We start from the raw sequence: 69,837 nt of genomic DNA, 5'->3' as shown, positions 1-69,837 counted from the left end.
AGTCTGGCTCCCCACACGGCAAAGAGAGATGTGCGTGGCTGTGATCCCTGAGAGCCAATGGCCAGGCGCCCACGGCCGGGAGCCCCCTGCCCTGGCCGGTGGGGCCCCTGCGTGCACCCCACTCCCTCCAGCACGGTCGGGTCAGGCTACTCAGATGTGAGCAGAGGGCTCCTGGGGTCCACCGAGCTGGGCCAGCCGAGGAGCACGGTGGTCCTGAGAAGGGTGTGCCCCCACCCAGGCTGTGACTCCCCAGGGCGTCTCAGGCCCCAGGCACACTGTCGGGGCCTGTGAGTGCGGGGTGTCCTCACCCAGCTGGAAAGTGCACCCCTGGCGGGCCCTGACTTTGGGAAATGCACTGCCCTCATTGGTTCCCCAGGTATCTAGTCGGCTAGGCCTTAGGGTGGCGTGGAAGGGCCCCTCCGGGTGGGGCCCAGTCCTGCTAAGCCCCGCCTCACCCCCAAGACCAGCTGGGACGCGCCCAGCCTCCCGGTCCAGCCTCCCGGTCCGTCCTCCACCGCCACCTGGTGGCTGGTCGGCCCACCCCCGCGGCCACCTGCGGCCGGCCAGCTGTCCTGGCCCGGACTCCCAGAGCGCAGCCCGGCGTCCAGGCAGCTCCAGCCCCGGTCTTGGCTGGGGAGGGATGCCCTCGGTCTGGAAAAGGGGTTTTGCTCACCAGAAGGAGCTCTGTCTCCCGAGGGAAAGACAATAAAAAGAACATAAATGCATGAAATTAGAGCTGCCCCAGGCGGAGCGGGCCCATCCTGATTGCTAATCAAATTCTCATTCCTCAGGATCTTCAAAATCCTTCCTGTGCCGTGTTATTGTCTCGAAAGAGCTGTTATTACTCGTGTAAAAAAAACTTATAAAAAATTCTAATCAGCGTGGGTCTTAAACCTCGGCGTCTGGCGCCCAGCGCGGCACCGACGGGAGGGCCGTTTACGAGCCATTTCACACCCGGCGGCTGGCCCCTCCACCTCATTGCTTTTGTTGCCCATCATAGTGATAAAGACGGTGTTTTGTGACCCCAAAGTTATTTATTAACACCCAGTGTTTTCCACACAGTCCCTGGGGCAGCGAGGGCGAGCGCCTAGGAGGTGGGGGGCCGTGTCGTTGGCATGCACGACGGTGTCCAGGCCCAAGTGGCCCCCGCTCCACCGTCCCCTTCAGCTTTGCCTGGATAACTCGCAGCTGCGCCTGCCCGGCCAGCACAGAGCAAAGCCGGGCAGACCCTTTAGCAGGACCGGGCGTCTGAGGCTCCCAGCAGCTGGTTGCTAGGTCCTGCTGCAGGTCCCACCCTGAGAGCCTGTGCGACCACCGTGCACCCCGGACACTGTGCAATTCCTCAGGCCAGGGCCACAGGGAGTGTGCAGAGCTCGAGACCCGGATCCAGCTCATCACTCAGTGGGACCTACGGGTCACCCCGTCTCAGGCCCCGGGTTCCCCGTCTGGGGCCCTGGAGTGGTCAGTCTCTCTGGGTTGGAGTTCAGCTCGACAACTCGCCTCAGTGTGACCTGAGTGTTCGCTTGTCCCTGGAGCCCCAGGCCCACCAGCTGAAGCTGCAACTCCAGGCTAGGGGCAGCCCCTGGGCTTGGGTGAGGCACCCACAGTCACCAGAGCTTCCTAGTCACATCCAAAGGCACCCAGTCACCGGAGCTTCCTAGTCACATCCAAGGGGGTCCAGCTCCCCATGGCTGTGGGGTGCCCTGGTGGGGCCGCCGAGTCACCTCTCGCCCCACAGGTCAGTGGAAGCCTGTCCCCGGGAGGTGCCCCTCAGCCTGGGGAGAGATGGGAGGGTCTGTCACCACGCAATGCAGGCGCAGGGGACCTGGCCCCTGTGTGCCCCTCCTGGCCGGCGGCCTGGGAAACGCTGGCCACGTCTATCTCCGCGGGGGACGCTTGCCTTTCTGCCCCTTCCCTACTCAGGCTGCAGGCTCTGCCCGGTGCCCACACGACGTCCTTCACCAGCTTCTCCAGAGGGTGGGGGACCAGCCCTGGGGACAGGGACAAGCATGAAGGCCCAGCAGGGCCCCCCAGCGTCCACCACAGCTGGCAGGAGCACCACCCTCTCCTTCCCCAGGGGAGGCAGAGATGCTCTTTGCTGCCCATCCTCCAGGTGAGAGGGGAGGCCAGGCAGGCGGGACACCCAGGCACACACCCCAGCCCACATCGGGCCCCGCTGGCTGGCCCACAGCACAGAATTTGCAGCCTTCCCTCCCTGGGCCCCGGCCCGGGGCCACCCACCCTCACAGGGGTCCGCGTGACAGGAACAGTGGGGCTTGGACCAGGCATCATGGCGGGTGTGGGAGGGGTGTGAGAGCTGGTGTGCACAGGTGAGCACTGCCTGGGAGGCCTCGGGCTCCAGGGATTCCCAGTGGAGAGAACAGGCACATTCTCTCCCTGAGTCGCCTGTGAACCCCTGACCGCGGCAGAAGGCGATCCACCCAAACAGCCATCTCTCGGAACGCGCGCGTCCCCCTAGGATCCGAAAGGGGCCGACCTCCTCTCTATTCAGGACAGGCTGGAGGTGGGTTTCGGGGAGGGACCGGGCTTCCAAGTCAGAGGGGCAGAGGATGCCCTCAATCTCAGCTTCTTCTGTGCCCGTTGGAAAGTCTGCGGCCGGGCTGCACGGGGGCCAGGGGTTGTTCACAGGGAGAAACAGTGAATTAATTGCGCTGTGAGGTCTCCCCCTCCTCCGTTGCCTTTTCTTTAGCTCCAGTTGCAGGCAGACGGGCTCCCACACAAAGTCATTTATCCACGCAGCCCTTCAGCAGCCCACACGCACCGCAGACCCTCCTCGGAGCCAGGGCTGCGGGGCCGGCGAGTACAGCAATGGGCGGAGGGCCTTGCCCCCTGGAGCGCCTGCCAGGCAAGACTCGCCAAGATGCAGGCTCCAGAGAGGGGCCCACAGGGACGCAGGGGCCGTGGCAGGGCCAGACCCCCCCAGGGGTCCCGGCAAGGCAACTTGCGGCAGGAGCTGGGGGGTGGGGGCCCGGGCCGGGAGGAGGCGCGAAAGGCCCCGAGGTGGGATCGGTGGTGAGCAGCCAGGCCACCTGGGCCTCGGGTACGCAGGGGGGCGCCCCTGCCGCAGGCTGCAGGGCAGGAGGGGCCTCTGGGCCTGAGGAGGGAACAGGGGGCTGTTGGTCAGGGGAGGCCAGCGCCCCCAGCTCCAGGGAGGGGCACACGCGCTCACTCCATCTCCCTGGTTCTGTTTCCTGCCTTCTCCCCAAGTTGCCTGGAGTCCAAATATTCCCACTTTTAAAAGCCCCCCGGGATGACGGGGAGGCAGGATGCGGGGCTGAGGAACACCCCCTTGGCAGAGGCGAGAGGGCTTGCTGATACGATGCGAGAAATCCATCACACGGGCTCCTAAGTCCTCGCGCCCTCCCGGGACACGGCCCAGATTAAAATGCGTGATCCTCTGGGCTTCCCTGGTGGCGCAGTGGTTGAGGGTCCGCCTGCCGATGCAGGGGACACAGGTTCGTGCCCCGGTCCGGGAAGATCCCACGTGCCGCGGAGCGGCTGGGCCCGTGAGCCATGGCCGCTGAGCCTGTGCGTCCGGAGCCTGTGCTCCGCAGCGGGAGAGGCCACAACAGTGAGAGGCCCGCGTACCGCAAAAAAAAAAAAGAAATGCATGATCCTCTGACGCCGGGGCCCGCGCGGCTCGTCTCCCTCAGAGCCAAAATGGAAGCATAACTCAGCGGGCAGAGTGCAGGTTTCCCCCGGTAAACGCCGAGGAGCTCCCGTGCTGACACCCTAGACCACCCACCCCAGCCCCCGCCTGGACCCCGGCCCCTAACAGGCACTTGGGTCCTGTGGGCGGGAGGTCCTGCCTCACTGTGTCCCCGGGGCCTTGACCCAACTGGGCATGATGTCCTCGTCTGCAGGAGGAGGGGTCGGCCAGAGTCAGGGCTCGCCAAGCTTCACGCGCCAGGTATGGACGGGACCTGGTGACCCTGCACCCCAGGGCCATGGCAGGTGGCTCTGGGGGAGGGGGCACTGCAGCCACCCAGGTCCCCCCGCCGGCAGCCCTAGGGGCCAGCGGCTCAGCCAGCTGCCTTGGCCAGAGTGCTCCATTCCACTGTCTCATCCGGCACCACCAGCAGCACCACGTACGTCTGGCAGTGCAGACCCTGGGCTGCCCAGGCCTCCGGAATCAGAGCCCTGCTTCCCCGAGGTTCCCAGCCAGATGGCCGGGCTGCATGAGGCCACAGGAGGCCTCCTCTGCCTTCAGTGTGGGTGTCCCCGGCTAATGGAATGGGGTACACTGTTTCTTGGAAGCAGGGAGCTGGGCCACTGCTGGGGGAGGCACTGAGGCACAGCCCCCACGGGCCCCTCGGGCGGTCACGGGCCGGGGTCCTGCGACAGGAGAGAGAGGGCCTTCCCGCTGCCTCTCCCGGGTCCTCAGCCCCAGCCCGGAGTCCCTCCAGCCCTTCCTGCCCAGCTGCTCCGGCCCGTGGGCCCTCCCATCACAGGCTGCCTCTCTCCTAAGGCTTGTCCGAGCTCCCGCCCCCCCAGCACCGGCCTCCCCACTTGCAGCCTCTTCCGAATTCAGAAACTCAGTCCCAACTCCCGCCGTCGCCTCCCAGGACTGCTGACCCGCCCTCCTGCCACCCCCTGGGCCTACCTGGGCAGGAGGGTCCCTATTGTCTCCCAGCCCACACCTCAGCTACCTGGACCCTGCCTGGCCTCCACTCGTTGCTTGCCCGGGGCCTGGCACGGGGTCAGCCCGGGCACAAATGTGCCGAGTGGACGAGCAGACAGCCGCGCCGCCGGCCCCCGCGCACCCTCCAGCCCTCGGCCCCTCCAACACGTCCAGCAGGAAGGTGCCTGCGGGCCTGAGGGGCGTCCCGCGCCCACGCCAGCCACCCCTACCTGCGGGGCAGGGCGGCACCTGAAACTGTGGCTTCGCGAACACTATTCTACAGGGGAGGCGGCACACGAGCTCTAAATAAGCCCCAGGAAAGAAGGCTGTTTTACCGCGGAATCAATTCACCTCTGGTTCTAATGCTCTGATTCTAAAGGTATTTGATCGTGATGACTCCATTACTCCATCAGACGGTGTGCAATAAACCCCCCCTCCCCGACTTCGCAGCCTGGCTCGTCCGCCGCGTGGGCAGGGCCCCCAGTGCTCACAGCCAGCCTCGCGCGGCCAGCGCACTCGGGTCCCCTTTAACGCGATTTTATGGAATATTCCACCGTCCGGGTAATAGAAAGTCTAGCGCTTAATTAACCTCCCTCAGCTCCTCGGTCTGCCGCAGGGCGGGCGCGTGTCTGCGGCTCAGATGGCGTGCAGGTGAGCCACCCGTGCCCCCAAGTACAGAGCACGAACCCCGCAGGGCCCGGGAGGCAGAGCTCAGGGCTCAGCTGGGCTGCCTGTCTCCTGCCAGCCAAGTGTCAGTGGCCATGTCCCCAGGCCAGCTACCTGGCCCCCTGCCCCCGGGGACCGAGGGCCCCTCCCTCCCAGACGTATTGTTCCAGCCACACCTGAGCCCCTGTCACGTGAGGGTGTGCGTGTGTGCCTGTGTGTGTGTGCGTGTGCACGCGCACGTGTGCATGTGCTCTGCATGTGTACGTGTGTGAGCGTGATCTCCAAGGGTGGGCCAGCAAGCACGGGAATGACCAGCCACCCAGTGGGAGCCAGGGGACAGCAGGAGGCAGCCCCGCTGGGTAGGGCGCTTCCTGCCATCGTTTTCCAGACCCGGAACGGCCAGCTGGCCCTGTTCTAGGCATTGGGGGAGGTGCGGGAACACAGAGGAGCGACTACGGGGGCCTCTCGCAGCGCAGGGCCACGGGAGGAGGCAGATGTGCTGACAGTGGGCCCAGAACAGAGGGAGAGTGACATCTGGGGGACGGGGAGGCCGCAGGGCCGTGGAGATAAAGCCGAGTCTTAAAAGAACAGGCCCAGAGGCCACCATGAGTCTGTCCCACAGAGGCAGACACAGGGCCCACCTCTGCTCTGTCCTGCATGGTCCCCAAGCACGTGCTGGGTCTCCTCAGACACGTGTGGATGGAGGGCAGCTGAGGTCAGGGACAGCGGGAGTAGCGGGGACAGGTCTGTGTGAGGGGAACAGTGGGCCATACGAGGGAGGGCTACAGAGGGTACAGGGTGGGGTGAGGTGGGAGGGCCGTGTGTGAGCCGAGTAGGGAGAGCACAGGCCCTCTGAGAGCCCATGTGACCTTTGACTACCCAAATCTCTCACGTCCTCCATATCCAGGAGGATGGGCAGGGCCGGCACTGGCCTCTGTGGCACCTCTGCCCTTCCTCCAGTAAATGTAAGTTGGCTCCTTGTTGCATGCACAACCTGAACAACTGCGCATGGCCGCCGTCCAGGGATCCCAGAAACGAACTTGTTTGTAAACTGGAGACCAAAGCCTGTCTGCCCTGTGTGGGACTAGGCAAGGCTCCTGCGGCTCAAACACACCCTTTCTGCTCCACCTGGCCGTACACACACACGTGCACACACGCCCACCCACACTCCTGCCAGACACAGGCACACACTCACACACATCTCCTCCCCAGCGAGGTGACATTGCACATGGGGTGGAGGCAGCTGGGAAGGAGTCAGGCTGAAAGAAGAACAGGGGCCGAAGGGCAGGAGGGGGAGAAACAACCTCAGAGGACACCCTAGGTGCTGTGGGCACGAACACGCGTGTGCCGGGGTTGAGCACGGCTGTGGCGTGCTCACGCAGGACTGGAAACTTCCCTGTGCTCTGGGCTGAGTCGGTCAACGCTGCAGCATGAGGAGGCTCCCGGGAGGCGGCGGCGGGCACCCCAGGCCACCCCGCTTTTGTTCCGGGGACGCAGAGGGTGGACAGCTATTCTGCAGTGTGAGTGCGCACCCCTCCCCGGTTCAGTCGCCATGGCCTGGACCTTCCTGAAGCGATGCTTGCGTTACCCGAGCACGTGTGGACACTCGCGGCCGAGCCAGGGGGCACTCAGTAACCCGACGACACCGTGATGCCCAGCGCGCGGCTGCACTCAACCTCTGGCGCCCCACTTTGGAGTCAGGAAACTCCGCAGCCATGGGGAGCTCAGGTGACGGGAGACCCAGCGAGTGGGCCACCGCGGGGGTGTCGCCAAAGGGGCCGGGACGCTCGCTCTCCCCGGGAGGCCATGTCCTCCACTCTGGGGACCTCACCATGCTCAGCGGACTGTAGGGCCACGCCCTGCAGTCCTGTGACCCTCGACACCAGCCTCGAGACCGAAGAAAGAACTCAGAGTCAGGACAGAGACCCCAGTGACTTTTTGGGCAGGGAAACTTACACGTCAGAGACAAAGGTCCTGGAGCGACACCCCAGTGGGTACAGCGGACGGCAGGTAGGACAGGCAGCAGTCTTCGCTCGTGGGGAAGCAGGGAGGAGGCTATCCGTATGGGGGGCACAGAGTCAGAAGGGCTCCTGGGCTGCTGGACCACTCCCCACACAGCTCTGTGGGTCAGGACCGTCATTTCCATTATCAGGCGCCTCTGGCCACCTCTCCCCACACAGGGGACACGGGGGCAGTGCTCACAGCCCTGGCCACTGGAAGGTTCCCCAGCCCTGTCATTTACCCTTCCCTCACCACATCAGCCGTTAGTTTTCGCACCACACATTTTTTTAAAAAAACAGTGATTTTTCTTTTTTTTTTTAATTAATTAATTTATTATTTTTGGTCGTGTTGGGTCTTCGTTGCTGCACGTGGGCCTTCTCTAGTTGCAGCGAGAAGGGGTTGCTCTTTTTTGGGGTGCGCGGGCTTCTCAGTGCGGTGGCTTCTCTTGTCGTGGAGCACTGGCTCTAGGCGTGCGGGCTTCAGTAGTTGTGGCACGTGGGCTCTAGAGCACAGGCTCAGTAGTTGTGGCACACGGGCTCAGTAGTTATGGCACGTGGGCTTCAGTAGTTGTGGCACGTGGGTTCAGTAGTTGTGCCTCGCGGGCTCAGTAGTTGTGGCTCATGGGTTCTAGAGCTCAGGCTCAGTAGTTGTGGCGCACGGGCTTAGCTGCTCTGCGGCATGTGGGATCTTCCTGGACCAGGGATCGAACCCATGTCCTCTGCATTAGCAGGCAGATTCTCAACCACTGCACCACCAGGGAAGTCCCTTTGCGTCACACTGGCAAATGCAGTCAGCTCCTGGGACCAGGGCTGCAGTTTTCCTCCATCGTTAGCGAATCAGAGAAGGCCCCTGCTTCCGGAGGCCCCCGGTGTGAGTTGAAAGCATGATGTTGGTGCGGACCGTCTTGCCCGCCGGGTCTGGTCAGCACGACACCTGGGGCACGGTGGAGCCACGTGATTTTCTGCAGACTGGGGAGGGGGAGGGAGTCCCAGCAGACCGGATCGAAATAGGAAAGCCAGAGGTGGACGAAGCCCGGACGCAAGGCTGCACGTGCTGCTGTCCTGTGCAGGGAAAGGCCAGCGCGCCTGGCTCCTCTTCACGGATGGGGAACGAGGACAAGGTATCCGGACCAGCTGGTGCAGCCCCTCCGGAGGTGGGTGACCTGCGCCGCTCCAGGGACCGCCTCAGGCAGAGCGGCTTCCGCCTGGGCTGACGCAGGGCCGGGGTCGGCGTGACCCGCCGTTTCCTACCGTCATCTGCTTGGCTTCTGCAGGGGCCACACGGGTGAGCCGAGGGGGACGTGGCGGGACCACCAGCCGTGCATCCTCGGAGGCTTCAGGGATGGTCTCGACTTCTGTCACGCACGCAGGACGCATGGAATGACTCTCCTGGGCAGGGTGGGTGCTTTCAGAAGCTTCCACCAACTTCCATTGGTGAGTTGGGTTTGGATTTTGTGACCATCATGGCTCTTACCCCACAGGTCCGGGGAGCCATGCGAGGGCTCTGCAGCTGCTGAGGGCACAGCCCAAGCGTGAGCAGGCCCGGGGCACAGGCAGCAAGCCCGGCCTGCGGATCACTGGACCCACTGTGAGGTGGGCTCGAGCTGGTCCACTCGTCTCCTGGCCTCCGTAAGCTCTCACTCGAACCCTGATGGTGCCTGGGTCCCCTGATATCGATGCCAGCCCAGACCCTTTATCCGTCAGCCTCTGAAGGTCTGGCTACGTCTCCTTCCAGCACATGGCTTCTCTAGAGACTGACTCTTCCTGCCTTTTCGGGCCAGCCAACTCGGGGAGGCTTCTCTCTGCATAAGGCAGTGGGTCCGAAGGATAAGCATTCCCCACCCTGAGCCTGAAGGCTTCGGCACAGCCCAGGGCAGACGACACCCCACGACAGGCACACCTGGGCCACGCAGACCTGTGGGCATCCAGGCCCCGGGCCGCTGAGCCGCTGCTGGGCCCCAGCGTGGACCAGCAGCACCTGCCTGCCTGCTCTTCTCAGAGTGTGGCGCTCAGATCCCTCCAGAGCCTGCAGCAGCCCAGGGTGAGGATTCCTGCAGGAGAGGCGTCAGCGGCCCTCCGCTGGGCAGGCACTGGCGCAGAGTCATGTAGTCAGGGATGGGGGAGCCCGGGGCCCTGCCTTCTGCCTCCAGTGCCAAGCTCTTTCTAACGTTCTGTGCCTACAGGTCTAGGTGGCCACGTGACACAGGTGCCAGGACAGTCCCAGTGGCCCTGGTTCAAACCCCGACTCTGGGAGCTGCCCCCTCGGGGCCCCGTGTGGCCACTTCCCCCCAAAATCTGTGTCCTGGTTGGGCCAACAGGAGGCCCCATCCACGGGGCTCCATCCATGGGGGGGTCTGAGAGGCTCCGAGCCATGCAAGGGTCTGGCACACATCCTGGCCCAACGAACACACCTCACCTTTGTGGACGGAGCATGTGCCCACACGTGTGTGTGTGTGTGTGTGTGCGCGCACGCACGTGTGCACATGGATGCACAGTCCCGGAGTGTGAACCTGGGGTGTGTGTGATGGGTATGAACACTCAGCCCTGGGGCCGGCGGTCCCCGAGACCAAGAATGGGAGTGACACCCACAAAACAGGAGATTGGCCACCACGGACGGTTCTAACCAGGACCCCAAGCCGGGGTCACCTGATCGCCCCATTAAAGGTCAAGCAGACCCCCTCAGCAGGTCACGCCAGCAGGCTGAGGTACCCCCATTCCCGCAACCCTCACCGCTGCTCCAGCCACCCAGGCCCTGCTGGAAAAACCGCTGACGGGCAGCTTCCCGCGGCCCCTGTCTCGGTTAGGGCTTATGTACGGCCCCCCAGGCAGCTGGCTCTTGGGAGGGACCCGCTTTACAAATAAAATTTATCATTGTAATTATGGCCCCTGCAGAGAGCTGACGACTTTTACGGCTTCCTGGAGGTCATGAATAATTTAGGAGAAGGGAAAAGGGGCCACTTCTGTTAGTGCACAGTGGGGCCCAGCGGTTCCGTTACCGCGACTGCTGAAGACCAGGGGGCCCACGTCCGGTGCTTCTGACAGGAGCGGCCCAGCCACACGGTGACCCAGGGCCCCGCCAGGCTCTGCGGGGATGCTACCCAGGCTCCCCCGTCTTGTGAAGTGGGGCCTTGGCTGGGTGGCAGGGGGAGCAGACACGGCCCTAACTGCCAGAGGGTCCGTGCTTCAGGCTGAGAATGACAAGCTGTGGGCTCCCCAGTTAAGGGCATTGATGCTGCACGCCCGGGGCTGTGACCTCAGGCGGGACCCTCAATCTGCACCCCAACCGGAAGAGAAGCGTCTCTGCTGGCGCTCGCGGGGCCAGACCCCAGCCCGCTCAACAGCCCTCCTTCCCTCTGCACGCCCACGGCACACGTGATCCTGGGGTTGTGTGGCGCCCTTGAGAGGCCCCGACGGAAGGAATCATCTTTTCTTGCCTCCGGGGATGGAGGGCTCACTGCCTGACTACTGGTGGAAATTCTCCCCAGCTCTTCCTTCCCCCAAGAAGGGCGGCCTGCATCTGTGGACCCCACCCGTCTCCTGTCCTGGATCCACCCAGATGGTACATCGGCCCCTCCGACCCAAAGTCTGCACTCTCCTCTCCCCCCTTCCCCTCCCTCCCTCTCTCCTGAGTCCCCCACCCTCAAGCCCACCAAGTCCACTTGTACCTCCTCACAGCCAGGCCCAGCGGTGAATTTCCTCTCCTCGTCCCTCCTTGCCTGGCGGTGGCCCTGAGAGCACCCCCTTCCTCCCTGCCCCCCGCCACCTTGGGCTGTACGACCCCACAGGCCCCCTGCTCTACCTCGTTGCCTGGCTTCTCCCCACCACGCCAGCCTGACCTCCTCACACTGCAGGGTCCAGGGCTCGTGCTCGGACCTCACGATGCGCCTCTGTCTCTGGGCACCCCTGGGTCACTCCTTCAGGCCCAAGGCTTTCTATGTCATCTCTAAGATGGCTGGTTCATTTCCCACAGCTGCCATAACACAGAGCCGTAAACCCTGTGACTTAAGCAACAGAAAACAACAGAAACGTATTCTCTCCGCGTCTGAGGGATCCTAAGTCAATTCTCTCGGCGTCTGAGGGATCCTAATCAGGGCGTTGGCAGGATGGCGCCGCCTCCAGGGGCTCAAGGGGAGCGTCTGGCCGGCCTCCCTCCAGCCTCTGATGGCTGCCTGCGCTCTGTGCCTTGTGGCCCCATCCTTCCAAGCTCTGCATCTGTGGTCACATCACTGCTTCCTCTTCTGTGTCAAATCTCCCCCTTACGGGAACACGTGTGATGGTACCAAGGAAGTTAACATCCACAGGTTCCAGAAATGTGATGTGGACATGTCTTGGGGAACCATTTTTCAAGCTAGCAAGAGGGTGACCCCAAATTCACATCTCCCATCTGGAGCCACCTGGAACCAGACACGTACATCCAACTCCCCCCGCCCCGACTCGGAAGCCCCCCACGCATCTCAAATTAACTGGCTCTCATACTTAATCCCCATGGTACCCCCAAAACCTGCACCCCGCCATCTGTGGTGGGCAGAATAATGCCCCCAACAGATGTCCACATACAAACCCCCTGAACCTGTGACTGTGTTAGGTCACGTGGCCAAGGGGAATTAGGTTGAAGATAGAATTAAAGTTGCACGACTTTAAAATGGGGAGGTGATCCTGGATTGAGGGGGCGGGACAATGTAGTCACAGGGTCCTTATTGGTTGAAGGTCGGGGGGAGGAGCTTGGAGTGAGGTGAGGTGAGGTGACTGGACGAGACAGCGCTGGCTCTGAAGCCCGGGGCAGGGACCACGGGCTGGGGAATGTGGGGCCTCCAGAGGCAGGAAAGGCCAAGGAAGCGATGGTCCCTGGAGCCTCCAGACGGGCCAGCCCTGCGCACACCCGGAGCGCAGCGCATTTCCCACTCTGGCCTCCAGCACTGCCGAGAGCACATCTGGATTGTGTAAAGTCGCCGTGTGCAGTCAACTGGGACAGCGGCCACTGGCGACACCACACCGTCTTCCCCAGGCCAGCGGCCTTGTAGCACCCTTGACCCTCACACACGCACTCCGGAGCCCTCGGTGAGTCCCACACCCACCCCTCCCCCCCTCCCCCCAGTCCTTCCCCAGGGCGAGGCGACCAAGGGCCCAGTTGAACCCCTCGGGTCACATCCACCCTCTGCCCCATCCCGTGGGTGCCCAGGCCCTGCGGTGGCTACAGGGCTCTGCAGGAGCCTCCCCGCCTGACTGCCTGCTACTCCTCACCTGCCTGCGGACCCTCCACCAAGCACCCCTCGACGTCTTCCAGAAGGCGCGGAGCAGCTGACCGTCCGCCGCTAAGGGCTGTCGGGAAGGTGCGGCCCCGCCCAGCCACAGGGGCCCAGGGCTGGCCCTGATGGGCAAGGGCGTGGTCCGGGCACCCGGTCCCAGCAGCTCGCACCATCGCTGAAGTTCTGTTGCAGGTGCAGGAGGGACGCCACCCGGGCTCTCCCACCCCTGTTCCCACCTGACCCCGCAGGGCTTTCTGCGTTCAGGCCAGCACAGATCCCAGGCTGCCGATTAAGGGCACTGCGGCTGAGTCCCGACATTGCCCCAGCAGGCGGGGCAGAGGGGGCGGCAGGGGCGAGGAGCCAGCATTTCCCAGGGTCTGTCCTGCACTGGGTGCTGGGGGCATTCAGCTCTCTACTGAGTCCTATCGCCTGGCAGGTGCCGAGCTGCCCAGACTTGTAGATGAGCAAGTACAGCTCAGAGAGGGGAGGTAACTTGCCCAAAGTCACACAGCCATGAGGGGTGGGCCTGGCCCAGTCTCGGTGCCCCCTTTGTCCTCCAGCCAGCTCCTGATGTCCTGGCACGTGTGGCAGCCCTGATGGAACCAGGTCTGAGAGAAGCTGGTGCTGGTGGCTGCGGGCCCGGGGGGTGCGGGCAGATCCCTGATGGGTTTGTACGGTTTCCACCAATCAAGGGGGCTGCCCGAGGGACGTGCAGAGAGTCCTGACCCCTGTGCCTCTCTGCTGGGTGTGGAGGAGGTCCAGCCGTAGGAACCCCCCCGCCATGTGCCTGGGGTGGACCGGGGCTGAGAGGGGCAGTGTGACAGAGGGTGGCTGCCTCTCAGTGTCCCAGGGTCCCCTGAGGGCTGCACGTGGCCACAGTGGCCTGGACCCCACCAGTTGTGCATGTTCTATGCAGAAGCTGGCGAGGGGCTCGGGGGCTGGCGCTCCCCTGCCGCCGCGTCCACGCGAGGACCGGGCAGCAAACTCTCCTAGTAATGGGCCAGATGGCAGAGGTTTTAGGCTCCGGGGCCGTGCTCAACTTTGCCCTCGTAGGGCGAAGGCACCGTGGACAGAAACCAAGGTTGCATGGCTGTGTTCCAGCAAAGCCCTACTCACTTTTATTTACAAAAACTGGGGGTGGGCAGGTCGGCCGAGGGATGGAGTTTCTGAGCCGTTTTCTGGAGGCTGGCTGGGCGGAGGGGGTCCTAGAGTCACACGAGACCCCCTCCCACTGAGCCCTTGCCACAAGGCCACCTCTGTCGGCTTCCTGTCCACGGGGGGCTGGGGCCTGTCCCACCGCAGGAGGTGCTGCACTGCTCAGGCTGGGGCTCCAGGGCAGACGTTTACGTCCCCTCTTGCTGACCCGAGAGGAGGGAACGGCCGGCGCCGGCTGTCGCTGAGGATGCCCTGTCCCGCTGCCCACGTAGCAGTTTGCTCGGGTAACTTACTAGCTCTGAGGCAACGTCGGGACTCAGCCGTTGTGCCCTTAATCGGCAGCCTGGGATCTGCGCTTTGCCTTTTCCTCCTGGGACCCCAAGGCAGGACGCATGAGGGTGCAGGAGCGGGGGTCAGGGCCGGCCCCTCTCTTTTTCGGGGCTCCACCCTGGGGCAGCGTCAGTCGGGGGCTGGACTCTGTTATCTCTGTTATCACCCCACCCTCCTACAGCCTGCACCCCGCCAGGCCCCCACATCACCCCACCCTCTGCCTCCCCCCCACCCAACACTCTGCCTCTGATGCCGGCCCTTGGGTTTTCCAAGAGCTGCACATCTCCAGAGCCGGCCTGGGAAGACACACGTGGGTCTGGAGGGCAGGGAGGGGGCACTGCCCCCCCGTCTTGCCTGCAGGCTTGGCCTGTGTTCTCAGGGCCTGGGAAACGGCCACCTCCGCTCCCGCTCTGGGGCCAGTGCCTTGTCCTTGGGGTCGCTGCTATTTCTGCCAAAGAGGAGAGGTAATTATAGCTCAGCCTCTGCCAGCTGGCCGGGCTCTGCAACCTGGCAGAGGGGCCTGGGGCGGGGACACAGGCTGGCCACAGATTGGCTCCACAGGCAGGCAGGCAGCAGCTCCCACCAGGGCAGCAGGAGGCTGGGCAGTCGCGGCCCCGTTCACCTGAGCAGCCCAGCACCCGCCTCTCCAGGGCACAGGAAGGGCACCGCCAGCGGGACCAGGCCAGGGCTATGCTGCACGGTGCCCACTGGGGGGCGCCACAGAGCCCAGCTGGCAGCACCCCGCACAGACCCAGGAGGGAGCCAGGTGAGAGCCACTCAGGGGCACAGGTGACGCTCACTCCCCATCTGGGAATGAGGCTGCCGGAGCAGAGAGATTCCCCAAAATGGACGCGGGCGGAGACCCCGCTGCAGGCGGGCGTGGGCCGTGGACTGAGGCCGGGCAGCGCGCACTGTGGCCCTGGACGGGGGCTGGGGGGGGCGCCCATCCCACCCACCCGTGCTGTGCGCTTTCAGCGCTCATTCGAGTACGGTCCCAGGCAAACCAGGCAGCGGGTGACGTCAGAAGCCCCGGCCCCTCTGAACCTCGTGTTTGGTGTGTACAGGGTGGGTGGCCGGCGCACTCAGCCATGTCCCAGGCCACTGGTGCTCTGAGCCCCTCCCCCGCGGCCAGGCCTGACATGAGGGCCCCACCGGCCCTTCATCCACGTTCCTGCCTGAGGCCATGTGCAGGCGAAGCTGGACTGTGGGTCCCTCCACGCTCCACCACGCGAGGACCCAAGCCTTCCGAGGCACGGGAGCCAGGGTTCATGGGATCTGGGTACCTTGCACGGGCCGCGGCACAGGCTGCAGGGTCGGGCACTGACACCAGCAAGCCTTCCCAGAGGTCCGCGGGGGCCCTGCTGTTCCCAGAGGGAACAGATGCGTTACTGGGGTCACTTGAGCCCAGGCCATGGCTTTTGGGCAGCCCCAGAGACACGGCTCTTTTCTGAGCTGACTCCATCAGAGGGAATCCGGATCCCAGCCCACCGTGCACGTGGGGCTCAGGGCGCAGCATTTATTTGGCACTTGCTGTGTGCAGGTACCCTGGGAGGCTTAGCTCTCCATCTCGACGGCACTCTGGACAGTGGGCAGAACCTGAGGGCTGGAAATTGGGCTGATGTGGCCGGTGTCTGGGTGGGGGTCCACCTGCCCTATCACCTGGGGCTCCCGAGGCCGAGGTTGGCTCCCCCACGCACCCAGCAGGCACACAGCCATCACCCGGTCCTGCTGCCACCCCACGTCCTGAATGCGCCCTAGAAAGGCGTGGGCCTCGCATCTCAGCGTGGAAGGGGCCTCGGGGCCACCGGGCCAGTTCCCACTCTCTGGATCCCCACGCCGGACAGGCCTAGGGAGCAAGGCCAGCCCCCCGGGGCCTCCCCTGGCTTAATTCAGACATGGTGTGATCTGGGAAGCTGCCAGGCCGTGAGCTCTGGGCTGGGAGCAGCTGGGAGCCAGCCGCCCTCACTCTGCTCCCCGCCCTCCAGGGGGAAGGCCAGCATGGGGGTGTCCACCGCCTCCGTCCCGTTTCCCAGCTGAGGAAACGTGCAGCTCGTGGTCTCAGGCCCCTTAATTCAGCCAAGCTGCTCTGGGCAGGGGGTCAAACTGCCAGCAGACGCCTCAGGGCAGGACAGCCCAGAGGACCGCTGAGGCCACTGCCCCGTGGCTGTAATGGAAACTTCTCGGCTGGCCTGCGAGCCGCCGCAGCTCCGGTTCCCACTGTGCCGGAGGCTCTAATCACCAGCGGATTATAGGCCGTCAGGTGCGCGAGCGCACGCAGGGTTGCGACAGCTGCAGGAACCCAGGTGGGCCGAGCAGTGTGCGTGTACGTGTGTGTGTGTGTGTGTGTGAGAGAGAAACGTGTGTGTGGGATGTGGTATGTGCATATGTGTACGAGTGTGTGTGTTTGTATGTGATATGTGTACATGTGGATTGTGTGTGTGTGGTGTGTGCGTATGAGTGTGTGCGGCTGTGGGGGTGTGTGTGTGTACGTGTGTGGCATGTGTTGTGTGCATGTGTATGTGGTGTGTGAGTTGCGGCGCAGGAGCTCAGCCTCCCCGGCAAGGTCCTGGCGGGCTCTGCCAGCCCCGGAGCAGGTGTCTGCTGCAACAGGACAGCGGGAGGGGCCCGGCCGTGGCGCCGCTGACCCAAGCCCAGGGCTCCTGGGGGCTGTGGGACTCGGCAAGCTTGTCCCCTGAGCCCTGGGGTCCCCACGGGCGCACAGGCACAGGGAGGGTTCGAGGGGTGATGGAGCAGGTGTGGGTGCTGAGCCGGGTGCCAGGCGTGGGGTCAGAGCCAAGGAAGGACCCTCCCTGTGCAGGGCCGGCACCGCACCGGGGGTCTCAGAGGCCCCTCAGTGAGGACAGAGACGTGCCAGCGGGCCGCGGGGGCCGGAGCGGGGCCCCGACAGCCGGGCCCACAGCAGGCGGGCCAGTGAGCGGCGCCACAAGTGGTGGGGCAGGTGCAGGCAGCAGGACAGGTGGCCGGGACCCGGGACTCAGCATTGCTTGAGGCGGTGAACCAGGTGGAGCGGGCCCCGCCCAGCCAGCACCCCCCTGGAGGCTGGGAGAGCGGGCGGGGTGGGGTACAGGGGTGGAGAGCTGGGCTGCAGGGCCCCCTGTGGGTGTGATCGCTGTCTCCCAAAGGCGTCGCGTCAAGGTAGGGCGGGAGGGAGGGTGCTCGCCCAAACCGCGCGGACCGTCAGGGGTGGGGGTCTTGTGGGCGTGTAGTCCTGGCCAGACCCCCTTCTCCTGGAACGCGGGCGGAAGCCTGAGGACCCCCCGCTCGGCACCCTGCAGGGCCTGCAGCACTGTCACAGAAGCTCTGGGGGAGCCCAGGGCAGGTGTCCACCCTCAGGGGGCGTGCCCTCCCCAGGCAGAGGCGCGGCAGAGCGGGGGTGACACTCCGCAGGCCCAGGCCCAGAGCTATTTTCCACCCTTTATCACCCATCTGTCACGAGGCAGCCTGAGAGCCAGGGCGCTCCTATTACACGCTGTCCCCGCCAGAGCCCAAGGCCTCTCGCTCCCGCATGGGGCCCTGTCCTCGCCATCCAGCCGGGGTGGAGGGGGCCCTGCTGGCGCCGGAGGAGGCCTGGGAGGCAGGCGAGAGGTGGTACCCGGAGCAGCCTTTACCTGCTGAGCCAACCAGAGCTGCACACTCCTCCTCCGTTTTCCTGGTGGGGAAACTGAGGCCTGGGGCAGGCCCTCCACTTGACCGAGGCTCCTGAGACAAAAGGGCAGAACCCAGGACTCAGGCCAGTCCTGGGGGTCTGCAGAGGCCCCACTTCCTCTAGGCAGGGGGGAAGCTGGAGCCTGAGCAAGGCTGCCAGGCGGGGTGAGGACGGGGGCTCGGGGGGCTCGGGGAGCACCTGGGACCAGAGCAAGGCCCAGGCAAAGGCCCAGGCCGGAGAGGGCCCAGGGCTCCTGAGAGGCGCGGGAGAGGGGACGTCCCACAGGAGGCTCTCACCGTGTACGCAGGCTCCGTGCCAGGTGGTCACGCCCTCTCCCTGAGTGATGACCACGGCTGATGGCCGTGAGCGCAGGCGGGTCCCCAGGTCGCCTCTGAGCCCTGACGTGAGCTGCCTCACTCACCCCCACCGGAGCCACGGGGGAAGCTGCTACCGCTGTTTGCATTTTCAGCCGAGCAAACTGAGGCACCGGGAGGTTAAGAGACTTGCCAAGGTCACACAAGGTCACAGGAGGCACAGGATGGAGCCGCTGCCTGCCCTGGAAGCACAGAGCTGCCAGGGACACACACCACACTGCACTTGCACACACGCATGTACACACACGTGCACACCCAGTTGCAGGCACACACATGCATACAGGCACACTCACATACACACTCGCACATGTGTACACACAGCACGCGCACACACACGTGCACACACGTACATCTTTGGACACCCACACGTGCACACTCACAAACGCACAAGTGCTCACACGGCTGTGCACACACACACATTGTCCCACCACCCCCGGCCTGGGGGGAGGGCCCTGGGCACAGTAGGGGCTCGACAGCTGGGCCCACTGGCAGTGACGCTGTCACCTCCTCCCCCCCCCGCCCCCTTCCCCCCCCCGCCCCCTGTGCTGAAGCTGGGCCCGGGTCCTTCAGATAAGGCCTCCCCCCCCGCCCCTCCTCCCCAGGCCGGCGGCTCCCCCAAGACCCTATTTGCAATAAAAAGCCGATGCTCAGATAGGCGAAAATTGCTCCTTTTTTAAATAACTGAATGGCCGGCCTGTCATCTCCCAGGCGGAGAAAGCCCTCCCCCAAACCGCCCCCCTGGCAGCCCTCCCCCACCTGGCAGCTCCCCTTTGGGGAGGCCCCGAAGGAGCTCATCTGAGGTGCCCGTACTCAGCTCCATCTCAGCCCCTGGGGGCAGGGTCCTTGGAGGGTGGATGGAAGCCAGAACCCTCCTCATAAAGTGCAAACATCTGACCGCACAGGACGGGAGCAGTGATGGCCGCCAGGGACCCAGACCAGAGACCCCTGGCAGAGCCTGGGGCTGGGGATAGGAGGGGAGATGGCTCCCGTGCCACCCCACCCCGTCTCATGGTCCAGGGGCAGGGGGGCAGAGAGGACCTGGCACCAGCCCCTGGTGTCCACGTTGCCCCGCATGTACAAGGAGGCGGGGGTGGGGGCCATCACCCCACAGGGCCCTCAAAGGACTGAGGCCAAATGCGTGCGGGGCTTCACCTGCTCAGGCCCGGTGGGAGCAGGACAGGGGGACGTCTCAAAAGTCAAGGACCTTCAAAGGATGTGAAAGAAAATTCACACCAGAAGGGCTGCAATTAGTGAGGAGAGATGGGAGACGCTGCAATCAGAGGCTCACTGATGAGAGAGGGCAGGTACCACCTTACACCTAGTACATGAGCAATCCGAAATCCGGGAGAGAGGGGGGAGGGAGAGACAGAGAGAGTCTAGGCAGCACTGAGGGGCGGGCCCACCAGCTGCAGCCCCCACGAACCCCTGGAGAAGGCTTTCCTAGCCCCCATGAAGCCCTGACAAAGCCCAGCCCTGGACCCCATCATTCACGCCTGGAGCATCCCGAGAAGCAGGGCAGCAATGATGCTTATTGCAGTCTTATCTACGGCCTCAGAGAATTGCAAGTGACCTAAAGAAACCGCAAGTGACAATAAAAAAATGCAAACCTCCGGAGGAGGGTGGCTGTAAATCATGGGATCAGCCCTGTGGAATATTACGCAGCCATTAAGGCTGGTAATTAGGAAGATTGGCAGCAGGGGAAGCTGCTGACGTCTCGGTGTCGAGCAGGCAGGATTCCTCTGCACCCGGAGCACCTCAAGGGAAAGCAGCGTCTGCTTGTGGGCCAGGCTGATGGGAAGAGGGAAGCCAGCCCAGCTTCCTGGGAAGAACCTCTCCTCCTTTTATTTCCGTCCTATGAGGAGTGTTCCGTGTGCAATAAATAATGTCTTTGCTTATCTTAGGACCATGTTCCAGTAAATGAAGACGGCGGCACACGCCCTGAGCCCCGACTCCCTGCCAGAGACGCGGCATCGGACCAGAAAGAATGAGGAGGCGGCTCCAGGCTCACCCGTGCTCAGGGCGGGGAGGGTGCGGCAGGGCCCTGGGTGGGCGCTGGGCTGGCGGAGGGGGCCTCAGCTGGAGGCAGGGAGGGAGAGCAGAAGAGGGAAATGTGGTCCCTGCCCTTTCCCCGAGCTGTCCGCAGCCCCAGGACCCCCGGGAGGGAAATGGCTGGGTTGGGGGGCTGGCAGAGAGGGTTAGAGGCCCCCAGGCTGGGGCACAGAATGACCAGGAGTGCACAGCATCTGGCCAGGGCTGAAGGTGGGGGTAGAGCATACAAGGGGCCTGGAGGATGGGTCAGAGCAGAGAGTCCCAGGGGCTGGGAAGGGCGGCAGAGGCAGAGGAGGTGGGAGCCATGGAGGGCTCGGGAGCAGGGCAGCAGCAAGTCTGGTGGCGCAGGGAGGCAGGTGTTGGAGTGGGGGTGGGTGGAGACAGTAGGACAGCGAGGTGACAGGACGCAGCCTGTCAGGACCGGGTCCAGGACGAGGGAGAGTTGGCAGCAGCAGGAGAGGGAGGGAGTGTAAGGGGGTCTCCCCAAGGAGCAAGTGGGGCCCCGACTTCAGGCCCTGAGTCCTGATCTAGCCTCTGAGCTCGTTGCTGGCCAGGGCAGGCCACAAACTTAGGTGTCCCAGCCGCGGGAACAGGACAGCCATGAGCTGGGCCAAACCCTGGGCCCGGGTGGGTCTCCCGCCCCTGCAGGACCGCCTCAGCCCCGAAGGCCAGTGGCAGGCTCACTCAGCCGGTGGCCCCCCCAGCAGGAGGCCGTCTCACAGACGGCCCCGACTCACAGGGTGTCCGTGCAGAACAGCCTGCTGCCCCCATTTGATGGATGGGAACACTGAGGTCGGGGCGGGCTGCTGACTCCTGGCTCCACCTTCCAAACACACAGTGGGTGGGAGGGCGGCCCCTGGGTGGGCTGTGTCCAGGCTCTGCCCCCCGCCCTGGGCCAGTGGTCTCCTGCTCAGATACCTCCCCTCGTTCACAGGTAAGCGACCGCGGCCCAGTGTGTGGCGAGAGCTGTCCCACGGCGGGCTCCAGGTGGTGCTGCTGGGCAGTCACAGGGCGCTGAGCTCGGGCAGGGCCTCCCCTGGACAGAGGAGGCCATCAGGCAGAGCCCCCGGGGGCGCAGGGAGGTTCCGTGTGTACAGCTCAGACGTGAAGGCAGTCAGTCCTCGGGGGATGCCAGCCACAACTGCTGTCACTGTTACTGACATGGAGAAGTGATGCCGGACCCCGTCGGGATGGGTGGGGGCAGAGCCAGGGCGGGAGACACAGGCCTGCGTGATCACAGACCGCACCCGTCCCCGCTAACACGGCCATCCAGTCGTGACCAGTCCCGGTGGCTTTGTCCCAGCCCTGACCACTTGCCAGCAGCCCTAGGGGGTCAGACGGCCAGGCTGGGGCCGGGGCAGGTCCGCAGAGGGTCTCCACGCCCCTGTCTGGTCCCTGCTGCATAAAGCCAGAGGAGACGGCAGGGACGCCGCAGGGGCTGCCTGTCTCCAGCCTCGGGGGGGCTGGGCAGGAGGGGCTCACTCCTGCCTGCCTCCCTCTGCTTCCCACCACCCAGGAGGACGACAGGAAGGGCCCCCCCTCTATCCTGAGACGAAGCCCGCAGGAGCACCACAGCCATGGGGCCGAGCCACGGAGGACCACGAGGCACGTGCGGTTCCGCGAGCCCCTGGAGGTGGCCGTCCACTGTAAGAGGCGAGCGGGCCAGGCGGGGTGGGGGGACATCACCCAGGATCTCACCGAGGGCTGTCCGCAGGGACCACAGTCACTGCCCTGTCCTCACAGGTGTAACCCCAATAAAACCCAGGCCCACGGGGTCGGTCTGAACAGAGTGCTGGTCAAAGAAACAGCGACTGGCAGGAAAGATAGAACCAGAGCTTCCCAAGTCATTACTGTCTTCCTGAAAAAGGCCAGTGGCTAGGCGTTCCCAGAGCCCACCCGCTCTTCCTTCCCGCAGCTCCTCCCACCCCCTCAGCCTTCACTGCCCACCTCCCAAATTCTCCCCGCCCCCTGGCCCTAGGGTCCTGGTGCTGCCCCCAGAGCCCCCTCTCCACCCGTCTACCTCACTCCTCCTCCAGCCTTCCCGTGGGACAGTGCCCTTGTATCAGCTAGCGATGCCTCATAACAAATCAGCACAACATAGCAGCTTCAGGCAACGCACACCGATTATCTCAGTGGTCCCGTGGGTCAGGGTTCTGGGCACAGCAAAGCTGGTCCTCTGCTCAGGGTGGCACAAGGCAGGCATCAGGGTGTCAGCCAAGGCTGGGCCCTGCCTGAGGCTTGGGACCCTATTCCAAACTCACAGCGTTATTTGCAGAATTCGCGTCCTTGCAGCTGTTTTATATGACCCTCTTTTATAAAGAGCTCGCCTGATTAGGCCAGGCCCACCCAAGACAATCTCCCTTTGATTGACTCAGTCCGCTGTGGGGATTTCCATCACAGCTGCAGAACCCCTGCCCCTTTGCCATGTTCTGTTGGTAGAAGCAAGTCACAACCCCCCACACTAAGCAGAGGGGACCCCACAAAGGTGAGGACCTGGGGGGATCGTGGGAGCAGCTTAGATTCTGCTTCCACAGCCCCCCAAGGAAGGTGCTCCCTGAGTCCCACCAAGTTGCGGATAAAACTCACTCCCCCGACGTGTGTCAGTGTCTCCCTTGAAGGCCCATCATAAACGTCGGGTCCGGGCCTCCCGCAGGGGTCCTCACCCACCCTGCCCTCCCCGGTCCAGCCCCCAACCCCCAGAGCACAGCTCAGCGCCCGCCTCCAGAGCTTCCCAGCAGCCCCAGAAGCAGAGACTCTCAGGTGGGGAGTCAGGGCCCAGACAGTCCGGGGCTGGTCTGGGGTCCCCCAGTGAGCTAAGTGGAATGGACAGGAGGTGGGGGGTCCTGCCTGCCTCTCCAAAGTGCCAGGCCCTGCTGCCCCCCAGGACCCCTGCAGCCCCCTCCTCCTAGGCTGCTGCAGGGGACACCCCACACTCCCGCAGGGCCCCCGGGAGGCTCTGAGAGCAGCGCCAGCACCTGGAAGCTAGAATCTGAATCAGTGAGGCTGGGGCAGAGCCCTGGGTGGTGTCGGGCAGCCTGGCCGGCCGGGGGATATGAACAGCCGGCCGGGTCAGGACCCGCGGGGACCTGAGTCTCCATCTGTAAAGCGGGGAAGCTCTAGCTGACCCAGCCCGTCTTGGGGTCCTTAGGGTAGGCGGGTGAGAGGAGGGGCCCCGGGGGCTCTGGCTGGCGGAGGCAGCGAGCCTTCCGAGCGGGGTGGCCCCCCGCTCCGCCCGAACCCACCCTCCTCTCCTCCCCAGACATCGCCTGCAGGGAGCCCTCCGCCACGGCCAGGGGTAAGTTCTGAGCCCTCGGCCCTCATCCCTCAAAGCCCCTGCCCACACGCTTGCCCAGCACAGCCCCAGCTCCAGGCCACGGCCAGACCTCCCACTGCTCCAGCCGGGCTCCCCACCCTGGCAGGGCCATGGGTCCCTGACAGTCACGGGTCGGCGGCAGCACCCCTGGGGTACCGTCTGCCCCCCTCACTCCTTCCCCAGGGAGGGTGCGAGGGCAGAGCCTACGGGAGGCCCTGTTGCAAGGAGATCGCAGGCCCAGATAGGGACGGGGAGACCCTCGCCGCGGGGGCCCACCCGACGGGCAGCACCGAGGTGCCCGCCCACCGCAGCCTCCCCACCAGCTCTGCGGGGAGGCGGGCGCCCGAGGGTCCTCACTATCCCCCTCGGCCCCAGCACCCGGCCGGCGCAGGCCCCGCGACGGCGCCCTGATCCTGCGGCTGACGGCGTGCGTCCTGCTGGTGCTGGCGCTGGGGCTGTGCTGCAGCCGGGCTGAGCCCGTGGCACTGGCCCTGGAGGACCTCCGGGCCCGGCTCCTGGCCCTCCGCGTGCGTCTGCAGCTCGTGGCCCTGGCCTGCTGGCGTCACCTCCTGCAGCTCTGATGGCCGGCGCTCACCTCCCCCGGGCCCAGGGGCAGCACTGCAGAGGGAGAGCCCCAGGTCAGGGCTGGGGGCTTCCAGACAGCCCTGAGCCCTAGACTCAGCGGGGCTGCTGCAGGCAGGGTGACTGGGAAAGGGGGCCCCACGGCTTGAGATCAGACGTGGGGTGCTGCGGCCTTGGATACGGCAGGCAGCCCCCCAGCTCCAAGCAGGCAGCCCCTCCTATTTCACATGTTAGGGTGCCTCGTGAGGTTTTAGAAGAACAAGAATTCCACCGCTGAAACTCAGGGACCCACAGCTTCCAGCCCCCAGGCTACCCCTTGGGCCCCTCCCTCGCCCCAGCGGGAACTCTTGGTGACTTTGGGCCCGGCCCAGATGTGGCCGTGTGTAGCCCCTCGAGGACGGGGGCACCCTCCCTGTGTCTGTGGGAGTCCTGGGAGGAGGTACAACCGGGCTTTTGCTGCTTGGGGCCTGCAGCCCAGACCCCGAAACCCCTGTGGGAGAGGCGCTGGCTGCGGGGCGGGGGGTACTCCCTCCTGCAGCCACGTGCAGGGCATGGCCCCGGAGCCCCCAGCTTGTCTGACACCTGCACCGGGCCCAAGGCCTGGGGATCCCCTCTTGCCTAGCCGTCGGCCTGGGGATGTGGCCGGCGCAGAGAGGACATCGGGGGGCCGAGAGGACCCCACCACCCTCAGGACACAGCCGTCTGCGCCAGGGTCCCAGCCGGCGCCGCGCGGCCTGGGAGTCCCATGACTGTGTAGACGCCGAGCCTTCAACCCCGTTCCAGGCCAAGGAGGCCACGTGATGACAGACCCCAGGGTCCCCTCAGACGCTGCATGGAGCGGGGCCCTGAACGAAGCAGGGAGGCCCAGGGTCAGACACCAGGAGGCACCGCTAGGGGAGAGGCTGCACCCCCATAACCTTCAGACGAGTGTCTGCGCAGCCGCGGGCGCCGTGCCGCGCGCGCCGTGCCGCGCCTCCCGCGGGCCTTCTCTAAGCGTCTGTTCCCACGGCTTACGTGGGGAGACGCCGATTCTCTATTAAAACACGCGGCCACCTCTTTCAGTCTGCGGACTTTTACCCAAAGGAGGGAGATGGGGACTGATTTGCGGTGGGAGTCACTCCAGCGGCTGAAGCAGAGGTGGGCAAGCCGTCCCCTCTGGCCTCGGGGACCGGGGCGGTAGCTCCGGGGTCCCTTCGGGCTTCAGGACTTGGGGAGCCCCCAGTGGGGAGCCCAGCCGAGAGGGGCCCACCTCCAGGAGCGGTGGCCTAGGGGGACCACGGCGGGGCTCCGGGCCCTGGCCCTCTGGGACCCTCCAGCATTACACACCCCCAGCCCACCCCACCCCTAGCCTCATCTCACCTGCCCCCTGAAGAGGGTAAGCAGGTTAATCCAAGTGCCACAGCCCTGGGGCAGGTACTGGGGGGCGGCGTGGGGCGGGGAGCCACCCAGAAGGGGCTGGGCTGCGGCACTCCCCTCCTCGTGGCCTGCTGCGCTCAGCTAAGGGCTGTTCCTTCACTGCAAAGACATGCTCAGCCCTGGAGGGTCCCAGAGACCATGACCCCCATTGTTTTCGGAAAAATATTGCTCAAGGTGTACCCGACAACCCCAAGAATTCCAAAGTTTGAAATCCATCCTCACACCCGTGAAGTCTCGACGGGAAGCAGTGAGAACGGAACCCATGAGAGAATGTGCGGATGTGAGGGTACAGCCACTGTGGGGGAGGGGGACCAACTCCCAGTTCCTAGTAAGTTTCGGGAACTCCAGGAGCAAACAGGGAGTGCAGTGCTTTAAGTCTTGAATCGAAAGCAGATAGAACAATGGAGAAAAGGCAAACTGGAGGCGGAGAAAAGACGGGCAAAGAGATTCCTGCTTGTCCACTTCAGAGGCTCAGGTATTTTTGTTTCTATTTTGACTTGAGAAATAGATGGATACATTTAAGTTTAAGAATCTTTACTTTCAGTTAAGCCAGAAGTGGAAGTAAAACACGATGTCCATTATCAAACAGCAGCGGGGAGAAGCAAGGCATCATGGAAGCGATCGGGTGGACCCACCTCAGGAGCCTCAGAGGCACGGCCACCCCTCCTGTCCAGCCCCGGAGGGTCCGTCCCCTGCCCACTGCGAGGGCGCGTGGCTCCTGTCCCAGTACCCCCTCCCCGGGGCCAGCTGTACCTTTCCCAGAAGCCCCTGGGGTGGGGATGTCTGGGGGTGCCGGTGCAGCCAGCCAGTGTGTCAGCAACAGGCCCGCTCTGTAAGTGCACGCAGGTGTCTGCTAGCCTGACCAAGGTGCTGCTCAGGCCAGCTCCAGGCCACCCACAAGTGTCAAATCCGCAGCAGACCCTCGGGCTCCAGAAGCCCACATCCTGGCCCTGCTCCTCCCTCCAGGGCCCAGACGGCTGCTACCTGATGGGGGACAAGGCAGAGCCACCCCACCTTCTGCTGGAGACCAGGAACTGTCCAGGGCCAGACAGGGTCCCCACGGCCGGCGGACTAGGGCGGGCGCATCCCCTCGGGGGCCTCAGGTTCTGTCAAAACACCTCCCCAAGGACCCTGCTGCTCTTCCCAAAACTCTGAGCCAGGCCCGGGGCCAGAGCATCTGAGATGCCAGGAACCTCAGTCGCCCTGGTCCCAAGCCCCCACTCCCAAAAGGTGCCAGCCAAGCAGGTCATGACAGGTGACCTGCAGCCTCGCCTCCCGGGCCCGGGCTGCCCGCCACACCTGGCACCTTGACCCAGGCACAGATCCGTGGCCTCTGGATGCCCCGTTGCCCCGCTTTTTGGGAGACTGAACCATCCACTGGTGGTGAGAGCCATGGACATGGGGAGCGGGGGGCTCACCTTCCCCTGGAGGGTGGGGGGCAAACTGGCATGCGGGCTGGACCAGGAAACTATTTACTAAGCTCAGGGGAGGGGCGGGGCATGCTTACACCTCGGGCACCCCAATCCCGGACAGGACACGGAGGACAGGATGCGGAAGCCGGGGAGCCCCGAGAGGAGGGAGGGCCACAGCCAAGCAGCCCCCTGGTGGCTTGTCACCGAGCCCCAGGGTCCCGGTTCCCCTCCCAGCTCCTCCACCTGCTGCCGAGGGGGCAGGACCCTGCCCTCGAGGCCTCCTGAGTTGGGAAGGCAGCCCCCTCCTCTGGGGTGCAAGGGGCCCTGGGGGCACCCGGGGACGGGGTTGCAGACAGCTGCCCGCTCTGGTCTCCACCCATACCTGCACACTCCCACACACCTGTGTATGGGCACGCTCACCTGCACACTCACACCCACATTCACACACGCTCACGCCTCGCCATGCAGGCCCATGTGCCCACACACACGCACACCCTCACGTGCCTCACAGGCACACAGACACCCACAGTGGCACCTGGCCCCCGCTCCCCTGCGAAATGGCGTCTCCACATCTGGAGTCCATGTCTCCGACCCCAAGCCCAGGCCCATCCCACACGGGGGCCCCCCCGGCCTCCCCAGGCAAGTCCCCAGGACGCCCGCGAAGCCACCACCTGACCCCAGGCCCAGCCCCCCGTCCCTGTGCTTCTTGAGCTGAGTCTGGACCCCGGGGCTCTGGAGCCGCAGCCGAGTGGACTCAGCCCTGGGTGGGGACCACCGGGGCCAGAGGGCAGCTCCGTCCCACACTCGCCTCTATCTCGCAGATGGTGGGATTCTTGTCCACACGCGGCTCAGGCTGGGAACGGGGCACCTGGTGAGGGGGTCGCTCAGTACACGCAGTGCCAAGGGGAGGCATGCAAGTCGCGGGGGGCCGGGCAGAGCCCCGGCCGCGGCCCCAGGGCAGGCCATGTGCCCTGGACGGGGCGTCTGGGGCCAGGCCTAGATGACGGCGCTCTTCTCGCCTTGGAAGGAGGCGTGGGGGGCCGGCCTGGCCAGCAGCAGCTCCTTCTCGTGGACCAGCTTGTCCAGCAGGTCCTCCTGGCGGTAGTTGTGGTAGACTTTCAGGAAGGCCAGGATGGTGATGGCCAACCAGGCCAGCCACGAGGCCCAGAGGCCGAACTGTGGGGGGCAGAGGGCGGGGTGAGGGGGCCAGCCAGACCCAGTGGCCACCACCCACCCCCGGGAAAAGGACGGACCCGCTGGGGAAGGAACGAGGTGCTGCGGGGACAGGACAGGACGGGGACGTCAGCCCCGGCATCTGGCGGCCCTCCCGGCCCCCAAGCTGTGCAAACGCTTTGGGAACTGCCCACGCTTGCACCCCGACAGGGCCCGCGAGGAGCTGGGGCCGCGCGGCTCCAAGGGAGCTCGTTCCATCCGTAATGGAGCCTGTTCCAGTCGCCGGAAGAAATTGACCTTTATCTGCTGTTTCCAAACAGTTGAAGGGGAAACAGTTTAATCAGAACCGCCTCGAGCTGCAATTAAACTGGCTCAGTTGAGGGTGTCTGTCAGCAGACTTAGCCTGTACCTTCCTGAGCTGATCGGCATAAATTCCATAAATTCAGGCGGGAGCATCTCCCACTACATTTGCGTGAAGGTGTCTCTGGCAGGCTCAGCTCATCTCAGCTGGACCCACACGACGTCCAGCGCCCTCCACAGGGCTCCTCACCATAGAAAGAGGCCTCAGACCAGCCACTGGCCAACGCGGGCCCAGAGGTGGACTGCAGGCTGGTGAGTCCTGCCCCGTGCTGAAAGGACCCGCCCCCTGCCCGGGGGGCCCCGTCATCCCTGCCATCAGGGTCATCGTCAGGGTCAGCAGCAGATTTTGAGGGACAGGCCCTCTCTGACCACATGTCCCGACATGCCTGTGTTCCAGCAGACAGGGCCCCCAGAGTTGCCCCGTGGTCTCCTGGAGGGTAGGGGACGAAGCTGGTACAAGGGCAGGGTTGGAGGAGAAGGGTCTCCCTGACAGTGGCTGGGGGCTCCTCCAAATGCAGGGGCGGACCCCCTCCCGGGACCCCCTTCCTCAGACACTGCCTCGGCATCCCTCTCTGAGGACCCACTGTGAGCCCTCAAGCATCTATCTGAGGGCCCACCTGGTGCCAGGACCAGAATCCAGACTCCCGGGCCCGGCACTGCAGACCCAGGATGACGCCCGGCTCCCTTCCCAGCGCCACCCGGCACAGGGCCACCCCCTCACTCCCCAGGCCTCCCCGCTTCTGCACTTAGCTCAGAAGCTAGCTGTTCCCTCCTCCTAGGACGCCCCACAGCCCACCCCTGCCCACCCCCTGCAAACATCCTCTCAGTCTCCAAGATCCTGCCGACCGCCGGGAAGCCTTCCCGACTGCTCCCCCAGCCCAGTGCTCACCCAGCTCTATCTCCTCTGCCTGGCACCGTCCTTAGCTACGAGTGTGTTTCCTGCCCGGCTGGGGTGAGGGGATGGGCTGTGCACTCGGTGAATGTTAGCAGTGAATGGCCCCCTGCCTGGCGATGCACGCCTCCCTTCTGCCCAGGCAGCTCCACCCACCTGGGCCATCGCGAACTGATCATAGAAGGCGGAGTTGTCCACGTTCAGTTCCAAATCGATGTCCTGGAGCTCTTCGCAGCTAAAATGACAAGACGCAGGGTGGATGGGGACTGCTGGGGGACCAAGCATGGGGGGGAGCAGAGCATCACCCCCGAACGGCGAGGGGCTGCCCCCAAGGTGGGGCAGACAGGTGGGGTGGGGCCCCACCTGTGGGGCAGGGAACCTGCCCACCCGGCCCCCATCTGGCGCTGGACAGTGGGGGCCACCAGCGCTGCCTGTCACTCTCCTGGAGACTCCAGCCTTGGCCCCCGCAGCTCCACAGCACTGCAGAGCCAGGGGCCTCAGAAGCAGGGGCGCAGGGCTGCTGCTTCTAGCCCCTTGGTCCCCGGACTGAGCCACACAGTAGCCCGGCTGAAGCGCCGTGGGCGTCCATGGGGGCAGCCCCGCCCACCTGACCTGCTCACGCTTCACCTCCTGGGGCTGGCGGCACGGGCCAGTGCAACAGCGGGGAACAGCAGGGCAAACTACAGCGTGCTGGGGACCTGCACAAGCTCCTTGTGTGTAGACAGGCTGGGCCAGGCCAGCCTCAGAAGCCTGGAGTGAATGAGGCCTGGGCTCAGGGGCCCGTAGCATCCCGAGATGTCAGGACACGTTACCGGGAGCGTGAGGCCTGGAAGAGGGAGGCCCAGAGGTCCAGGCAGGCCCTGGAAAGGCCTGGAGGATGGGGTTTAAGGGCTGGAAATGGAGTTTGTGAGGGTAAAGAGACTCTTTCTAGAGAAGCCCAAGGCCATACCCAGGGGCCTGCCCATGCTCCGATGGCTCTGGGGGGTCGAGGGGGGGCGGGGCGAGAAAGCAGGTGGCCGGGGGCCCATCAGCCAGGGCACAGCTCAGCATGGGCAAGACCCCAGCCCACAGGGGGCTGCCCTGGTGTGGACCGCAAAAGAGCCACCCACCCAGGGTGCCTGAACTTTCCTCTGCTGTGTGCCCCAAGCTGCTACAGAGGCGCCCCGGGGCCCCCAAGTTAAAGGTGCAGGATAAGCAGGTAGATGCGCCCGGCCCCCGCCCACTTCGGATCTTCCGTCCATTCTATACTCTAAGGTTCCAGATCTGATTTTTCTCAAGGAATCTGGAGTCTCTGGAAGAGGTAACCCTGGGTCCCTGCCTTTCCAGGGGAATGGCCTGGGGCACTGGATGATGCCCCTTAGGGCTGGGCAGTGGGCAGCCCTTTGCTGGGGGTCAGGCAGTCACCATGCTCCACCTTGGGCCGCCCCCAAGCCAGAGATGGCCCCTGGCTCAGGGCCCACAGTATCCGTCCCAGCCCCGAAGGCCTCTGTCCCCGACGCCCTCCGACCAGAAACTTCCACTCCCGTCCCTCACCGTCCCCACCCCCTCCATCCTTACACTCCACACCCTCCTCATTACCACCCCTGGGCCCAACGGCAGCACAGGGCCGGCTCTCCAGGGCCTTCCGGGACCTGGAGCCCACCCTAGGGGGTCCCGTCACCCAACCGCGTGTCAGCAATGACGGGGAAGCCAGAACCTCCGACCTCCTAGGCCTCCATCCCCCACCATACCCTGATCCACCCCCAGGGTCTGTGGGGCCCCTGCTATTGTGTGAAGCTGCTGTGGGCTCCCTGAACTGGGGAGGGGGCATGGGCCCCAGGGCAGGGGTGGCCAGGTGTGCACAGGGCGGGGATCAGGCGGGATGAGCAAAGCTGCGGGCTCAGGGTGGGGTTCGTGCAGGAAGCCATCATCCTAGGACAGGCGGGCGGGGCCCAGGGCGCACCTGTGGGGCACGGTGCCCTTCTCAGTGACAGCATCACACCACATGCTGAAGCCCACGCTCACGATGGTGCTGGCGATGAAGACCAGGCAGACCACGAAGGCGCTGACCAGCAGGTTCAGGAAGGCGTGGAGGAAGGAGCTGCAGCGAGGGTGGGAGGGGCGGTCACCGCGCCACCCCCGTCTCCACAGCACCCCTGCGGGCCAGGCGGCAGCAGGAAGGCAGCCCCCGACCCGCGGGTTCCCAGCTGGGGTTGGGCCCCCGATGACAGAGGTCGCTGCCCCTCCGGCAGCTTTCCTCACCCCACCGGCCCACGCGCCGGCCAGAGCTGCCCAGCCCGTCCTCCCAAAGCCCGGGACGGGGGACCGTCTTATAGCAGAGTCACGGCCACCATTCAAACCCAAGGCCGCCTGGTTCCGAAGCATCGGAACCAGCACCCATGCTGAAAAGGTCAAGGTGGATCACCCTCGCGGGTACCCACCAAGGCCATTTACCCACACAGTCATCAATGCGGCTGGCCTGCACCTGCCTGGGGGTCTGTGACCCTGCTCTGATTTCTCCACTGAGACCTGAAAGGCCAAGGGGTGACCAGAGCGGGCACCTGGGGGACCCAGGAGGCAGGGCCGAGAGGGCAGAGCTCGCTCAGGGCCAGGCTGCAACGCCCCATGGGTCAGGGCCTCTCCAGGGTCCACAGGAGCGCGGCCCCCACTGGGGTGCTTTCAGAGGGCGCCGACGTTTGCCCTCCGATGGCACGGCGGGTGGGGGGAGGGACGTGGTGGGAACACCCGCCCACCAGACTCTCCTGCCGGCCCACAAGCATCCACCGTCCCACCATCTCCAAAACACCCCCTGGAGATCCAGAGTCCTGCAGGAGAGCGGTCGGCCGAGCTGATGCTGCAGGGGGCAGGGGGCGCAGGGCTGCCCCACGGCAGGGGCGGGGTGGGCAGAGGGAACGCCCCCACGTGGGACAGCATCTAACCTGCTGCAGGTCTGATGTGGACAGTGCTTGCCGTACATTGAATCTGAGGGAAATGACCGACCAAATCTGGCTCCACGGGGAACATTCACTAAACGAGGTGGCAGCTGGGGTTTCAGCCAAGAAAACATCAAAGTTGTCGTCACCGGACGCGGTGACTCGGCCGAGGTTGAGCGGCGATGGACGCGCCGCTCCTGCGCCTGTTGTTTCTTTCTTCCGTTTATCCACCCGCCGATGCTCTCTGGGCCTCCACCCACCCTGTGCTGGGCCCCGAGGACAGCGCAGCATGGACGCCGCAGTCCCGGCCCAGGAGCTGCCTCAGAAAAACGGGCAGATGGTAAACCGAGGTCACCAGTGCCCGACTCACAGCACGAATGACCGGGCTGCTTTGTCACAGCCGGGACCGTCCGCATCCCCAGGGAAAGATCCCTCAGGGCTGCTGTCGACAGGCCCCATCCAGGGCCGCCCCGCCGAGTGCCAAGGCTGGAGGGCTTGAGCCACCCCGACAGCAGCGTCAGGGGAGGGGCGAGCGCGTTCCTGAAACCCCAACAGTCACCCCTGAAAGGGCAGGGACAGCGGGTCTGGCCCCATGTTTGCACTCGCACCCCCGCATACACGTGGGGCCTCCACACCCAGGATCCAGGCCAACGGGACGAAGGTGAGAGCCGTGCGCAGGAAGCTGCCACAGCCCCCCATCCGCGATTCTCCAAAGGCTGGTCCAGGCGGCGCAAGCGCGCCTGCACTCACCGGGCGTCCGCGGTCCTCGCCCAGCTCAGTGTCGGTTGTGTGTTCACTGTGCTTGAGCTTCAAGCCGCCCACGCCCTGCTGTGTCTCACCCCGTGAGGGCGGCACCACAATCCCTGCCCGAACTGGACCATCGTGTGCAGCTGCTCTTCAGATCCCGGCCCGTCCATCCTCCGCCTGGGGGGCTGAACGGAGGGCGCTGCCCTCTCCCTGGCTCCTGGTTGCATCCAGCCAATGGGGTCCCGGGGGGACGTGACAGTGGGGGTGGGGGGTGTTCATCACCAGGTCCCTCCTGGGGGCAGCCTCAGGCTGGCGGCGTCCCTCCACCAAAGGTTGTCCCTCTGGGCGGCCTCATCCACGGAACCCTGCCCAGCCCCTCGGCCGGGCATGGCGACAGGGCCCCACACCTGGCCCACACCTTAGTCCTCAGGTTTTCCTCACTTGGGCGGTCATCAGTCTCCACCTGGGACCCTGATGGACACAATTCTGAATGGCAAAATCCATCTGGCCCTGAGAGCTCGAATTAGGGGCCAGGGGCCTATAGTTATGAAGAGAGGTACGTTATGGCCCATCCCCCTCCGACGCTGTCACCGAGCGGAGGCGGTGTCAAGCCCGCCTGCCTTTGGCCAGCTGTGCGACCTTCACTCTGCAAGGCACTCTGGGGGCCTCAATTTCTGCTCTGTCACATCGGATTACGGTGGGAACTGAGGGAGCTTATGTGGGTGAAGGGCACGTAGCTGCGGGGCGACTCTTGAGCTCTCATCCCCCCAGGACAGACCTCAGCCCATCATCCAGGCCGGGTCGGGCTCACCGCCCTCTGACCCCCAAGCCAGGGGCACAGCTGGAGCCCTCGGGCTGGGGCCTGTGTTGCCCCAGAAGATGGGGTGCGGGAAGCAGGGATGGAGAAGCTGCGGAGTCGCCCTTGGGAACCAGATTTGGAGACGGGCTCACGGCCAGCTGTGCCCCCCGTGGGGCAGCGTGGGGCTGGGTGGGGCTGGGGGGTTGGGGAAGGCCCAGCCCACTGGAGCCCCCCTTCCCAGGAGCTGGTGCTCCGAGGAAAGCAGAAGTTACGCAGAGCCTACGCCCCTGGCGTCTCCATCTTGGATGGAACTCGGCTCCAGCCAAGGAGAACATGGCGGTCCCAGGGAGGAGCCGCCACAGGCAGAGCAGAGGAGCAGGCCGCTCTCGGCACAGAAGTCCAGCCCCCTGGGACGGCCGGTTCCCTAGGTGCCCTCTGCCCGCTGACAGCCCTCTGCCGTCCCCCCAGGAAGCCTGTCCGCAGCGGGGCTTGTGGGAGGAGGGACGGCCAGGGTGCAGAGGGCAGGCCAGCGGGCGACCAGCCGGCGTCAAACCCTGCTCCTCCTCGCTGGGGGGCCCCAAGAGGCCCAGGAGGGCCGCTCACCCCGTGTGCACAGCAGTGCCCTCGTGGGACCCCTGGCACAGCAGGCCTGAGACACAGCCGACCCGTCAGAGAGCTGCCCCTTCCCACCTCTCAGGGCTATTTACAGCACAGTCTCTGAGAGCCACAAACCACCGACACTCCGGCCGCATCCCTATTAAATGGGCACAGTTTTGGGGTCTCCATCCCACGAGACAGGGAAGGGCCCGTGCTGGGGTCCTGCCAGCCAGCAGCCTCCTCTTACCCTTCCCCTCGGCTTCTGGTCATTTCCTTGGCATGTGCTCTGGCTTTACAGATTTCTGAAGAATCGGGTGTGTGAGAGCCTCCCTTGGCCCCGGCCCCCCAGCGTTCACAACACGACTCCCATCCCCTCCTCCCAACGACAGGCCGGGGCAGCGGTCAGGAACGGGAGCCCAGCACTCACAGGGTTAACTTCATCTTTCTCCCGCTGCCTGTCAGGGTGCCCCACCTGGACGCGCCATCTCCATGGCGACAGCTATCCTGGGAAGCCCTGGGAGCGACCTGCAGGCTGAGGGACACGTGTGGGCAGGCAGATGGGCCGTTTGAACCCAGCGCTCCCCAGCCGTCAGTCACAAACCACTGCAACGTGGACCGGCAAAGCTGCCCGGCCCCCAGGCCCGACTCACCCTCAGCTCAGCCAGGGGCCCGAAACAGCAGTGACCCCGGAAGCCACAGGGGCCACTGATCCACTCACTGCTTCCCCCAGCCAGCAACCGGGATGACACCCCCTGTACAAAAAGCTGCCCCGACCCCCTACCCTTCACATCCCTGGGCACCAGCCATCAGGGGTCCCCAATTTGCACAGAGACACACTGCACGAGGAGGGAGCTGGCATCACGGACACTGCGTCTGACCACGAGCTCGAGACCCAGCCGTGAGCCCCTCACACAGATCAAAGCGTAGGGTTCCACCCTGGGTCTCGGTCTGAGGTTGGACTCTTAGGAGAATTAGGGTGCACACTAAACCCTAAACAGGGAGGGCCCCCTAAAACCCAAGTCTAGGGCTTCCCTGATGGTGCAGTGGCTGAGAGTCCACCTGCCAATGCAGGGGACACGGGTTGGTGCCCTGGTCCTGGAAGATCCCACATGCCGCGGAGCGGCTGGGCCCGTGAGCCATGGCCGCTGAGCCTGCGCGACCAGAGCCTGTGCTCCGCAGCGGGAGAGGCCACAACAGTGAGAAGCCCGCGTACCGCAAAAAAACAAACAAACAAAAGAACCCAAGTCTAAGGAGGGCAGTGGTGTCCTTCATGGGCCGGATGTCCGGTGGCCATCAACACCCCTGAGAGCCATCGTCCATCACACTGCTCTCTCCACCTGCCCTTCCCGGCTTCCTGGCCGTCCCGAGTCCCTTTACCCACCCAGCACCTGCTCGCTTGGTCTATGCAGCTTGACCAACAACTGTGCCGGAACTGGCTGCCTCAGCTGACCGTTCTGCCCGTGGCTGGACGAGGCAGACCCAGCCTTCCCACAGGTCCAGACCTGGCTGACACAGCGAGCCCAGAGGGCTGAACCCTTGGTCAGACTGTGAATCTGCAAAGGCATCCGGGCCCGTGAGTGGCTGTGAAGCTGCAAACCTCAAGGGGCAGGAACCTTGCCGTCATTCACTCAACAATCACTAATCTGGTGACTCCTGGGCACCATGCCCCGTGCTCAGCCCTGAGCACACAGAGGTGAACAGGTATGCGTGCGCCTTGGGTTCAGCCAGCCCAGGGTCCCCTCAGGTGCATAGCCATGGCCTGGACATCCACAAGAGCTTTGACCTGCTCCTACAACCCGAACTAAGAAGAAAGGATGACACTTGTGACAGATGTCATCACAGCTGACCAACTGGCTTGTGTGGTGGACAGGGTGGGAACAGGCAGCGGGACAACCTGTGGCCTTGGGCCGGAATTCCTGAGGGCTGAGAAGGACATTCTGCAACAGATGTCCCTGGAGAAGAGAAGGGTGGCCCAGCCTTGGCTGCCATGGTCGAGGCCGTTGGTGGCAGGACAGATGAGCCCCTAGGACTGATGCAAAGGGACAGAGGACCCTAAGTGTTCCTCCAGCCAGGCCGCCTCCATGGGAGCACAGGTCCCCTCTGTCCTCAGGGGACGGGCACGGTGAAAGGGCACGGGAGGCATGTACACTCCCAAGCCTCAGTTTTCCGTCTTTAAGATGGGGATGGGGATGGTTTCACAGAGCTGACGGACACCTTCTATGAGATGACAAAGGACAGAAGCTGTCCCTAGGCTCCTAGGTTTGCTGCCCAACTTGTGTGAAACAGGCGGTCCTGCGTGACCAGGATTCCTTCCTTGCAGGCTCTGGGCTCCTAGCTCCCAGCCCCTGGTGGTGCCTCTGAAATCTTCCACCACTCAGAGCCACGGGGGGCTGGGCCCCACCTACAGAGCTGCTTACGCGTCCTCACCAGGTAGACCCTGAATGCCTTGAGGTCACCTGTCTTGTAGGGACAAGCTGGAACCATGGGCGTCAGCTGATGACCAAGCCGTGGCCCCCGCCTGGCCTGTGCCCACTGCCCTCAGCTTCCCAGACTGAAGGGACCTCAACCTGCCCCGCCTGCTGACCGCCCCTCCTCTGCCTCAGACCCTGTCTCGTAATCAGAGATGCTTCTCCAGGCCCAACCTGCACTGGAGGCTCCGACCGGCACCACGTGGCCTTGGCACCGCAGGTGCAGATGTGTCGCAAAGCCTCCTCGGGACACCAGCCATCGTGCGGTGGAGGGAAGGAGAAGCAGGGCAGGCGCCCCCCCGGGACTGGCCCGGGCTCACCCTGGGAAGAGCTCCCACCCCACACACGGCACCTGGAGGACGCCCCGGGCTGACACATGGCTTCTGCAGACCCCGAATGCAGAACTTCCGTGCACTGGGTTGAATTGCATCCCCTGACAACGTATGCCCACATCTGCACCCCCAGTACCTGTGAATGTGACTTATTTGGAAACAGGGTCCTTGTGGGTGTCATTAAGCTAAAGATCTCAGGATGAGGTCATCCTGGATTTAGGGTGGGCCCCAAATCCAATGACTGGCATCCTTATGAGAAGAAGGAAAGAGAGAAGAGGCCATGTGGAGAGGGAGACAGAGATTGGAGCGACACAGGCCTAAGCAAGGGACATCAGGGGTTGCAGCGGCCGCCAGGAGCTAGGAAGAGGCCTGGAAAATATTAACCCCCCAGAGGGAAGCAACCCTGACAACACCTTAATTTGGGGCTTCTGGCCTCCAGAACTGTAAGAGAATAAATTGTCTTAAGCCCCAGTTTGTGGTGCTCTGTTACAGCAGCCCCTGGAAACTCATACACATGGGTTGCTGGGATTTCACCCCCTCCCCCCAGCCTCAGCTGTCCCTTTCCCCCTCAACCTGCAGCCCCCCTTCCTCTCTCCAGCCCCTCTCTCCACGCCAAAGCCAAGCTGAGAGCTCTCAGGAGTCCCTGCCCACTCACAGCCTCAGAGCCCCGCTCCCCGGAAGAAGTGAAAAGCCACTAAAAACTACCAGCGGATGATGGATGGGGGTGAGGGTGGAGGCAGAGTCTGGGAGAAGGCGTGGACTCCCCACGTAGATGTGAGGGCAGGCAACAGGCAGGAGCGGCCTCCCGGGGCCTCTGCAGGAGACCTGGCCGCTCCAGGGCGCAGGGATCCGCAGCCTGGGCGTGGGTGGGGCGGGCCACACAGGGTCCCACAGGGGTAGAGGCCCAGGGAGTGTTACTGGCTGAGAACCCCAGCCCAGGGACCCACATCCCACTCTCTCACAAAACAGAGCCAGGACAGGACAAGGTGAAGAGAAAAATGGAGCCCAGGGGGGTGGGGGGGAGGGGGGCGGAGGCTAGCGGGGCCCCACACACCTGCTGCTCCCTCTCCCCCATCCCCCAGCCAAGGTGTGTGCCATAGCGGTGGGCCTCGAGGGCTTCCCTCCGGCTTTCCTTCCCAGGAGGATGGGAACGGGGGAGGATGCCCTGTTAGCCGGGTCGGCCCCCTGCCTGCCTGGTCCCTCCCCCCTCCACCCGGAGCTGGGAGCAGGCCAAACCCGGCTGGGAGCTCTCCGCGGTGCTGACGGGCGTGGGCCCCGCTGGGCCAGAGAGGGAGGCCCAAATCGGTTCCGAGATGACGATGCAACACTTGCACCCCGGGGTGTGGGTGGTGATGCGCGCTTGGAGAGGGAAGCACTGTCCTGGTACGGAGAACGCCATGGCCCCTCGGTTCTGCGTGTAGACAAAGGGCGGTTTCCGTGGAAGTGGTGAGGGCCGATGGTTGATATTTTCGGGCCTCTGAGACCATGGGGAGACGCAGGGACTCACCCTCCTCCTTGTCAGGGAGAGCCTGGGACGCTGTGGGCACGGAAGGGGGGCCGTGCCAGGGATAAGGGCTGCGTCTGTCGGTGCAGGGCAGCTGCGAGGCCCCCACTTACCCCTCGTGTCCCTTGCAGAGGAAGAAGAGCGTGCGCCAGGCGTGCGCCGCGGCGAGCAACAGCGAGAGGAGGCTGGCCAGCAGGCTGAAGCGGCAGGCGGCCGGCGGGCCCCACTCCTGCACGGTGAAGCGCTCGCCCTCCTGCGCCGTCAGGTTGGCGCTCAGCCACATGCCCTCGGTGAAGAGCAGGCAGCGGCCGCGGAAGTCGTGGCCATTCTCGGACAGCGGCACCACCACCACGAAGCTGAAGAGAAAGGCCAGGAAGTAGCAGACGCACTGCGCGAAGAGGAAATTGTTGAGCGCCATGGCGGGGCCAGGCGGGCCGAGGAAGCGGCCGGAGGAGGCCGCGGGGCTGGCTGGCGACGCGGGACGAGGGGCGCAGGCCGGGAGACGAGGCCGCGGGAGTCTCCCGGCGCCGCGCGCAAGCCAGGCCGGATCCGCGCGGGAGGCTGCGCAGTGGCGGCGCCGGCGGGGTCCTGCGCGCCCCGCCCGGGACGCGTGCGCAGCGGCCAAGCGCGGGCCGCGCCTGCGGTCAGCACCACGGACAGCTACCGGCGGGCTCGCGGCGCGGAAAGGGGGCAGAGGGGACAATGGGTGGGTGTGGGCCACGCTGGAGAACGGGTGTACCGATGCAGAAGCGGAATGGAAACCAGGAGAGGGAATGGGAAGATTGCTATGTCGGCTTACCGAGACCCGACTCTGGTACCAGGAGCTATACCTGTGCGGGCCTCACATACGATGGTTCCCAGGTCCCCAGTTGCCCCACTGGCGTTAAGGAAAGGAGGCTAGGAGAGAGCGATTCACAGGGACTGATTCAAGATGCCCATAATGAGGGGTGGCAGTGAGGTTTTCAGTCCGGACTGGAAGGACTCTTTTTCGGGGGTCCTGGAGTGCACCAAGTATACGGGAAATGGGCCGGAGAGGGGAGGATCTGGGGTCGAGGAAGTGGCACAGGGGTCGCCACGGAGAGATGGGTGCCGAGAGGACAGAGTGGCTCTGTTAGCTGTCTGTGCTTCTCCAGCACAGCACCCTCAGAAGGGACATCTCTCACTGCCTGACACAAGCAGAACCCTGAGTTGGTATTTGTAAGATAGATAACGGATGCCCCAGGCACCTCATTAAGACAGCCCTTCCCGAGATGGAATGTGCTGATGCGTTAGTCAGTGGAAGTAGTGCCTCTTCTAGCTCCCTTTAAGACTGAGCCACATTTAGTGCAACTCCCAGAGTGAGGGAGCCTCCTTCCAAAAGACACTGCCAACTGGTTTAAAATTACATCGGCTTTTTTGTTGCAAGCGCTGAAAAAACCTTTTTGTTTTATTGCCAAAGTAATATATGCCCATTTTAAGAGTCAAGCCACATAGATGTTATGTATAAAATAAAAAGACAACGTCTCCTTCTTGCCCTCCCCACCCCCATCCGGCCACATGACTGGGGTGACCACTCTTCACAGTCTGACTTCTACTTTTCTAGACATTTTGCTAAGCACATAAACGCCCACAATTTACACGAGTGCTTCATACGATACACACCATTCTGCAGGTTGATTCCTTCATTCGGCAGTATGTCATGGACCTTATTCCCTGCCCACACATAGAGATCTACTTCATTCTTCTTAATAACTGTGTAAGAGTCCATAATCATGAAGATTCCACAATTTGCGTAACTATCCCTCTTTGGGTAGCTGGTTAATGTCTTCCATTTTTGCTAGTTCAAATACTGTTGAGTGAGCTTCCTTGTACACACATGCCTGTGCACTTGTACAGGTACTTCCTAAAAGAGAAGTTCTTAGGAGGGGAACTGCTGGGTCATGGGGTGTGCACCTTTAAGAGTTGACAGAAATTTGTACCAACTTACCTTCTTATCCATGCTGCAGACACCCTCTCCAACACTGAGAAAATCGCTGTATTTAAACTCTATCAGTCTTCATTGAGGTGTGACCTTGGGTTTCCCTGTCATCGTGGGGTTGAGCATCTTTTCCTGTGCTGGTACTACGTGTAAGTTGTCTTCCGTGCATTGCACATTCACTTTGCAGTCACTTTAAAGCACACATCGAAGACCAGCCGTGGGTCTGGGACAGCAACCCTTCCCTTGGAGAATACACATGGGGTTTCTGCTACTGTTGGGTTCCCCGATTCAACCAAAGGGAACCTGCTCAGGAAATTCAGTGCCCCCCCCCAACTTGGACCAGAGTTGAAATCCCATCCAATCGTTATCCAGTGGACTAATTTGAACACATCTGGGGGTCTTACACTTTAAGGGTTAGGCCAAAACAAAAGAGACCATGACAATTGAGAGGCAGGTGGCCCAAAGGGAGAACTGCAGAATAAATTGGAAAGATTATTAAATATCTACCATTTTTTAAGAGATCTTTATTGGACTATAATTGCTTCACAATACTGTGTTAGTTTCTGTTGTACACCAGAGTGAATCAGCCATATGCATACATATATCCCCACATCCCCTCCCTCTTGAGCCTCCCTCCCACCCTCCCTATCCCACCCCTCTGGGTCATCGCAGAGCACCGAGCCCATCTCCCTGTGCTGTGCTGCTGCTTCCCACCAGCCACCTATTTTACATTCGGTAGCGTATATATGTCGATGCCACTCTCACTTCGCCCCAGCTTCGCCCCCACCCCGTGTCCTCAAGTCCCTTCTCTATGTCTGCATCTTTCGTTCTGCCCTGCAACTAGGTTCATCAGTATCTTTTTTTTTTTAGATTCCATATATATGCATTAGCATATGGTATTTGTTTTTCTCTTTCTGACTTACTTCGCTCTGTATGACGGACTCTCTGTCCATCCACCTCACTACAAATACCTCAATTTTGTTTCTTTTTATGGCTGAGTAATATTCCATTGTATATATGTGCCGCATCTTCTTTATCCATTCATCTGTCGATGGACATTTAGGTTGGTTCCATGTCCTGGCTATTGTAAATAGTGCTGCAATGAACATTGTGGTACATGTCTATTTTTGAATTATGGTTTTCTCAGGGTATATGCCCAGTAGTGGGACTGTTGGGTCATATGGTAATTCTATTTTTAGTTTTTTAAGTAACATCCATACTGTTTTCCATAGTGGCTGTATCAATTTACATTCCCACCAACAGTGCAGCAGGGTTCCCTTTTCACTACACCCTTTCCAGCATTTATTGTTTCTAGCTTTTTTGATAATGACCATTCTGACTGGCGTGAGGTGATACCTCACTGTAGTTCTCTAATAATTAGTGATGTTGAGCATCTTTTCATGTGCCTCTTGGCCATCTGTATGCCTTTCTTGGTGAAATGTCTATTTAGGTCTTCCATCCATTTTTTAACTGGATTGTTTGTTTTTTTGATATTGAGCTCCATGAGCTGTTTGTATATTTTGGAGATTAATGTTTTGTCTGTTGTCTCATTTGCAAATATTTTCTCCCATTCTTAGAGTTGCCTTTTTGTCTTGTTTATGGTTTCCTTTGCTGTGCAAAAACTTTTAAGTTTATTTAAGTCCCATTTGTTTATTTTTGTTTTTATTTCTGTTACTCTAGAAGGTAGGTCAAAAAAGATCTTGCTGTGGTTTATGTCAAAGAGTGTTTTTCCTATGTTTTCCACTAAAAGTTTTATACTGGCCGGTCTTACATTTAAACCTTTAATCCATTTGGAGCTTATTTTTGTGTATGGTGTTAGGCAGTGTTCTAATTTCATTCTTTTACATGTAGCTGTCCAGTTTTCCCAGCACCACTTATTGAAGAGGCTGTCTTTTCTCCATTGTATGTTCTTGCCTCCTTTGTCGTAAATTAGGTGCCCAAATGTGCATGGGTTTATCTCTGGGCTTTCTATCCTGTACCATTTACCTATATTTCTGTTTCTGTGCCAGTACCATACTGTCTTGATTACTGTAGCTTTGTGGTATAGTTTGAAGTTGGGGCACCTGATTCCTCCAACTCTGTTTTTCTTTCTCAAGATTGCTTTGGCTATTTGGCGTCTTCCATATTTCCATATGAATTGTAAGATTTTTTGTTCTAATTCTGTGAAGAATGCCATTGGTAGTTTGATAGGGATTGCATTGAATCTGTAGATTGTTTTGGGTAGTATAATCATTTTCACAATATTGATTCTTCCAATCCGAGATCATGGTATATTTCTCCATCTGTTTATGTCATCTTTGATTTCTTTCATCAGTGTCTTATAGTTTTCTGAGTACAGGTCTTTTGCCTCCTTAGGCAGCTTTATTCCTAGGTATTTTATTCTTTTTGTTGCGATGGTAAATGGGAGTGTTTCCTTAATTTCTCTTTCTGATTTTTAATTGTTGGTGTATAGGAATGCCAGAGATTTCTGTGCATTAATTTTGTATCCTGCAACCTTACCAAATTCATTGATTAGCTCTAGTAGTTTTCTGGTGACATCTTTAGGATTTTCTATGTATAGTATCGTGTCATCTGTAAAGAGTGACAGTTTTACTTCTTCTTTTCCAATTTGTATTTCTTTTCTTCTCTGATTGCCATGGCTAGGACTTCCAAAACTATGTTGAATAATAGTGGTGATGGGCTTCCCTGGTGGCGCAGTGGTTGAGAGTCTGCCTGCCAATGCAGGGGACACGGGTTCATGCCCCGGTCCGGGAAGATCCCACATGCCGCGGAGCGGCTAGGCCCACGAGCCACGGCTGCTGGGCCTGTGTGTCCGGAGCCTTGCTCCACAACGGGAGAGGCCACAACAGTGAGAGGCCCACATACCACAAAAAAAAAAAAAAACAGTGGTGAGAGTGGACATCCTTGTCTTGTTCCTGATCTTAGAGGAAATGCTTTCAGTTTTTCACTGTTGAGAATGATGTTTGCTGTGGGTTTGTCATATATGGCCTTTATTATGTTGAGGTAGGTTCCCTCTATGCCCAGTTTCTGGAGAGTTTTTATCATAAATGGATGTTGAATTTTGTCAAAAGCTTTCTCTGCATCTATTGAGATGATCATATGGTTCTTATTCTTCAATTTGTTAATATGGTGTATCACATTGATTGATTTGCATATATTGAAGGATCCTTTCATTCCTGGGATAAATCCCACTTGATCGTGGTGTGTGATCCTTTGAAGTGCTATTGGATTCTGTTTGCTAGTATTTTGTTCAAGATTTTTGCATCTATGTTCATCAGTGATATTGGTCTATAATTTTCTTTTTCTGTGATATCTTTTTCTGGTTTTGGTATCAGGGTGATGGTGGCTTCCTAGAATGAATTTGGGAGTGTTTCTCCCTCTGCAATTTTTTGGAAGAGCTTGAGAAAGATCAGTGTTAGCCCTTCTCTAAATGTTTGATAGAATTCACCTGTGAAGCCATCTGGTCCTGGACTTTTGTTTGTTGGAAGATTTTTAAATACGGTTTCAATTTCATCACTTGTGATAAGTTTGTTTATATTTTCTAATTCTTCCTGGTTCAGTCTTGGAAAATTGTAGCTTTCCAAGAATTTGTCCATTTCTTCGAGGTGGTCCATTTTATTGGCATATAGTTGTTTGTAGTAGTCTCTTATAATCCTTTGTATTCCTGCAGTGTCAGTTGTGATTCCTCCTTTTTCATTTCTAATTTTATTGATTTGCATCCTCTCCCTGTTTTTCTTGATGAGTCTGGCTAAGGGTTTATCAGTTTTGTTTACCTTCTCAAAGAACCAGCTTTTTTTTTTTTTTTTCGGTACGTGGGCCTCTCACTGTTGTGACCTCTCCCATTGCAGAGCACAGGCTCCAGATGCGCAGGCTCAGCGGCCATGGTTCATGGGTCTAGCCACTCCGCGGCATGTGGGATCTTCCCAGACCGGGGCACGAACCCGTGTCCCCTGCATCAGCAGGCGGACTCTCAACCACTGCGCCACCAGGGAAGCCCAAAACCAGTTTTTAGTCTTATCGATCTTTGCTATTGTTTTTTTCATTTCTATTTCATTTATTTCTGCTCTGATCTTTATGATTTCTTTCCTTCTACTGACTTTGGGTTTTCTTTGTTCTTCTTTCTCTAGTTGTTTTAAGTGTAGGGTTAGATTGTTTATTTGAGTTTTTTCTTGTTTCTTGAGGTGAGATTGAATTGCTATAAACTTCCCTCTTAGAACTGCTTTTGCTGTGTCCCATAAGTTTTGGGTCGTCGTGTTTTCAGTGTTATTTGTTTCTATGTATGTTTTTATTTCTTCTTTGATTTCTTCAATGATCTCTTGGTTATTTAGAAGTGCACTGTTTAGCCCCAATGTATTTGTGTTTTGTACAGTTTTCCTTCCCCATGTTAGGGAAGTTTTCAACTATAATCTCTTCAAATATTTTGTCAGACCCTTTCTTTTTCTCTTCTCCTTCTGGGACCCCTATGATTTGAATGTTGGTGTGTTTAGTGTTGTCCCAGAGGTCTCTGAGACTGTCTTCAATTCTTTTCATTCTATTTTCTTTATTCTGCTCCTTGGCAGTTCTTTCCACCATTTTGTCTTCCAGCTCACTTATTCGTTCTTCTGCCTCAGTTATTCTGTTATTGATTCCTTCTAGTGTATTTTTCATTTCAGTTATTGTGTTGCTCATCTCTGCTTGTTCTTTAGTTCTTCTAGATCTTTGTTAAACATTCCTTGTATTTTCTCAATCCGTGCTTCCATTCTATTTCTGAGATTCTGGATCATCTTTACCATCATTACTGCGAATTCTTTTTCAGGTAGACTGCTTATTTCCTCTTCATTTCTTTGGTCTTGTAGGTTGTTACCTTGCTCCTTCATCTGTGACAAATTTTTTGCCCTCTCATTTTTTTTTTTTTTTTAGTGGGATTGTGTTCCTGTCTTACTGGTTGTTTGTCCTGAGGCTTCCAACACTGGAATTTGTAGGCTATTGGATAGAGCTGGGTCTTGGTGCTGAGATGAGGAACTCCGTGAGACCTCACTCCGATGAATATTCCCTGGGGTCAGAGGTTCTCTGTTAGCCCGGTGGTTCGGACTTGGAGCTCCCACCACAGGAGCTTCCGCCTGACCCCAGGTTCCCGAATCACGATCCCGCAAGCCGTGTGGAGTGGCAAAGAGAGAAAGAGAGAGAGAACAATAACAAAGTAAAAAGTAAAATTAGACTAGGAAAGTAACAGATATGTTAGAAAGAATGTAAAAAGAAAAATATAGATGATTCAACAACTGGAAGGTACATCAGTACCACAATAGTAAACAAGAGGAGGAGGGAAAAGACAAAAAAAAAAAAGAGCTGGGGGGGAAGGCCTTGGCTGTGGAGGGCGGGGCCTAAGCAGGGGCGAGGTTTGGGCAGTGGGCGGGGCCAATGCTCAGGACCCACGGGGCTGGAAAACGCCCTGGGGGCTGTGGGAGGTGGGGCTTAGGCTCAAGGAACAGAAGGGGCCCAGGTGTGCTCCCCACCCCTGGTCTCAGAGGGCAGGGACCTCGCCTGGGAGCCCAGCAGGCTTCCTGGGCCCGAGTGGGCGGGGCAATCGCCCTCCTCTCCTGTCCTGCTCCTCCTGGAGGGCCCCTCCCGCCTGCCTCTCCTGATCCCCCGGCCTCCCTCCTATGCCCCCAGGACCCACGCGGCCTGGAAGGGGCTGTGGAGGGCAGGGGAGCTCACCTGGGAGCTCAGCAGGCTCCCCGGCCGAGTGGGCCAGGCGATCGCCCTCCACTCCTCTCCCGTCTTCCTCTTCCCGGAGAGCCCCTCCCGCCTGCCTCTCCTGATCTCCCCCACCTCAGGGGCGCAGAGCCTGTCTGGCCTCCACTTCTCCTCCCTCCTCGGTCCCCCTACGTCCGTCCTACCAGTTCACTCTGGGGTTCCTTCCGTCTCCTTGGGGGTCAGGGTCCCCCAGCAGCTGCCGGCAGGCGCCCTAGCGGTGGGGAGACGCTAACTCTGCGTCTGCCCACACAGCCATCCTGACTCCGCCCCCCCTAAATAGCTACCGTTTTAAAAGGCACAAGACACCAGCAGTTTTAGAGGTGAGTTCTACTTACCCGTCAAAAGTCATGGAAGTCCCTTGTCCTTAAAATAATTTCAATCTATAGAAAATCTGGAAAACTCCAAAATTCATGTTGTAAAAGTCAGCATCACACTAATGCTAAAATCCTATTAGAATAGTGAAGGAAAGAAAGTAACAAGGAATTTCATTTACAAATATTGATGTAAAAATTTTCAAAGAAAATATTGGTGTATTGAATACAACCCAATGTATTAAGAAAACAAGAAAATGTGAACAAGCAGAATTTATTAAAAATGTAAGAACAGCTTAGCTTTAGGAAATTTATCAATAGTTTATTACACCAACAAATAAAGGAGAAAACCACAAAGTTTTTTGTCAAGAGATACCTAAAAGTCAGTCACACAATTAAATATCCATTCTTTTTTTTAAGTCTATGTAAAACAAGAAGAAATGTACCTGAATATGATTTTTTAAAACTGCCTATAAACATTGAAACTCTCACCCACTCAAATCAGAAACAAGATGGGAATTCTCATTGTCACAACTATTATGGCGATTTGTTTGGCAATTCTACCTAAGGAAACAAGTCAAGAGAATAAAATAAGCAGTATATCTATGGAAACAAAGAGGCAAAATTATATTTATTGGAGGATAATATGATTATATACCCAGAACACTCAAGATACTCTATTTTAAAAATTACTAGAATTTACAAGAGAATTTTGTAAGATAATTGCACACAAGATAAACATACAAAATTCAGTAGCTGTTCTCTAAACTAGCATCTTAGGTCAGTTCCCTGGGAAGCAGACTCTGAGACTCTGAAGTCTACATGCAGCAACGCATGGCGTGAAGAAGCAAGGGAGCAGAACTGGGCGAAGGGGGACGTCGGCCTGTGATGCAGCTGTCACGGAGGCTCAGCCTATCCCACAGGAAGCTCTGAGCGCTGGCAGACGTGTCCCGAGCTGAGCCGTGGAGACCGAGTCAAGGGATGCGGCCCTGGCAGGGATGAACTGTCTTGGGTGAGGCAGCTTCCCATGGCAGAGAGCAATTTCTAGAGAGTCACAGTTGTGGTCCATTAGCAGGTCCGTCTGTCCTGAAGCGGGTGTGATCCCCTGACCACGGCATTCACTGCAGTCGACACCCTGAGCAGCCCAGCCCTATGTGTTATGCATAGATCCCGAACTTCTCTAAAGCTCTGCTCACCTGAAGCTTTCCGCTCACCTCTCCTTCAGGGCCAGACTCAGAGGTGGAGCTATAGTTTGTCCCACAAACCTCCCTCTTGTGAGTTCCCAGGTAGTTGGGAACAGAGTCCCGCCGGTGCCTCTCACCTGTGACTTTCACCGTGATGCTCCTGGTTGAAATATACCCGTTTCCACGTTCCGGTGGACCGCCGCTGGGTGGGCGTGACCTTGTGATATAGTGGGTCAGACAGAATCCAGCTCATGCTAGTCAGTCCTGGCTGTGTGGTAGCTGACGCCCCACGGTTAGGCCCTCTGTCTCCACCAGGGCCAGTGGCAAGTCAGGAGGTGTTGCATAAATGGTGTTCAGTTCTCCCGTGTGGACGGCGGGCCCTCGCTCCAGAGCCTTAGGGTCTACACTGATGAGCCTACCGGGGCTTATAAACTCCACATAGCATCCTTTCCCCCCATAAATACCGCTAAGGCCGCAGGCACGAGACCTGCCCATTTGTGCAGCCCAAGCACAGGGGCCACTTGTGTCCAGCTTAGAGTTTCTACAGGGTCTCTCCTGCTCCGGGACCCAATCAAAGGTGGTGGTCTTCCACGTGACTCAGTAACTGAGTCAGAGCAGGGCCCCAAGTGTGGGATACGTGAGCTTCAGACCCAGAGAGGCCGCTGAGCCTTGTCCCTCCTCCTCCGTGGTGGCGGTGCCGGAGGCGGTGCTCTGTCCTGCGCTTCACAGGGGGTGCTCCAGCTTGCAGGAGGCACTGGAACCCTAGAAGGATACGGATGCGGCGGGCGCCTGAGTCCTGCGCAGCTCGGGCGTCCTCCCGAGGCCCCCGGCACACGTGCCGCTGCCTGCTCCTTCCCACGGAGAGGCCTCGCGAGAGTGTGCAGTTCGCCCAGACGGCTCAGGCCCTTCGGCTACGTGATGACAGAAGACAAGAGTTAACGCATCCCTGGGCAAGACTGTGATGAACACCGCTGCTCCTCCCACGTGACTGCAAACCGTCTCTGGTGGGGATGGAAAGGAATATATTCACCGGATCAGTGGCCGGATGCCCCGTACCGGGGGGCACCTTACCCTGCTCTGGCAGAGACGCCACATCCAGACGGGGCTGTGGTTCAGATTTCCACGTGGTTTCATTTGTGGAAGTTCGCTGTCATCCTCCAGAGCCCATCGGCTTATTCAGGGGGTTTCTATGGGGAAGCTGGGGACCCCAGCCCGCATCCTTCAGGTCTTCAAGGTGGTTCTCATCTCTGTTGTCCCTCCCAGGATCTGAGATTTGTCTTGGGGGGAGTGGGGGTCACTTCCAGAGGCTCTCAATTACCTCTCCCTCCAAGGGACCAAAGAGTATATTCTCCCAACAATGTTTATCCATTTCCAACCTTTTACACATTTGAGATCTCATTGTGAGCCCCAAACACCACTTGTTAGCTGGGCCTCTGCTCTAACAAGAAGGCCAAGACGAATGTGTCTCCCCAACCCTGCAGATTAATCTCAGCTCAGACCCTGTCCCGGAGATGTAGGGCTGCCTCCCTCACCACTGAGTGAATAACTGGCTGAGACCCCCCGGGAAGGGTGGGGCAGCACATCAAACGTGAGTCTCGGCGTGGTCGGTCCTCCCCTCTGCCCCCTGCCCATCCTCCAGCTGGGGCTGCTGGCGCTGAAACCCAGCTCAGGTCTGGAAACCAGGCGGGGGGTCATGGCATCTCATGTGCGGAGGGACTGCTCTCAGGAACGTCCCCTATTCACCCTTTACGATGGTCTGGAGTGTAGAGTTACGACATAGTCGGCCCCCGCGGACGTTGAGGGGCGCATCCGCCTCCCTTGCTCTCGGCCGTCGGGATGCCCGGCTCCCACCGTGACTTTGCTGCCGGTTATGTACCTGAGCCAACCTTGCCTCTGACAAGCGGGTGCTGCCACCTGGTCTGTCTTACCTGGGGACCCTGTCAGCCCCACTGCCATCCCGGGCCTACAGCGGAGGCCCCCCTGAGCTTCTCAGCAATGCTGGGGCCCCTTCCCAGCCTGGCCCTGCTGCTCTGGTAACTGGAGGGTCCAGTGCAGCCGAGCCCTTAGAACACGGGCCTCTGGCAGGCGTTGCAGCCTCAGGGAGCGTTTCCACTCAAGCCTTTCCTTGCCTTTCTGGGGTTCTGGAGGCTCCCCACAGCCCTTGGTCCACAGCCTCCCAGCTCCGTCCTCAAAGCCAGCAAAGGCAGTCAAGTCCTTCCCACACTGCCGTCTCTCTGGTGCTCTGCGGGGCCACCTGGATAACCCGGGATCATGTCCCCATCTCCAGGTCCTTCCATGGAAGGGCGCCCGTTCACAGGATGCAGGGACTGGGCACAGACACCTTCAAGGAACAAGTTAGCACCCTGCCAAGGGCCCTGCCCAGAGCTAAATCCTGTTTTCCAGGCGTGTCCTCCCTTTTCTACAAACTCCTCCGTACCCAGCGTCACACTCTGCTCCCCCCGCCTCGCCCAGCACCTGGCACAGCCCCGCACATGCTGCCTGCCTTGTGCAGAGGCACGTTCTTAGGTCCTGCGGGTCCCCTGGGGCAGGCTCGCTTCCCCCAGCAGCAGCTAACACTGTGACTTAACATGTCATTGTCCCATGGGCAGCGCGGGGGGTGGGGGAGGGGGAAAGGCAGACCCCTCCAGGGTTCTCTGGCAAGGCAGACACGGCTGCATCATCAAGCAACATGCTGGAGATTGAGCCCCAGAAAGATATGTCAGGGTCCTAACCCTCCCCCCGGGGCCTCGGCATGTGACCTTACTTAGAGACGGGACCCTTACAGAGGTGGTCAAGTTCAAATGAGGTCACCAGGGTGGCCCTCATCCACCATGACTGTGTCCTTATTAAAAGGGGACATTTGGAGCCAGACACGCACACAGGGAGAGACCTGTAAAGACAGAGGCCGAGGTCAGAGTGACGCTTCTACGAGCCCAAAAGGCCAGCGACAGCAGCAACCCCAGGCCTAGGAGAGAGACATGGAGTGAATTCTCCCGCACAGCCTGAGAAGGGCCAGCCCTGCCCGCGCCTTGACCTCGGACTCGCAGCCTGCAGAACTGCGGGAGAATAAACGTCTGATGTCCAAGCCGCCCGGGCTGTAGGCAGGAGGGCGTGGGGGACCGGGGAGGGGCCTCCTGGGAAAACACCTGTGAGTGACCAAGCGCAGCAGGACTGGGCCTGGAGAAGCTGCTCGGCGACGCAGACGCAACAGAGAACTAGCCAGCCCCACGGCGGTGGCCCTCCAGACGTGGCCCAAATCAGGGCCAGGGGCTGGGCCTTTGGACGCCCAAATCGGCCAGTCACTGGACATGGGCCCCTCCCAGGAGGCGTTGAAACCTCAGAGGAGGTGGCCTCCGTCTTCAATTTCCCTCAGACTGGCCGAGGGGGCGGCAGCTGGTGGGGAGCAGGCACCCCGGTCCTGCGGGGCCTCCATGTGGCTCATCCCAGCATCCCGGGAACCAGTGACCAGCTGACACCAGCTGCGAAAGCCCTGACCTAGAGAAGACTGGACCAGAGGGGCACGTGGTCTAGAGGAAAGGCCATCCACGGCACTAAAGGACAGAAAACAAGGCTGGAGGCTCGGAGGGAAACACCAAGCTTCTGGACGAGCTGTCTTTCCGCAGCTGAAGGCCAGTCCTTCCCAGACAAGCCTGCAGAGATATCGTCACTCCCACCCAACTCCTATTTTTCACTTTGAAGTTTATTATAAAGAATGAATGTGCAGTGATTGCCAGAACTTTCTGCAGAAGTTAGGGTTCGCATGAGGCTGTGCTAGCCTATAGACAAACAGGTGCTGTGTAGGACATAACCAGGGAAACGGACAAGAGGGACCAGAAACCAACTCAAGTACATGGGAACCTGGTAGAGGAAAAAGTGGCCTCTGTCCCTTTGGGGTTGGGAGAGGGGAGGGCTCACTTCACAATAACGTTGTCACAGCCGACCAGACACAGGAAGGAGAACGCACTTAACCCTTCCGTCACACCGATAGGAAAACAAACGCAGAATGCTTTAAAGGACCAAAACGCAAAACAAAGAAGAAACATCTAGTAGGAAAACAAATGGGGGACTTCCCTGGTGGTCCGGTGGTTAAGACTCCCTGCTTCCAATGCAGGGAGCGTGGGCTCAATCCCTGCTGGGGAAACTAAGATCCCAATGCCATAGCGCATGGCCAAAACAAAGAGAGAAAGGAAAAAAATGTAAGACTCTATTTGCATAACTTCAGGTGAGGGTGACACTTCCAAGCAAGACAGGTACGTCCAACAACAAGAAAAGAGAAGACAGAAAGATTCAACCATATAAAAATTTTAAATCCTCTATGGCAAAATAAAACATATTAGTATTTTTTAAATATTTTTCTACTTAATATTTAATATTTCTATTTCATATTTTTAATATTTTTCTATTTTCTATACATATTAAATAGAAAAATATTACATTCGTATATTTTAAATATATAGTATTGAGTCAAAAGACAAACGCCAGGACCTGTAGCTTTCAGAGCTGTCTTTCCGATTGCAACAGAAAACACGTGCAGCCCATGTAAACAGGCGGTTTGATTCCGCACCTGTTCCAAGACCTCCCACAAACCGAAGAGATGAGGCATAAGCAGAGGGTTCACAGAAGTGGAAACGTAAGCGTGGATACAAAAAGATGCCCGCGCTCTCTAATAGTGAGGAGATGCAAATCAAAACAAAAATCAAACACCACTCTCTTGGGCTTCCCTGGTGGTGCAGTGGTTGAGAGTCCACCTGCCGATGCAGGGGACACGGGTTCGTGACCCGGTCCGGGAGGATCTCACGTGCCGCGGAGCGGCTGGGCCCGTGAGCCATGGCCGCTGAGCCTGCGCGTCCGGAGCCTGTGCTCCGCAACGGGAGAGGCCACAACAGTGAGAGGCCCGCGTACCGCAAAAAAAAAAAAAAGAAATTTATGCCAAGGGCAGAAAATGAGAAAATGTAGTTTTTCCTTTAAAATAAAGACTTTGCTTAAAGTGAAAAAAACAATCAAATACCAAAGCAGTAAAAGGTCAGTCGTGTTGGTTTGCCGGGGGGGGGGGGGGGGGGGGGGGGCGGGGGGCGGGGGGCGGTGCCGGATGCTGGCGTGTCCCAGCCTGGAAGCGGATGCTGGTCTCCGGGGGCAAAGCTGAGAAGCCACCCTCTGAGCGGTCTTCTCACCACCCCGCCCCAGCCCCCGGCTCTTCCTCTTATGAGGACATATGTACATGAATGTTTATTACAACGCTCTGTGCCGGCCCGACACGGAAACAAGCAGAATGTTTGCAAACCAGGGAGAGGCAGGACACATTTCAGGGCCCCCTTGTGATGGGAAACGACACACCATGAGGCAGAAGGAGTCAGGGCTGTGGGCTTCGGCTTGAAGGATTAACTGTCACAGAGTTACTTTTTTTTTTAATTGCCAAAAAAAAGCCAATTACAGGGGGCTTCCCTGGTGGCACAGTGGTTAAGAGTCCGCCTGCCAATGCAGGGGACATGGGTTCAAGCCCTGGTCTGGGAAGATCTCACATGCCGCGGAGCAACAAAGCCCGTGCACCACAACTACTGAGCCTGTGCTCTAGAGCCCATGAGCCACAACTGCCGAAACCCACGTGCCACAACTGCCGAAGCCTGCGCACCTAGAGCCCGTGCTCCACAACAAGAGAAGCCACCGCAATGAGAAGTCCGTGCACCGCAACGAAGGGTAGCCCCCACTCGCCGCAGCTAGAGAAAGCCTGCGTGCAGCAACAAAGACCCAACGCAGCCAAAAATAAAATTTTTTTAAATAATAAATTTTTTAAAAAAACAAAACAAAAAGCCAGTTGCAAAGTAATGTGTACAGTGTTATGCATTTTTGTACCTAAGAAGTCTGGCTATGTGTTGGACACATGTGTGAGATGTGTGCACCCAGAGGGAGAGGCTGCAGGCCAGCCCACTGTCCCTCAGGGAGGACACAGACCGCCCGCTGCCCACGTTCACATCTGTCTGTCCCGCTTTGGCCCACAGGTATCTCATGCTACTGGCGACTGAAGGAACACTGCGGGAGTTCAAGGCAGTCACCCCGGAGTTAAATGCAGTGGCTTCGTTCAGGACCTGACAACAGGGGCCAGCTCCCACCAGCGTCCTCAGGGCAGAGCCTGTGCACTGCCTCTGGTCAGGAGAGTGGCGTGGAGAAGGCAAGCCCAGCCTCCCTCCAGCCTCATCCCGGGCCTGCAGCCTTTGCATCTTCATCTGCAAACTGGGGCAATATCTCCCCACCCCAGGCCAGGAGTGTACAGGGGCAGGGCCACTACCCAGAGCTATTCTCAGGATGATATTGACTTAGGGGTCCCTCCCTCCCCCTACATGGACCATTCCTGGGCACCTGCTCCATTACGGCCCTGAGCCAAGCACTGATCCCCCCTTCAGGGCCCCCAGAGGATGGGGGGACAGACTTCTAACTTAATGAGGTGTAGGTACTATAGGTGCCCAAGCCACAGGCCATGCTGGGCCAGAGGAAGCCGTTGATCCGACTGGAGTCCAGAAAGATCCAGGAGAGCTGGGTGGGGCCCGGGTGGGAGAGTCAAGAAATTCATACAGGGTCAAGGCACACCTGAGAGCTCTTTAAAGTGGGAGAATTGTAAATGGAAGGCTCTGGAAGGCACACCCCCATCAGACACCACCACCACATCTGGAGGACACAGAGCTGGAGGGGCAAGATCTTCCACCAGGATGCTGGGTTTATAAACCCCTTGTTGCTTTGCCTGTGTTTCATCACGTTGCAGTTGATGGCGCTCATGTGTTCTTCATGAGCTCTTCTAGTTGCCCGTTAGAAATACCCTCCTCAGCCCCTTTTACATACTTTGCCCTGCATTTTATTTGTATGATGAAAGTATTGCTAGGATTACTTACCTTTTCTTGGCACTTTTGATAGTCTTTTTTTCAGCCTTTTTTATTTGTTTCTATTCCATCTGAGAGTCTCTATCTTTTAACATGCTTGTTTAACCCATTGACATTTATTGTGATTTGAGGTAAAATAAAATCTTACTTTATATTTTCTATTTTATTTGTTTTTCCCCTGTCTTACCTTATTTTAGAGAAAAATCTTCTCTTATTCCATGTTTCCCTCAACTGGCTTTGAAATGTTTACGTTCTATTTCCAATCCTCTCTTGATGGCCTATAGATTTTGGCTTACATTTTTCTGGCAGTGGTCCAAGCCTAGATACCTCAAACCAAGACAAGGCCCATAGCATAATTTTACTTCTCTCCACGCCTCACATCACCCCCAACCTTCCCTGTTGACCCCACATGGACTTTTAGTTTCAGATAGCTAACATGTTTCATACAGTCAATACCTACTTGAAGTTCACAGCGTGCTAGCATTTTTGCACCTCCATCCTCCCCTGTGAAATGTGAATAGCAGCACCTGACCCATAGCATTGCTGTGAGGACTAAATTAGGTAATCCGCGTGCAGCACTTAGCAGAGAGCTAACAGTAACAATAACCATCGCCAGCAGCACCTGGGTCCCCTTTCTTCTTGCTAAAACACATCTTCTAGCAATTCTTTCAGAGAGTGGTGGACTGTGGGAGCTAGATGTGTTTTTTTTTTTTTTTTTTTTTTTTTGGCCTTATCACGCAGCATGCGGGATCTTGGTTCCTCGACCAGGGATTGAACCCGTACCCCCGGCATTGGAAGCGTGGCGTTGTAAGCACTGGACGGCCAGGGAAGTCCCTAAATGTCTTTTGTTTTGTTTTGTTTTGTTTGTTTTTTGCAGTACGCGGGCCTCTCACTGCTGTGGCCTCTCCTATTGCGGAGCACAGGCTCCGGACGCGCAGGCTCAGCGGCCATGGCTCACGGGCCCAGCCGCTCCGCGGCATGTGGCATCTTCCCAGACCGGGGCACGAACCCGTGTCCCCTGCATCGGCAGGCAGACTCCCAACCACTGCGCCACCAGGGAAGCCCTAAATGTCTTTTTTATTCACACATAAATAATGAATTATCCAGGGGGTTGCCTCAGAACTGGGAAGATTTTGCTGTCTTGTTTCCAGCAGTGAGAAGACAGGTGTCAATCTGGTCCCTGTTCTTTTTCAGTAAAGTCCCCTACCTCCTCCTCCACACACACCCCCAACCTGGAAGCCTTCAGGATTTTCACTCTGTCTCATCAACGATCCGCATTGCACTTTGATGTGTCCAGAAGCCAGTTTGGGGGTTTCTGTTTGTATCTGTCCTGCTTAGCACCTGGTGGTCTCTTTTGGTGAAGTCAGTTTACCTCTGGAAAAGTGCCCACCCCCACCTTCCCCTGACTGTCTCCTGGAATCCTTGCAGATGGCTACAGGGGCTTCCAGACCTGCCCTCCACGTCTCAGCTTATCCCGTGCGTCCCGATTCTGTCCTGACTCTGTCCCTTTGCCCCCATTCTAGCAGAACCCTCGGCCCCACTCCCAGCCCACTGCCTCTGCCACGGCACCTCCAGTCTCCACTCAACTCATCCACAGACACATCTTTGGTTTGTTCCTAACGACTTTATTTAATTATTTATTTATTGGCTGCCCTGGGTCTTCGCTGCTGCGCGCAGGCTTTCTCTAGTTGCGGTGAGCAGGGGCTACTCTTTGTTGCAGTGTGTGGGCTTCTCATTGAGGTGGCTTCTCTTTCTGCAGAGCACAGGCTCTAGGTGCGTAGGCTTCAGTAGTTGTGGCACGTGGGCTCAGTAGTTGTGGCTCGCAGGCTCTAGAGTGCAGGCTCAGTAGTTGTGGCTTGCGGGCTTGGTTGCTCTGCGGCATGTGGGATCTTCCTGGACCAGGGCTCGAACCTGTGTCCCCTGCATTGGCAGGCGGCTTCCTAACCACGGCGCCACCAGGGACGTCCTCCTAACGGCGTTTTAAACCCCAGGCCTCTCGCGCTCTCTGAAGTACCTTCCTGTCTCATTTCTCAGGATCCCAATCCTACTTGCTTCAGGTCTGCCCTGCTGGCTCCATTAACTCTGCTGCCCTTTGTCCTCGTGGAGGTTCACATCTCTCAGAAACTGTGTGATGCCCGATGGTGAGCTCACCTTAGCAGTGGTGCCTCCCCATGATGCATCTGCTGCACCATTTGCCACAACCCTTGGGGGTGACAAGGGCCCCTCGTGACCAAACTTCAGTCTCCTCTGAACCCTCTTTGCAAATAAGCCTCGTCCTTGGCCTACTGAGTCCAGTTGATCAAGAACCCCTCACCACTGGGACTTCCCTGGTAGCACAGTGGTTAAGAATCCACCTGCCAATGCAGGGGACACAGGTTGGATCCCTGGTCCGGGAAGAGCACACATACCGCAGAGCAACTAAGCCCGTGCGCCACAACTACTGAGCCTGCGCTCTAGAGGCCGCGAGCCACAACAACTGAAGCCCGCGTGCCTAGAGCCCGTGCTCCGCAACAAGAGAAGCCACCGCAATGAGAAGCCCGCACACCACGGTGAAGAGTAGCCCCTGCTCGCCACAGCTAGAGAAAGCCCCCGCACAGCAACGAAAACCCAACACAGCCAAAAATAAAAATAAATAAATAAATTTATTTTTAAAAAAAAAAAGAATCCCCCATCCCTGATACCCAGCCAATCCCCTCTTGCCCCACCCTTGATACCTCCTGCATCCCTCTTGGTAATTCTCCATCCATTCCCTCACCCTGCCCACCTGTCCCTGTGTATTCAGAATTGAGCCCGGCTTCTCTCTCCTGTTGCAACAGTCTTGAATAAAGTCTCCCTTGCGATTTTTTAAGTGTCCAGTGCAGTTTTTTTTCTTCTACAAAGAGAAGGCTGAAGCTTGGTGAGACTTAACTTCAGTCTCCAGTAAGAGTGGGGCGGGCGGGCCACGTCTGATTGGGGTTACTGGGTGCAGACCGGGTACGGGTGCGCCACGGCCCTCCCAGGGTCACTGGACCCCAGGACATGCCCTGTCTCTTTGAACCAAGATCCCACAGCCATTGACCCTGGTTTAGGCAGACCCTTGGTCACTGAGCCTGACCCAAGGTGGGGAGACGGGGCTGCGAGTGTGGCCAGTCACTGCCCAGGCGAGAAGGCTGCATTTCCACACAGGCAGCGATTTTTTTAAGAGGTCTAGAGAACGGTTTGTACAGGGTGGAGGGAAGCCTTCAGGGAACAGAGGGGCCTTTCCGTGCACGGAGCAGACCGTGTTTGATTCCTGGGGTGGGGTGGGTCTCCCACCCACGGGCCAGATGTCCCCACTCACTATTGTTACAAGTCTGTGGCCACAGACAGAATGTGGAAACAGTCTCCAGTTGGAGAAAAACTGGCTGGGGCGGGGCAGTGCGGGGAAAGAGGGGGAGGGGCCAGTGCAGGGGGAAGGGGGGGGAAGGGGCCAGTGCAGGGGGAAGGGGGAAGGGGCCAGTGCAGGGGGAAGGGGGGGAAGGGGCCAGTGCGGGGGGGGGGGAAGGGGGGAGGGGCCAGTGCGGGGGGGAAGGGGGGAAGGGGCCAGTGCAGGGGGAAGGGGGGAGGGGCCAGTGCAGGGGGAAGGGGGAAGGGGCCAGTGCAGGGGGGAGGGGCCAGTGCAGGGGGAAGGGGGAGGGGCCAGTGCAGGGGGAAGGGGGAGGGGCCAGTGCAGGGGGAAGGGGGGAAGGGGCCAGTGCAGGGGGAAGGGGGGAAGGGGCAGTGCAGGGGAAAGGGGGGAGGTGCCAGTGCAGGGGTAAGGGGGGAGGGGCCAGTGCAGGGGGAAGGGGGCGGGGCAGTGCAGGGGGAAGGGGGAGGGGCCAGTGCAGGGGGAAGGGGGGGAGGGGCCAGTGCGGGGAAAGGGGGTAAAGGGACGAGTGCAGGGAAGGCAAGTTTGGAGAACTTCCACCCTTAATTTGGCACTTGCTTTTTTAAAAGAAAATGTTTGTAGCACAGGAAACCAAGAGAAGAACCAAAAATAAAGACTGCTGTGCCCTACTGTCGACGGCCAACGGCGACGCATTGAATTTGCGCCCAGAGGCAAAGACATTGTTCCTGAAAGAAGTGCAAATTGCTACTTCGCTGCATGTAAATGAACCACTAATTGCTCTTTGCAAACAGTATCTGAGCAAATGGTGCCCCACTCTGTGCAGCTGCGCCTCTAATGCACTCACGTCTCCGTTTGTCACCACCCACCCCTCCTCTCATGGAGCTGCAGGACCGCCACCACACACCCTCCTGCTCTCTTCCTCTGCGGTCCTGGGGCCCCTCTCTGCCGCCTCCTCCCCCCTCTCCCCACAGCGCCTCTGCCCCAGGCTCCCCATCCCTGAATCCTGCCTTCCACACGTACAGGTCCTGCTCTCAGATCTCCTGTCCCCAAGTGAACATAAAGGCCTAACGGCTCACCCTGCACTCAGAGCTGACAACATCGCTCCACCAGCAAAAGTAACAGAAAATCTAGGAACCTGGGAAAATTTTTTGCAAGACATGTCACAATTTTCCTAACACGTAAAGACTTTCTAAAAATCAATAAGAGAAGGGCCCACAAGTCAATAGAAAGAAATTTTCAAGCAAGAGGAATCATTACAGAAAATAAAATCAACTGAGTCTTAAACACGTGACAGGGATCTGTAAATCATTCTCATAAAGAAATGTACACTAGGGCTTTCCTGGTGGCACAGTGGTCAGGAACCTGCCTGCCAACGCAGGGGACATGGGTTTGAGCCCTGGTCTGGGAAGATCCCACATGCTGCGGAGCAACTAAGCCCATGCACCACAACTACTGAGCCTGCATTCTAGAGCCCACGAGCCACAACTACTGAGCCCACATGCCGCAACTACTGAAGCCCGCACGCCTAGAGCCTGCGCTCTGCCACAAGAGAAGCCACCACAATGAGAAGCCTGCACACCACAACAAAGAGTAGCCCCCGCTCGCCACAACTAGAGAAAGCCTGCCCACAGCAACGAAGACCCAACGCAGCCAAAAATTGATAAATAAATTTAAAAAAAGAAAAGAAAAGAAATGTACACTAAAGCTACCCGAAGAGCACTTGGGGCAACCAAGGAGCACAGATGCTGCCTGGGTCTGCATTACCCTGTAGAGCCTCCAGACTCAGTGCAGAGCAAGAACAAATAAATCGACACGGAAGCCGCGCCCTCCGCGTAACCAGAAGATAGGGATGCCCGACGCCAGAACTGTAAGTGCAAAAAGAAAAGAAGAAAGAACCAGAGATGCCAGCAGGCAGTTTCCCACCCTTTGCAGTGAGTGAGGGCCCCCCAGGATGACTGGGGGGTGAGATGAAGGTGAGGGCTGGTCCCGCAGTCTGCACAGGTGGCCCCACGTGTGCGCACACTGAGCACGCTTCCGATACGCCAGAGCACTGACTGCAGAGACGGGACTTAAAAGCACGTCTGTTTGAAGGAAGTCTTTGAAAGGCAGGGTGTCAGGAGAAGCGAAAAGCAAAGCAGAAGCGAGACATGCCCTTTAGGCGTCACGTGGCAAAAACAGACAGGAGTAAAAGAAGGAGGCTTCGGATCCCGTTAGAAAGACCGAACAAAACCTTGGAGGAAACGCAACTTGTCCCACTCCCACCACCACCAAATACAAATCCATTAAGGAACCTGGACTTTGCTCTTTGCTGCACGGATGCAAGAGGGGCCATTGAACCAGGAATCTTGTCAACCACCAAAATCCACAAAATGAACAGATGAAAATTACCTCTATTCTAAGTTACTACAAAAATCAGAACATGAACATGGACATATTTAAGCTGATTAAAAAAAAAAAAAAAAAACACTTCCCGGGAAAAAACAAATGAAGCATTAAAATACTGTGAGGCAACACTCCCAACTGAATTAAATATACTTGCAAAAGCATTTGGGGATAAGGAAACTCACCTTGAGTCAGAAATTCAAACTCTAAGAACACAAATGGACAAAAGCGAGAAGAAATGAAAAGGTTGGTGGAAATCAGAAAAGAAAAGGAAAGAACAGGCAAAATCATCCACGAAGTAAAGACTAAATTCAAGATGCCCGAGAAAGAATAGGTTTGAATTTACAAAGGCATCAGAGGAAAAGAAGAAGGCAACCAGCAGCCTGAAAATGAGATAATGAAAGCAGTGCAAAGGGGCCGGGGAGAAAGAGATGAATGAGGAAAAGAAGCAAAGAAGGAATTCTAATGCATAATTGCTGCCCCTAAGGAGGAAACGAGACAGTGGGCGGGGATAATGTTTACAACCGCAGCCCAAGGAAATGGTCCAGAAACAGAAGACTGGAATCCTCACTGTGAAAGCCCACCCCCGTGGAGATCTGGGATAACTAACCTGAAATGATCAACTCTGGGACATTTCCTAGAGGAACTATTACGCGTCTAAGAAAAAGCAAAAATAACTCACAGGAGCGAAAGAACTGTCTTGGCTTCAGAACTAACAGCGAAGCAAAGCAGCAATGGGCCACCCTTCCCAAAATATCAACGAAAGTCTGAACCAAGGCGTTCGTATCTGTGAGAAAATATTTTTGCATTTCCACAACGCTGTGGCCTTCTGAGCCGGAAGTACTGACTTGGGTTAAAGGGGGCCTGGAAGGCAGACCAGCCTTGAAGTGTCCGATGGTGACACACCCAGGGGAGAGGACCCCAGCTCTCTCTCCCTTTGCTGTGTCTTTAGATTTCAAAGTGGGATACAACGGAGAGCCATTCCATTACATCCCCGAGGGTGGTGAACGAGGGACCTTCCCTTCTGTTCTCTGCGTTAGAAAGAGAAGAGTCATTTCTCTGGCTCCTAGAAGGTGGGTGCTGGGCTGAGGAGGGGGTGATCTGTAGAGCAGTTCCTATACAAGCTGCCAGATTCATAATTTTGGGTCCCTCTCCAGTGGGAAAAACTAGCTTTTGCACAAGCAGCGTCCATCCTGCTCTCACCTGCTGCCTGGAGTGGGGACCGTTCACTGGGAACCGAAGCAGAGATATTCTGTAAGCAAATCCTTGGTCTTCCTCTAACCCAGAGATCTCGTGCTTACCTACGTTCAGGATGAAATAAATGAGTTTAGATACAAAACTGTATCAATATCCAGTCAAGGTGTTCTTCGAGTATCAAGGCCATAGGAAACAGTTTCAAACATACAAGAACTTGTGATGTTCTGAACCAGGAGCCCTTCTTGAGGAATCTTCTAGATGATTAACTTCATCCAACCCAAAGGATGACTCAGAAAACTTCAGCAAAAGGACTAATGTTGGGGGTGTGAGGAGGATGGAAAACTAATTCACTAATATTGTGTGTCGTGTCACAATAGGAATAACGCCCCTCTGCAAAGTAGGAGGAGAGAGAGAAAAAGAGGAGAAGAGAATGCACTCGTCAGCGTTGCACGGACAGTAAGGCGGAGTGAGCTACCATCAAAAACTGACAAACCGGGCTTCCCTGGTGGCGCAGTGGTTGGGGGTCCGCCTGCCGATGCAGGGGACGCAGGTCCGGGAAGATCCCACGTGCCGCGGAGCGGCTGGGCCCGTGAGCCATGGCCGCTGAGCCTGCGCGTCCGGAGCCTGTGCTCCGCAAAGGGAGAGGCCACAGCAGTGAGAGGCCCGCGTACGGCAAAATAAAAAAATAAAAAAAAAAAAAACCTGACAAACCAACAGCAAGAGTGTAAATAAGAAAACAGGAAACTACTAGAGAATGGACTTGAGGATATGGGGAGGGGGAAGGGTAAGCTGTGACAAAGCGAGAGAGAGGCATGGACATATATACACTACCAAGCGTAAAATAGATAGCTAGTGGGAAGCAGCCACATAGTACAGGGAGATCGGCTCGGTGCTTTGTGACCACCTAGAGGGGTGGGATAGGGAGGGTGGGAGGGAGGGAGACGCAAGAAGGAAGAGCTATGGGAACATGTGTATATGTATAACTGACTCACTTTGTTATAAAGCAGAAACTAACACACCACTGTAGAGCAATTATACTCCAATAAAGATGTAAAAAAAAAAAGAAAACAGGAAACTTAAAGGGCACTTAAAAAGTACAAGTACAGAGGTAATCATGAGAAAAAGATACAAACCCTTACAAAAGCAACAACAAAAAGAGCAAAGAACACACATCACATAGCAAACATTATAACGCACGTATACTTATAAAAGGTAACAGCTGACGCCAAACCTGCGAGTCACATTAATAAACGTTAATGGACACGCTATTAAAAGAAAAATATTCAATCTAGCTCACAAGCTACAGCCTACTATACACCCTACAGGAGGGACACACCTGAAGAGGTGCGGTAGGCACGCAGAAGCTGTAAGGAAATAGGTGGACAAAGTGGACGTCAGGACAGAAAGCATTCAACATGACAAAGAAGGACTTTTAATGCAAAAAGACACAATTCCCAACAAAATCAGAACAATTATGCAGCAAATAACAGCAGCCACCTGTGTGAAGGAAAAGCTCAGGAATTCAAGGAGTCGTAGAGACACAAGAGCTGGGGGTTCACCACATCCCCTCAGGATAAGACAGACCCGGGGGACAGGGAAAGAAGGAGGGATGTCAGCGTGGGTCCTCCAGGAAGCAGGCGGGAGGGGAGGCAGGAACGCAGGAGGCTTGTCAAAGGGTAGCGTTTGTAAAGGATGAAGGGGGTGGTCCACAGGGTGGGACAGGAAGAGGCTCAGACTGGAGACACACCGGGGAGATGCCACCAATCCCTCAGCCACTGGGAAGCCAAGCCTGCACGTTAGTGGAGCCCACGTGGGGCAGCGCTGGCAGATCCCAGGGCCCCACTTGGCACTGCTGTTGTCGGGACACCCAGGGGGTCAGGGCAGGAAGTGGCTGTGGGAACTTAGTGGCTGTCCACCTATTTCTGGCGGGAATGCCTGAGGGACACACCTCCATGCGGCCACAGGTTACAGATGGCCCCATAGATCTTACATTCACACACACACACACACACACACACACACACACACACACACACAGAGTAAGCCTGTGGAGAACCCCAAACGCACCTTCTCGGGGACTCATGGCACAGTCACAAAATTGGTGATAGATGAGGTCACAAAAAATCAGTAAGTTTCATAAAGTAGAAATATTGCAATGAACAATCAACTCACAGGGCTTCCCTGGGGGTGTAGTGGTGAAAGAAACCACCTGCCAATGCAGGGGACACGGGTTTGAGCCCTGGTCCAGGAAGATCCCACATGCTGTGGAGCAACTAAGCCTGTGTGCCACAACTACTGAGCCTGTGCTCTAAAGCCTACAAGCACAACTACTGAGCCTGCGAGCCACAGCTACTGAAGCCCGCACATCTAGAGCCCGTGCTCCACAATAACAGAAGCCTGACTGAAAAGTGAGGGGATGGAAAAAGATATTCCATGCAAATGGAAATCAAAAGAAAGCTGGAGTAGCAATTCTCATATCAGACAAAATAGACTTTAAAATAAAGACTATTACAAGACACAAAGAAGGACACTACATAATGATCAAGGGATCGATCCAAGAAGAAGATATAACAATTGTAAATATTTATGCACCCAACATAGGAGCACCTCAATACATAAGGCAAATACTAACAGTCATAAAAAGGGAAATTGACAGTAACACATTCATAGTAGGAGACTTTAACACCCCACTTTCACCAATGGACAGATCATCCAAAATGAAAATAAATAAGGAAACACAAGCTTTAAATGATACATTAAACAAGATGGACTTAATTGATATTTATAGGACATTCCATCCAAAAACAACAGAATACACATTTTTCTCAAGTGCTCATGGAACATTCTCCAGGAAAGATCATATCTTGGGTCACAAATCAAGCCTTGGTAAATTTAAGAAAACTGAAATTGTATCAAGTATCTTTTCCGACCACAACGCTATGAGACTAGATATCAATTACAGGAAAAGATCTGTAAAAAATACAAACACATGGAAGCTAAACAATACACTACTTAATAACGAAGTGATCACTGAAGAAATCAAAGAGGAAATCAAAAAATACCTAGAAACAAATGACAATGGAGACATGACGACTCAAAACCTATGGGATGCAGCAAAAGCAGTTCTAAGAGGGAAGTTTATAGCAATACAATCCTACCTTAAGAAACAGGAAACATCTCGAATAAACAACCTAAACTTGCACCTAAAGCAATTAGAGAAAGAAGAACAAAAAACCCCCAAAGTTAGCAGAAGGAAAGAAATCATAAAGATCAGATCAGAAATAAATGAAAAAGAAATGAAGGAAACAATAGCAAAGATCAGTAAAACTAAAAGCTGGTTCTTGGAGAAGATAAACAAAGTTGATAAACCATTAGCCAGACTTATCAAGAAAAAAGGGAGAAGACTCAAATCAATAGAATTAGAAATGATAAAGGAGAAGTAACAACTGACACTGCAGAAATACAGAAGATCATGAGAGATTACTACAAGCAACTCTATGCCGATAAAGTGGACAACCTGGAAGAAATGAACAAATTCTTAGAAATGCACAACCAGCCAAGACTGAATCAGGAAGAAATAGAAAATATGAACAGACCAATCACAAGCACTGAAATTGAAACTGTGATTAAAAATCTTCCAACAAACAAAAGCCCAGGACCAGATGGCTTCACAGGCGAATTCTATCAAACATTTAGAGAAGAGCTAACACCTATCCTTCTCAAACTCTTCCAAAATATAGCAGGGAGAGGAACACTCCCAAACTCATTCTACGAGGCCACCATCACCCTGATACCAAAACCAGACAAAGATGTCACAAAGAAAGAAAACTACAGGCCAATATCACTGATGAACATAGATGCAAAAATCCTCAACAAAATACTAGCAAACAGAATCCAACAGCACATTAAAAGGATCATACACCATGATCAAGTGGGGTTTATTCCAGGAATGCAAGGATTCTTCAATATATGCAAATCAATCAACGTGATACACCATATTAACAAATTGAAGGAGAAAAACCATATGATCATCTCAATAGATGCAGAGAAAGCTTTTGACAAAATTCAACACCAATTTATGATAAAAACCCTGCAGAAAATAGGCATAGAGGGAACTTTCCTCAACATAATAAAGGCCATATATGACAAACCCACAGCCAACATCATCCTCAATGGTGAAAAACTGAAACCATTTCCACTAAGATCAGGAAAAAGACAAGGTTGCCCACTCTCACCACTCTTATTCAACATAGTTTTGGAAGTTTTAGCCACAGCAATCAGAGAAGAAAAGGAAATAAAAGGAATCCAAATTGGAAAAGAAGAAGTAAAGCTGTCACTGTTTGCAGATTACATGATACTATACACAGAGAATCCTAAAGATGCTACCAGAAAACTACTAGAGCTAATCAATGATTTTGGTAAAGTAGCAGGATACAAAATTAATGCACAGAAATCTCTGGCATTCCTATACACTAATGATGAAAAATCTGAAAGTGAAATTAAGAAAACACTCCCATTTACCACTGCAACAAAAAGAATAAAATATCTAGGAATAAACCTACCTAAGGGGCTTCCCTGGTGGCACAGTGGTTGGGAGTCTGCCTGCCAATGCAGGGACACGGGTTCGTGCCCCGGTCCGGGAGGATCCCACATGTCACAGAGCGGCTGGGCCCGTGAGCCATGGCTGCTGAGCCTGCGCATCTGGAGCCTGTGCTCCGCAACAGCAGAGGCCACAACAGTGAGAGGCCTGCATACTGCAAGAAAAAAAAAAAAACCTACCTAAGGAGACAAAAGACCTGTATGCAGAAAATTATAAGACACTGATGAAAGAAATTAAAGATGATACAAATAGATGGAGAAATATACCATGATCTTGGATTGGAAGAATCAACATTGTGAAAATGACTCTACTACCCAAAGCAATCTACAGATTCAATGCAATCCCTATCAAACTACCACTGGCATTTTTCACAGAACTAGAACAAAAAATTTCACAATTTGTATGGAAACACAAAAGACCCCGAATAGCAAAAGCAATCTTGAGAGCGAAAAACGGAGCTGGAGGAATCAGGCTCCCTGACTTCAGACTATACTACAAAGCTACAGTAATCAAGACAGTATGGTACTGGCACAAAAACAGAAAGATAGATCAATGGAACAGGATAGAAAGCCCAGAGATAAACCCACGCACATATGGTCACCTTATCTTTGATAAAGGAGGCAGGAATGTACAGTGGAGAAAGGACAGCCTCTTCAATAAGTGGTGCTGGGAAAACTGGACAGGTACATGTAAAAGTATGAGATTAGATCACTCCCTAACACCATACACAAAAATAAGCTCAAAATGCATTAAAGATCTAAATGTAAGGCCAGAAACTATCAAACTCTTAGAGGATAACATAGGCAGAACACTCTATGACATAAATCACAGCAAGATCCTTTTTGACCCACCTCCTACGGAAATGGAAATAAAAACAAAAATAAACAAATGGGACCTAATGAAACTTCAAAGCTTTTGCACAGCAAAGGAAACCATAAACAAGACCAAAAGACAACACTCAGAATGGGAGAAAATATTTGCAAATGAAGCAACTGACAAAGGATTAATCTCCAAAATTTACAAGCAGCTCATGCAGCTCAATAACAAAAAAACAAACAACCCAAATCCAAAAATGGGCAGAAGACCTAAATAGACATTTCTCCAAAGAAGATATACAGACTGCCAACAAACACATGAAAGAATGCTCAACATCACTAATCATTAGAGAAATGCAAATCAAAACTACAATGAGGTATCACCTCACACCGGTCAGAATGGCCATCATCAAAAACCTAGAAACAGGGCTTTCCTGGTGGCGCAGTGGTTGAGAGTCCGCCTGCCGATGCAGGGGACACGGGTTCGTGCCCCGGTCCGGGAGGATCCCACATGCCGTGGAGCAACTAAGCCCGTGCGCCACAACTACTGAGCCTGTGCTCTAGAGCCTGCGAGCCACAACTACTGAGCCTGCGTGCCACAACTACCAAAGCCCACGCACCTAGATCCCATGCTCTGCAACAAGAGAAGCTATTGCAATGAGAAGCCCGTGCATCACAACAAAGAGTAGCCCCTGCTCGCCACAACTAGAGAAAGCCCACGCGCAGCAACGAACAGCCAAAAATAAAATAAACTTTTTTTTAAAAAAAGTTCTTAAATATGGAAGGGGGAAGGAAAAACAAAAACCCACTAGACACAAATGGAGAAAAAACATGAACAGAAAATTCCCCCAGAAGATGTAAAAATGGCCCTTAAACCTATGAAACGATATTCAACCTCACACATAACTAAAGAATGCAAATTAAGACCCCCAGGCCTCAAAAATGAATGAAATTCTGACACAGGCTGCAACATGGGTGAACCTTGAGGATGTCATACTGAGTGAGATGAACCAGTCACCAAAGGACAAATCTGTATGATTCCACTCATAGGAGGTCCCTAGATAGTCAGATTCAGGGACAGAAAGTAGGATGGTGGGTGCCAGGGGCTGGGGGAAGGGATGGAGAGGGAGTGTTTAATGGGGACAGAGTTTCCGTCTGGGGAGTTGAAAAGTTCTGGAGATGATGGTGGGGATGGTTGCACAACAGTGTGAATGTAGTCAATGCCACAGAACTGTACGCTTAAAAGTGGTCACAGGGCTTCCCTGGTGGCGCAGTGGTTGAGAGTCTGCCTGCCGATGCAGGGGACACAGGTTCGTGCCCCAGTCTGGGAGGATCCCACATGCCGTGGAGTGGCTGGGCCTGTGAGCCATGGCTGCTGAGCCTGCGTGTCCAGAGCCTGTGCTCCGCAGCGGGAGAGGCCACAGCAGTGAGAGGCCCGCACACTGCAAAAAAAAAAAAAAAAAAAAAAGTGGTCACAATTGTAAATGTTTATTTTACCACAATAAGAAAAAACCTACACTGGGATACAATTTCACACTGATGAAACCAGAAAGGATGACAAGTCATTCTGCCAGTGAGGCTGTGGAGAAAGAGGCCCCCGATACATGCTGATGAGAGTGCAAACTAGAACAAACGTTTTGGAGAGGATTAGGCAGTGTCTTACAAAACGATACATGCTCTTACCTTGGGACGCAGCCGTCCACTTTCAGGGATGCACCTGCAAATCAAGGGCACAAGGTTATCTACTGCAGCCTTGTTTGTAGCTGCAAAATGTCAGAAGCAACCTCGATACCCACCTGCAGGCACAGAAGAGCTGCTGACTAAACCATGATGCACTCACACAGTGAAGGGCTGGGCAGTTTCAAAAGGAACGGTGCTCACGGCCGCGATGTCCTCCAGTCAGAGAACACAGAGCAAGAGCATCAAAGGGAAGAGGCACACGCGGTGACGTCTGAGGAGACCAAGCTCCCAAGAGTCCACTCCCAGTGGAGTCACACAGGACACACTTAATTCTTACAGCAACTAATCGTGACATGTATGAAATGACTGCCAGGGAAGCTCATCAGAGCCCCGGGGCCTGGGGTTTTATTGGGAGCTGCTCATGTGGGCAGCCTCTACCCATCTGTGGTTCAGCATAAACCATACTGTTTGCACAACCAAAAGTGGCAGGAACTCTCCCGAAATCCAAGTTCCCAGAGGTCAGCCAAGGGTCATTCTTGCAAGCAGGACTTTCTAAGGAGAGCAGTCTCAGCCCCTCTGTGCGAACCCTTTTCTGCACAGATAGTGGCTGAGAAGTTTCCAGAATTGATAAAAGATGGATTCTCAGATCCATGACTCAAAAGTTCTAGGCAGAATTTTTTAATTAATTATACACCTAATTATATCACAGTATAACTGCAGAACATCATGATAAAGAAAATATATTAAAAGCAAACAGAGAGGAAAGGAGATGTATTATAGTTTGCTAGGGCTGTCATAAAAAACATATCACAAACTAGGTGGCTTAAAAAAACAGAAACTTAGAGGGGTGGGATAGGGAGGGTGGGAGGGAGATGCAAGAGGGAGGAGATATGGGGATATATGTATATGTATAGCTAATTCACTTTGTTATAAAGCAGAAACAAACACACCATTGTAAAGCAATTATACTCCAATAAAGATGTTTAAAAAAGCAGAAATTTATTTTCTCACAATCCTGGAGGCTGGAAGTCCCAGAACAAGGTGTCCCAGGTATGGTTTTTCCTGAGGCCTCTCTCCTTGGCTTGAAGGTGACTGCCTTCTTGCTGTGTCCCCACATGTGCACACAC

At 57.5% G+C, this 69,837-nt stretch overlaps 2 protein-coding genes across 2 annotated transcripts; one reads left to right on the top strand and one right to left on the bottom strand.

Annotated features, from left to right (window-relative positions):
• The first annotated feature begins 12,089 nt into the window (after positions 1 to 12,089).
• Positions 12,090 to 24,917, top strand: LOC309818185 (nutritionally-regulated adipose and cardiac-enriched protein homolog). The gene is made up of 5 exons (XM_082647715.1): positions 12,090 to 12,366; positions 19,982 to 20,108; positions 21,649 to 21,775; positions 23,389 to 23,424; positions 23,818 to 24,917. Exons 2-5 carry the CDS (start codon positions 19,998 to 20,000, stop codon positions 24,021 to 24,023), a joined length of 480 nt encoding a protein of 159 aa, XP_082503841.1. The 5' UTR covers positions 12,090 to 12,366; positions 19,982 to 19,997; the 3' UTR covers positions 24,024 to 24,917.
• Positions 24,918 to 27,848: 2,931 nt separating this feature from the next.
• On the bottom strand, positions 27,849 to 39,054 carry TMEM179 (transmembrane protein 179; the record flags this gene model as incomplete). Its single annotated transcript, XM_082648452.1, has 4 exons — positions 27,849 to 28,028; positions 29,434 to 29,512; positions 31,220 to 31,357; positions 38,750 to 39,054. The coding sequence occupies 4 exons, from the start codon at positions 39,052 to 39,054 to the stop codon at positions 27,849 to 27,851; spliced, it is 702 nt and encodes a 233-aa protein (XP_082504578.1).
• Positions 39,055 to 69,837: the final 30,783 nt, after the last annotated feature.

The sequence above is a fragment of the Grampus griseus genome (genome assembly GCF_964374135.1).
Source record: "Grampus griseus genome assembly, chromosome: 2".
Taxonomy (NCBI): domain Eukaryota; kingdom Metazoa; phylum Chordata; class Mammalia; order Artiodactyla; family Delphinidae; genus Grampus; species Grampus griseus.
Note: the sequence above shows the minus strand (reverse complement) of the source record. Positions and strands in the feature narration are given on the sequence as shown.

Bases quoted from the DNA above. Each gene is read 5' to 3' on its own strand.
- LOC309818185 (XM_082647715.1), top strand. From the start codon at position 19,998: ATGAAGACGGCGGCACACGCCCTGAGCCCCGACTCCCTGCCAGAGACG. The intron at 20,109-21,648 runs GTGCGGCAGGGC...ACCACCCAGGAG, and splicing joins CCGTGCTCAGGGCGGGGAGG to GACGACAGGAAGGGCCCCCC. The intron at 21,776-23,388 runs GTAAGAGGCGAG...TCTCCTCCCCAG, and splicing joins CCTGGAGGTGGCCGTCCACT to ACATCGCCTGCAGGGAGCCC.